At 34.9% G+C, this 61,869-nt stretch overlaps 6 protein-coding genes across 7 annotated transcripts; 2 read left to right on the top strand and 4 right to left on the bottom strand.

Annotated features, from left to right (window-relative positions):
- The first annotated feature begins 954 nt into the window (after nucleotides 1-954).
- Nucleotides 955-5,864, top strand: LOC101252856 (RNA polymerase sigma factor sigA). The gene is made up of 10 exons (XM_004235251.5): nucleotides 955-1,147; nucleotides 1,315-2,126; nucleotides 2,589-2,787; nucleotides 2,909-3,001; nucleotides 3,184-3,312; nucleotides 3,440-3,493; nucleotides 3,569-3,646; nucleotides 4,093-4,155; nucleotides 4,869-4,981; nucleotides 5,389-5,864. Exons 2-10 carry the CDS (start codon nucleotides 1,435-1,437, stop codon nucleotides 5,495-5,497), a joined length of 1,530 nt encoding a protein of 509 aa, XP_004235299.1. The 5' UTR covers nucleotides 955-1,147; nucleotides 1,315-1,434; the 3' UTR covers nucleotides 5,498-5,864.
- A 185-nt stretch (nucleotides 5,865-6,049) lies between these two features.
- Nucleotides 6,050-8,734, bottom strand: LOC101257938 (probable folate-biopterin transporter 7). The gene is made up of 2 exons (XM_004235268.5): nucleotides 8,121-8,734; nucleotides 6,050-7,478 (listed from the first exon to the last, which is right to left on the bottom strand). Exons 1-2 carry the CDS (start codon nucleotides 8,413-8,415, stop codon nucleotides 6,421-6,423), a joined length of 1,353 nt encoding a protein of 450 aa, XP_004235316.1. The 5' UTR covers nucleotides 8,416-8,734; the 3' UTR covers nucleotides 6,050-6,420.
- Nucleotides 8,735-13,178: 4,444 nt separating this feature from the next.
- LOC101261996 (uncharacterized) lies at nucleotides 13,179-18,059 on the top strand. The gene is made up of 2 exons (XM_004235281.4): nucleotides 13,179-13,895; nucleotides 17,143-18,059. Exons 1-2 carry the CDS (start codon nucleotides 13,441-13,443, stop codon nucleotides 17,786-17,788), a joined length of 1,101 nt encoding a protein of 366 aa, XP_004235329.1. The 5' UTR covers nucleotides 13,179-13,440; the 3' UTR covers nucleotides 17,789-18,059.
- Nucleotides 18,060-18,583: 524 nt separating this feature from the next.
- On the bottom strand, nucleotides 18,584-32,941 carry LOC101244561 (alanine--tRNA ligase). The gene is made up of 23 exons (XM_004235222.5): nucleotides 32,518-32,941; nucleotides 32,186-32,424; nucleotides 31,905-32,045; nucleotides 30,868-31,014; nucleotides 30,645-30,797; nucleotides 29,830-29,959; nucleotides 29,214-29,310; nucleotides 28,950-29,070; nucleotides 27,936-27,995; nucleotides 26,570-26,620; nucleotides 26,406-26,501; nucleotides 25,422-25,523; nucleotides 24,489-24,611; nucleotides 22,897-23,040; nucleotides 22,712-22,783; nucleotides 22,542-22,617; nucleotides 22,305-22,447; nucleotides 22,114-22,222; nucleotides 21,838-22,025; nucleotides 19,759-19,848; nucleotides 19,496-19,678; nucleotides 19,231-19,410; nucleotides 18,584-18,948 (listed from the first exon to the last, which is right to left on the bottom strand). The coding sequence occupies exons 1-23, from the start codon at nucleotides 32,831-32,833 to the stop codon at nucleotides 18,877-18,879; spliced, it is 3,033 nt and encodes a 1,010-aa protein (XP_004235270.1). The 5' UTR covers nucleotides 32,834-32,941; the 3' UTR covers nucleotides 18,584-18,876.
- An 830-nt stretch (nucleotides 32,942-33,771) lies between these two features.
- LOC101247897 (uncharacterized) lies at nucleotides 33,772-52,350 on the bottom strand. Its single transcript, XM_004235234.3, has 13 exons — nucleotides 51,279-52,350; nucleotides 51,107-51,192; nucleotides 49,557-50,601; nucleotides 49,367-49,434; nucleotides 44,224-44,306; nucleotides 39,143-39,242; nucleotides 38,820-38,905; nucleotides 38,115-38,197; nucleotides 37,527-37,654; nucleotides 37,318-37,419; nucleotides 35,799-36,089; nucleotides 35,596-35,718; nucleotides 33,772-34,576 (listed from the first exon to the last, which is right to left on the bottom strand). The coding sequence occupies exons 1-13, from the start codon at nucleotides 51,280-51,282 to the stop codon at nucleotides 34,193-34,195; spliced, it is 2,583 nt and encodes an 860-aa protein (XP_004235282.1). The 5' UTR covers nucleotides 51,283-52,350; the 3' UTR covers nucleotides 33,772-34,192.
- Nucleotides 52,351-52,556: 206 nt separating this feature from the next.
- Nucleotides 52,557-57,672, bottom strand: LTC (cystatin). 2 transcript variants are annotated; one of them, NM_001247462.2, is made up of 4 exons: nucleotides 57,383-57,672; nucleotides 53,632-53,851; nucleotides 53,088-53,233; nucleotides 52,557-52,956 (listed from the first exon to the last, which is right to left on the bottom strand). In NM_001247462.2, exons 1-4 carry the CDS (start codon nucleotides 57,587-57,589, stop codon nucleotides 52,822-52,824), a joined length of 708 nt encoding a protein of 235 aa, NP_001234391.2. In that variant the 5' UTR covers nucleotides 57,590-57,672; the 3' UTR covers nucleotides 52,557-52,821. The 2 variants fall into 2 exon arrangements, with proteins under 2 accessions (NP_001234391.2, NP_001300820.1); NM_001313891.1 differs by having other exon boundaries at nucleotides 53,088-53,230.
- Between the last annotated feature and the right edge of the window lie 4,197 nt (nucleotides 57,673-61,869).

Here is a 61,869-nt window from a genome sequence, read left to right as displayed (position 1 = left end):
TCCTTTTTTGATTTGTCAAAATTAGGGGTGGACATAAACACCGGAAAATCGAAACACCATACCGAATCAAATTTTTTTAAAATTTCGATTTCGGTATTTCGATTTTCGATTCGGTATTCGATTTATTTTTTGTATTTTTTAGTATTTCGATTCGGTTTTCGGTATATTTTTGTATTTCGGTTTAAACCAAAATATTATACTATAATTTATATTATATTAATTAATAGTTATTAATGTTAAATAATCTTTTAAAAAAAAGTATGTGAAACCCTGTGTAATGTCCCTACTCCCTATTCCTCTTCCTCTTGGAGGCAGCACCTCTTCTTATTCTAAACTTCTTCCTCTTCTTTCTCCTCCTCTTTCAGGCAGCCGCAGCAGTTGCCCGCAAGCGCCAGCAGCCGCCGCCGCCAGATGTCTATTTTTGATGTATTGTCTATTTTTACTTTTTAGCCTATTAAGTTGAAAAATCAAACAAAAAAATTATAAAGTTTAAAATTTTAAAAGCCCACTAAGAAGGTCCATTAAAATACCGAAATAAAAAAATCAAACCGAATTAATAAAAATTGAATCGAAATAACAAAAACCAAACTGAATCGAAATATTTCGATTCGATATTCGATACACATTTTACAAGAATCGAAAATCAAAATAACCGAAACTAAATCAAAATATTTAATACCCACCCCTAATCAAAATAAATAAATAAATAAATAATGTCATTTAAAAGAAAAAATATAGACAAGTAAATAAGAACGGAGGGAGCACCTAAACTTAGTCAGTCTAGAATCGTTGATGGGGAATAAGACGAGAAAGTTTTAAAAAGAGAAAGGAAGAGGTAGAAGTAGGCCACAAGAAGTGGGACCCGTATATCTATTTGAACCAATGACAATTGATCTCTAATATCCAAAAACTTAAATACACATTGATCTCCTCTCGCGTTATTTTCATTTTCCTCCCATCAGTTTATTATCAACAAAAAAAAAAAAAGTGTTTTAACAATATCATTTCTGTTGCAAGATAAACAAAGGAAATAAAGCCATAGCAGTGAAACAAATGAGACGATAAGTAGTAGTGAAGCAAATGAAGCTGGCCTGGACTACAAGCTAGAAAAAAAAATTGTATTTTAACTCTTCTTCCTCCTAATAAAGTACGTCACTGAAACTCTGAAACTAACATAATTCATTGCTTTCAATAGAAACAAGAAAAAGTGGATTTGTCGTTTGTCCGAATTTCTGATTGCTTTCCTTGTTTGTTGAGCTAACTCTCTCTACTGTTACTTTTTACTGAGTTTTTCTTTGTGGGACTTACCTGCAGAAAGTGATTGAGGAGATTAGTCAGCATATAAACTTGGTCATAACCTGATATTGTTGTAATTCAATCTTCCTTGTAAGACGACGCGTGATGGTCTTGGATTGTTAGAAAGGGATAGCCCTCATGATGGCCACAACAGCAGTTATTGGACTGAGTGCAGGAAAAAGACTCTTGAGTTCTTCCTTCTATTATTCTGATCTTAATGAAAAGCTATCTTGTAGTAGTGATCATAGTTTGCCCTGCCATCAGGTTCCTACTGTTAAAAATGTGATCTCCGCTAAGAAGTCATCCGATTATAGCCCCAGTTGTGTATCCAGTCGAAAACTACAATCTGTCAAGGCTCTTAAAGAGCATGTAGACATTGCATCCGACCCTTCTGATGTGCAGTCCTGGTTTGAAAGGTTCGAACAATTGCAAAATGAAAGTGATGACGAGGAGGATGATTCGGTGGAGGTTCTACTCTTGCTGCAGAAGTCCATGCTTGAAAAGCAGTGGAATCTTTCTGCTGAAGAGACATTGACTGCTTCTACACAACGCAAAAAGAATTGTAAGAAGATGCATATTGCTTGCTCAGGGACGTCTGCTAGGCGGAGGAGAATGGATTCTCGACAAAGAGTTCTTGCTCAAAAAAGTTCAGCTACACCTATAAGTGCAACCAAGCCACTGAGGTCAATACTTGGTCCAGATCTACTTCAAAATCGTTTAAAAGGTTACGTTAAGGGTATAGTAAGTGAAGAGCTGCTCACACACACTGAAGTGCTTCAACTATCCAAAAAGATTAAAGTTGGTCTTCATGTGGAAGAGCAAAAATCAAGGTAACTAACTTCACAAGCCTAATCCACCTTCACCTCTCCTCTGCTCTCAAGTGTAAACCAGAGATTTAGTAACTGATCATATCCCCACTTCCAACACTAACAGAATTCAGTAACATATAAGCACATAATGAACTAAAAGAAAACTGTCTGCATCCATCAAAACTATATAGCTTTTTGTCCAACCAAAACATACACATGAAACTAATCTTTATAATAACCAAGTACCCAAACAGTCAATTTTAGATTGTCTTAACTGTTTATGTGCTTCTATAAACTCATTTATTTCGAAAACAGGCACAAAATTTAATGTTTGATTGTTTACACTGATCAATAAAGCATGTGAGGAGGAAGGTAAGACATAGGAGTTGGAAGGATACCGAGCTATAATTGTATTGTGATGTTGTTTCTCGAAGCTGTTAAAGATGTCTCACCCTGTTTCTATCAAACCATGTAAAACATTAGGCTGAAGGAAAGACTGGGATGTGAGCCTTCTGATGATCAACTTGCTGTTTCCTTGAAAATGTCCCGTACTGATTTGCAATCTACATTGATCGAGTGTTCCTTGGCAAGAGAAAGGCTTTCAATGAGCAATGTTCGTCTTGTCATGTCAATCGCTCAAAGATATGATAATATGGGTGCTGAAATGGCTGATCTCGTTCAGGTGACTCAAATGTTGTGCATTTAAAAGTTAGATATGCAAATTTCTTGCAGTTGTACATTGATGAATACAGTTCAAATCAAAATTTGCACCTCTGAAGGAAAAATCTTTCATTTTCATACAGGGAGGCCTTATTGGACTACTTCGTGGGATAGAGAAATTTGATCCCTCTAAAGGATACAAAATCTCAACTTATGTTTATTGGTGGATTCGCCAGGTAGGTTCAATTGTTTATCTAAAATCTCAATCGACAAAGTGAGACAAACTATTTCAACCAACAAATTACTTCTCATGCTTCCTTATTTTTAGTTTCTACAAAACAATAAAGTTTATCTTTTATCTGGTCATAAATTGGAAATAGTGTCGGGACCTTGACTAACTTTTTCGCCCCATGTTCAGGGTGTCTCCAGAACCCTGGTTGAGAATTCGAGAACCTTAAGATTGCCAACACATCTGCATGAAAGACTCGGTCTAATCCGTAATGCAAAGATGAGGCTTGAAGAGAAGGGAATAAATCCATCTGTAAATGTAAGTTCTGTCCAACTTCAATATATTGGAAGAAGATATTTAAACACTTCTCATGTCACTTATGAAGTTGATTTTGAGATATTACTTTGTTTTCTTCTTACTGGCTCGTGTTCCAATTGATCACCAGAATATAGCCGCATCCCTAAATATGTCCCAGAAGAAAGTCAGGAATGCAACTGAGGTATAATAATTTTGTGGCTTAAACTTGTCCTGCTCATTGTTCAAGAAAATGTTTCTCACACATTTCTTTTTACAGGCAAGCAGCAAGGTGTATTCACTTGACAGGGAAGTGTTTCCCTCTTTAAACGGTCTGCCCGGAACAACTCTCCATAGTGTAAGTCTGAAGTCTGAACTCCGAACGTTCACATAATGTAGGGGTTGACAACTTTATTCTGAATTTTACCAAATAATTCAAGCACCACTTTGCATCTCAAAAAGTAAACATTGACAATCTATTTGATATTTGAGTTGATATTTATGGTATTGGCTAGTAGAAATTTAGATTCAATTTTCAAAAAATTGTGACAAAATGGAATCAAATGTTACTCATATCTGGGTGGAGATGTACAATACTAATAAAAAGGAATTAACTGGTACAAGTCTGGCCATTTATGTTTATTACTCACATAAAGGCGAACTGTAACTGTATGAAACTCTCCTTCTATTAGGGATTTGAACCCAAGAGTCTAAGGTCCTTGAGGCCTCGTATAATCTTTTTACCATTGTTTCATGATCTCGTTTCTTTATTTATTTTATCTTTTTGTTTCCTCTTTTCTGCAGTACATCGCTGATAACCACCTGGAGAACAACCCATGGCACGGTGTTGATGTATGGGCACTCAAGGTAATTTAGTGAAGCATAGTTTTCACAAGTGAAATAGTTAACATAAAAATGGTACTTTAGTAATATCTAACCTGGGGGCAAAAAACATACAGTTCTCCATGAGCAAAAAACTACTAGAATATGCTTATTTTCTGGTAATACCCCTACACCAACCAATGAGGAAAAAGTAGCAGTCATTGCACATTATAGATGTATCTCTAGAGATGTTCCTATTTCCTGATGGAGTTCGATTCCAATATTCTTTGCCAAGCATTGTTTCCCTTAGATATATCCTCTGCAGTTATGATATTTGTACATCAGCTCATAATGATGGGTAGATTCCAAAAACCATAATCCATGGGAAACTAGCCTCTTGCCACACATTCTTCATATCTTTATTTGATAGCGGTTAATTGCGGCCTTCCTATGCTGATCCTTTTATCTAGGCTTGGGTACCACATATATTGCTTTGCATAAACTTGTGTTGTCTCAGGAATCTCTTCCAGAGTTGTAGATGCCTAAAGTGTCATGTTTTTGGCTTCTTATTTTCTTTCGCCATTTCCTATTAGAGGAAGAGCTAATCCGTCAGTGTTATTAGACAGTATGAATTGTAATGAGAAACTCATTCATCAGGTTTGCTTCTGAGGAAAAAGTTACACCATGTATATATGACGATTCACAAGTTTATAATCCTGGTGAAAGAAACGTCTTTTCTGATATTTAAAGTTTTACAGGATGAAGTAAACAACCTCATTTCATCAACTCTTAGGGAACGAGAGAGAGAAATTATCCGACTGTACTATGGTCTGGACAGTGAATGTCTCACGTGGGAAGATATTAGTAAAAGGTAAGAGTCAAATATTTGTGGTTGATAACTTGCGATCAAATATTACTTGCTCCATCCAAAATACACGGTTGATCTTGATAAGAGTATCTATGTATTTACATTACATCTCACATGTTTACCTAGGGTTCATTCTGGATATTTTAGAAGTCTAGAATTGCCATCTCTTAGAAGCCAAAATGAAATACAGTTACACATGAAGCACATCAAGTATTCAGGTTGCCAAAATCGCCATGTGATAATGAGAAACAATTTTAAGTACCTATCGGAATGTAAAGAAACTGCACAGATTGATCAAGCTGCAGAATCAGTCATGCTAAAGTTCCTTACTATAATTGAAATTACAGTGTGTGTGTGTGTCTATACACGTCAAAGTGTTGTTCTAAATGCTACGTTTCTTTGTTTAACAGGATAGGCTTGTCCAGAGAGAGGGTCAGGCAGGTTGGATTAGTTGCACTTGAGAAACTAAAACATGCTGCAAGGAAAAGGCGACTAGACGCAATGTTGATCAAACAGTAATTTAAAGCATTTGCAGAGACCATAATACGATTTGACTGTACATATAATGTGAGAATCTTGCATCTCCGACTTATTTTTATGAGGAGAACGTACAGATGAAGAACCCGATACATTCTTGCCCACCCCTCTCCGCGAAACCAAGCTCCCAAATATGTATGTGCAGAGACAGAATGTAGACGACATTTTTTTGTACCATATATTATAGGATGCATGACGTGCAAAGAGCAAAGAAGAGATTGTTTGCTGACATAGTAGACAAATGTTGTAATCTGTAGGTATATTCTACATTTTTATGTGTTTCCACTTGATGTGATACTGATTGATTATTTCTGGTAAGACAACATGTATACTTCCCTTTTCATTCTTACTACAGTACTACCATCTAAATCTCAAGCACCATATCAAAGAGTGGTATCTGAATCAGTTTTTGCACATTGTCACCTGCCATTTTTAACAATTTTTTACATTTTTCTTTGACTCAAACTTCAAAGACACGGTGGAAAGGTATTGACAGCTTCAAAACTCATTAGAATTAAATCATATGCTTGGAAGTCATGCAAATGATAAATTAATAGTAATAACCAAATCAGAAAGAAATGCTTAAACTATCAGCAAGTCCTATGAAAGATAATGTCAACCTACAGTCTGAAAACACGAAACTGCAAACTGACAAGGAGTTGTATACATCACGATACCAATTTTTAAAAGTACTATTTTAAACTGAAGACAACACTAACAATAAGGTATTCACGTTTGTAATTCTATCTATATGTATTATAAAGTGAATTTCATCCTAAAGTTCCAAATGAGATCCTTCTGGAACGGTAACTGTAGCAGTAATAAGTTGGAGAAGGCCGAGGGGAAGGTAAGTTTGAACTAATTACTGCTGAGCTGAATTGACTATCACTCACAACTACAGCTGATCAACCTTCTTTTGGTTTGGTTTTAGCCTTGACACCATCAGGTATGCACGATGAACAATAAACTGGCAACAGTGTACATACTGCCTGTATTAACAGGGCATGTCCTAGGCCAGAGAAGTCCTTCGCTGTCACCTGGACAAACGATGACAGAGCGACACCAAGATAACCACTTATAATAACAGCCACAGCTAAGGCAGACATGAGAAATGCCATGACAGATCCTTCACATCCCGGTGGGCAGAGCTGTGCCATTAAAACATTGAAGGGTAAGATCTTAAAGAAGTAGAGAACCTCCAGTAATCCGGAGAAGAGCACCACATACAATGAGTCAGGAATACCAAGCATCCTGTATACTCCTTTCACGAATAAGAAATCCGAAAACATGAAAACAGCCATAGTAGCCTGAATTGCTGAGATTAGCGTCCTAGGAGACATTGATTTGAGGTTCTTATTGTAGATTATACCCCACAACAGCATTGCAGCCTGCCCAAATACTTTAGATACACCCAACACTGACGATTCAATACCTAAATGTTCTGTCTGGTAATAGAACATTGTCCCTGTTAGTGCAGGAATGATTGCATAAGAAGCTGCAAACCAAATAATCGAATAATAGATCTCCGGTTTCCGCAGCGCAACTATAAGCTCTGAAAGTTGTGTTTTGATTCCTCGATCTGATGAACTCGTGGGAAGGTCCAAGGAGCTCTCATGAATAAAAATTGTAACCAGAAATTGAATACTTAAAAGAATGCCAAACATAAGGAACATCACTTGAGGGGAAAAACGATCAATAGCAATACCGCCTGCTAGGTTACCAAGAACTCCACCGACAGAAGCGGCAATCCAAACAAATGACTGGATCTGGCCTGATGAAGAATGTGGACTATTTTTGGATGATGAACTAGGTGGTTTCCCCAACTCTGCAACCATGGCATCGTTGGCAACCTCAACTACAGAAGCACCCAAGTTTCCAAGCAAGAGATACAGAGTAATCGTAAAAAATGAAATATTTGAAGGGGAGAGGAATATAGCAATCCATGACACTGCCTGCAAAAATGCTGCACCAAAGTATAATCATATGAGCCCAAATGCATATTAATTGGTATGCCTACAGTGAACCACAATAAAATGCAAAATGACTTATTTCAGGAAACCTCATCTTCCAGTCAACCTCCTTTACACAATGGAGAAAACGAATTAAGAAACTCTCCTATTATTTTCCTTCTCCTCTTACAATAAGAATACTGCATGCAATTCTTGATAACTTACACATTGATCAAACATATTATTAGTTCCCTTTGCAATTCCATATTCAGTAAAAAGGACAATCTTGTTCACGAAACATCCCACGTTTAACTAGAGTTTTACAGGCTTACACTAACATGAGGGTCAGTGGCTGATTTCACCTGTGAACTAAAACATCTAATTTCTGGAGAATCATACAAGAATCTATAGAAAGTAAATACAACCTCCAGAACAGATAACTAGGCAGAAATTCATAAGAACACCAAAAAAACAAAGAATCCAAATAGAACTTGAACAAAGAATCACTAAAAAGATACTATTTTTTTTCTAATTATCCATTCAATGCATGTCCTTAACCCCATTCTGTTTATAAAAACAAATCTGTACATGGAACAAGCAAGTTATTTTCACTAGCAATAAACACAATCAACATAAGAGTGAAAGTGTATGCACACCTCCAAAGGCAATGTAAGGAACACGATGCTGTCCAAAAATGTAAAAAGAATCAGACAGAATTCCATAGAAGGGCTTAGCCACCATGGGCAAATTGGCAGAACACTGTAGGATCTGTAAAGTAGATGGGTCAACCTTAAGGCCATCTTTTAGAAAGAAATTAACTGCCATCCAAGGAAAACATCTGAATCCCTGCACCAAGAACCCTAACCCTAACAGCAATTTCCTCATCCCTTCACTCCCATTACCACCACCACCCCCTTTTCTTCTACCTCTTTCTCTGATTGAGGACACCATAACTTATTCCTCCTAAACAAAAATTACTGGGAATCTTAAATTGTTGGTACAGTAAGGTATCAAGAACCCAAAAGCTGCTACCTTTACCAAGATTCAATTTTTTTGACAGCAATTAAAGATGGTGAAATGGGTATGATTTCAAGATTCTGTGTGAGATCCAAGAGGGTGAATGGTGGCGGAGAAAGCAAAAAAAGTAGAATTTTTTTGGGGGAATGTGAATTTGGGTGGCAAGTTATTATATACAGAAAGTTCGGAAAATCTTACCAGTTGCATATCGAAAGATTCGTACTTTATTGTCTTTTGTCTTTCCTATTTTATCACTCTCTTTTTCCTATTTTTTTATTACTTGTGTACTCTTGTTCCAAATTACTCGTCTATCTTTTTTAATTATTATTAGTTACTTATTCGTTTAAATAAATTAAAAAAGGCATAATTTTTTTTAAATATATTATACCTCAAATAATTATTTTAATAAAGGTAAAACTTCTTACAAATATTAAAATTTTAGTTCTCACTTCATAATAAATAGAATTAAAATAATAGACATACTAATTACTATTTGATAATTATTTTTCTTAAAAGCAAAGGCTAGGAATGCTCCACGACTAAGTATACCCATTCAGACTCGCTTTTGTTCAATTATAATAAGTGTGTTAATTAAAAGTTGACAAATAATTAAAAATAAAGAGAGTATGAATTAATTTGATTACTGGGAATCTTTAATTGTTGGTAAAGTAGTCTAAAATCAGAGGCATATCTAGAGGGGGTGTTGTGGGATCACGTGAACCTAGGGATATCTAACGGACGGATTAGGTTGAAATTGGAAATATTAAAATGGGTTCAATAGAAATTGTGTTGGGTTTTGACACCACCTAAGTTTACTTTGAGCTCAAATGGGCTGAAAAACGGGTTGGGTCTTAACCCGCCCAATTTGACCTTATTAATCTCAATAATTTAACATATTGATATTTAACTTTTATAATCACAATTTGAATTTCCACTCAAGAATTTTTTTGTTAAAAAGGTAACAAATTGATAATAAATCCTAAAATATGTTAAATAGATAATAATTCATACCTTCAATATAGGAACATATTTTAATAAAAAAAATTAAAACGGGTTGAAATTGGAGATTGAATTGAGCTTAATTGATAATTCTCTTCAAATTGGTTAAGCTTGAATGAGTTGAGAATGAACCCAATTCAAATTATCTTGAGCCGAACCCGGTTACCTATATTTGGTTTCAGTTTTAACACCTCTACGTGAACCCATACTCGCTTCTCTAGATCATATATAATAGTGTCATATTTTTTAAAAAAATAATATTTAAGATATGTGAACTTATGTTTAAAGTATCATATAATAATACAATGATGACTAGGTGTACTTGTCTTTGAGTAACACCTCTCCAAGTGGTTATCAGTTAAATTTTTGACGTTTAAACTAATTTTGCTTTGTTTTTTCTCTTTAATCTTTCAAAATTTTCAAGTATGTTCCATTGAAAATTTCCAAAGAAAATTAGCACTATAATTTTTTTATATAATTAAATCAAATGTATATATCAAAATATATAATTAGTAATACTATATATATTGGACCTATAATTTTTTTAAAATTTTGGTTCATATTAAGAACCTAAAAATCAAATCAATCAAATTTATATTTAAGATGTATTTTTTCGTAATTGTGCACCCATCTAATCAAAATCCTATATACGTCTCAGTCTAAAAGAAGTGACTAAATTAAATTAGTACTAACTTAATGTATCTAGATGTTATTATTATTTAAAAAGACAAAAAAGAAAAGTAAGTCATATAAAATGAGACATAGAGAGTACCATCCTTCGCTTTTATATTTTAAGTCATATAAAATGAGACATAGAGAGTACCATCCTTCGCTTTTATATTTTTTTTGTCCTTATTTAGCGTGAATTATTAGTTTTATATCTGAACCATTAACAAATTAAAAACACTTCTTTACTTGACTTTAGTTAGTCAAGTAGATGAGCGTTTTTAAAACTATCAATCATATGTGAACAAATCAAATAATTTATGTCAAGTTTAAGAATCTTTTCAATATTTATCTCTAGAAATGACTAAAATAATCCTTAATATTTGAAAATAGATCCAAAATAATCACCGAAAATATAAATAATAGATTACAATTTAACCTTATACATTTATATCGAATTAAAGATAAAAAATTTTTATACCTCCTATTAATCCCCTTTTCCATACTTTACTTTAAATATAATATATATCTAACAAAAAATAAATATTAAAATTAATTTAAAAAATCAAAATTATTCGATACATATTTTAGACACCATTGTAATTTGTGAAAATTACCCAAAAATCTTGAGTGACGATATGATACTAAAAAGGTGAGTAAAATGTATAACAAAGATCTCAATTATTAATTAGTGAGCACAAAAGTTATGTAAAAAGTGACGATGCTTGTGCTTTAAGCATGTTACACCTCGGACCACATTTACAAAAGCATTTCCTTCATAGGGTGGTAAACTTAATTGAATCGTAGTCAGTGGTGGAGCCTGAATTTTTAATAAATTTTAAAATTAAAAAGAATAAAATATGGACTAGTCGAAGGGAGTTCGATATATATTATATACATTTAAAAAATAATTTTAACTATGTATATATAGTAATATTTTCCGCTGAAGGGGGTTCGGTTGAACTCTTAAAGATATGCTAGTTCCGCCCTTGTAGTTATCGAAGTGAAGTTATAAATTGAAATTTATAAATTTAAAACTTTAGATATTTTTTAAAGTTGATTTTTCAAAAAAAATATATAATATTGAAATTATAGCTATTGATTTCAGTCTAATTCACAAACTCTATACTAGCTTGGTCTATGACCATTTGATTCTTTGGTTTATAATTATTAACGATTTATAATATCCAGGCAAAAATAATTAATTTTTTATTATAGAAATAATTTATGTAATAAAATAAAAATTAAGTGTTTGTTTATAAAATTGTCTTTATATAGTGTAAAATATGATAATATTTGTATAGTGTTGTTTGAAAGTTTTTTTTGATTAGTTTTAAATGCATTTGTGAGACTTATAATCACTTTAGATTTGTAAAAACTAAAATTTTAGCATTTCACAAGGTCTGTAACTAATTTTAAAAAGGATATAATCAATTCCTTTTTATTATTGTTTCAATATGATTGTCTTTTTTTTTTAAAAAAAAATAGTGTTATCACTATCTTCTTCTCATTATCTCGTAATCTAATTCATCGTTAAATATCTATTTGTGATATATAAGAATGGAAAAAGTGAAAAGAAAATTAACTAAATTTTAACAAATGGTAACCAATGACATTACCGAGTTCTATTAGCATTAGTCCAACTAAGGTAAACCTCTACATGAAAAAAATTCTTTTAAGTCATTACATACTTTTTTTTCACTCACATCGGCACTTGTTTCGGAACTAGTGTAAGGTAAATATTTTTAAGGGGAGAGAGTTATAATACCTCTAAAATAGTAGACCAACTTTCGCATGTCGATGCACCATTTCTTTATTACTATTGTATGTTTTACTCTTATAAGAATTTGAAATTTTGTAATATTTGCGACCTCACTAAGCATAAATTGTGATAGTAATTTAAAGCACTGTATGGAGATATTTACGTAATTTGATTAATTATAATTACATATAAATTGAAAGTGTTTATATCGAGTATATACATGTAGGTGTATATGTATGCATTTTGGGCAGCACACAATAATTTGAACAACACCTTTTTGTGACAACTATATATTAAGCTTCACTCTTGAGATTGTATTTTGATACCTCCTCTTGTGATTTTCGTTACAATTGAAGACTAAAAACCTTACTAATTTTTTCAACAATAATTTTTCTAAATAAGAAACATGATACATAATTTAGAGGATAGCGTTATAAATAATCTTCTTCTTAGAGCTATTTTTACTATCATCTCGCTAATCATTCAACAAAAAATATTACTAGTATTAAGTATCTTATTAATATGAAAGTTCCTTCTTTTTTTATAATTATCAATGAAAAAAATATATATTTTAGAACGAATTCTTTTTGAAAACCTGGAATTATTTTGTTATTTTATTTTGTGTTTTATATACTCTAGTTAACTAGTATACAAAAAATTCAAAAAAGTACGAGCCAATTTATATTATTTTGCTTGTTTTAATTTATAATTTTGTGATCAATTATTTCTTATAACTTTATTTTTATTGTACTTTTTAAATAATTCATGTGACACAAATCATAATAATTCATGGAAAGCACACGTCAACCGTGACGTTTTATATACTTCTTCCATTTTAACTAACGATACCATGGGATGATAAAATCTATAATTAAATTTTAGTTTATACTCATTGCTTAACGTTTTTAGCATATTTAATGATGATGTTTTTAATGCGTTCTATGATTAAATTTTTTAATTCTATATTTACTAAACAAAATACAACTTTGATTAAAATATTATAAAATCATTTCTTGTTATAAAATAAGTTTAATATTTATAATAGTATATATCATTGATATTTGTTCTTTTTTGTAATTTAACATTTGAAAAATACTTTTTGAAATGAAGATAATTTTATCGATAATATTTTTCATGCTTATTTTGTTAAATTGAGTATTCATCCTCTATTCATTAGAATTGAAAAATTACATATCTATACTATTAAATTAAATTGTTTTCAAAATATAGTAAAAAAAAATGTTTCGAAATACTATTTGAATCTTATTTATTTTTAAAGTATATAAATACTTTGAATTTTTTGTAGACGAATAACAAAATCAACAAAATCTCTGAAATCATTTCAAATATTGAACCTTGGACTCCGAATTATTTTTTTTTCTATATTAATACTATATAATACTAGTGTTAGCCAGCGAACCGTTACATTTTTATTTTTTTTAGCAATAACTATAATTGAATCCTCCTCCATTGATGAAGAATTCAGGTATTTGTAAGAAGATTAGGGTTTGATCCGACTGATAATATCAAAGATGGATGAAGCCAAGACGTTGGCTCAACAGCAGCAGCAGCTAATGATGCAACAACAACAACAGCAGCAGCAGCAGCTACTCCTATTGCAGCAGTTCCAGCGTCAGAAGCAGCAGCAGCAGCAGGATGCGATGGCTCGATTCCCTTCGAACATTGATGTTCATCTCCGTCCTCAACAGCTCCTTCATCGCCCCCTTACCCCTCTTCAATCACAGAACCCGAATTCAAACCCTAACCCTAACCCTAGCTCTAGCAATAATCCGTCAAGCCAGATCCCCAATCTACAAAACCCGGGTACTTCCCAACAACAACAACAGCAGCAGCAGCAGCAGAAGTTGACACGGGTTGCCCCGGAATCGAACCGGGTGGAGCTCCAGATGGCTTACCACGACGCTTGGCGAGTTTGCCATCCTGATTTTAAGCGTCCTTTCTCTTCTCTTGAAGATGCCTGCGAAAGGTGCGGTCTTCTGGCCTCTTACTATTAACTTTTGTAGATTAGAAATGACTTTTGAGTAGATGAAAAAAAGTAATTTTTTTTTTCAAAGTGAAAAATGATATATTTATGTTTTGCGCAAATGCAAATTGAAGTTGTTTTTTATTTTTTGGGAGTAATTTGGAGTGAAAAACAATTTTTTTGGTAGAGAAAAAACATGGTTTTACTGCATTTTTGGACGTCCATGATTTTATGTTCTAAGTGGGATACACTGGGTATGTTGTTGTTGTATTTTTTTCTGGTTTCATGTTATCCAAAACGTCTATTTGTACAACTTCTGTTTTTAGCTGATCTATGGGAGGTTGAAGGCATCCAAATTCATCTCATGCTTATAAATGTTGAGAAAAAAAATATTATAGGGGTAGGACAAGGCAAAGATGTGAGTAGCTATTTTCATATTCCATTCACATTTACTCGTACCATTTGAACTTCAATATGCAATTAGGGATAGGTTCTAAAACAACAGTGCATGCTTCCATCTGTGCTAGAGTCCTTGTTCTTATATGAGCAAATATCCAATTGCGGAGCAGGTATGCTTTTGTTTAGGAATATATTGCTGTTACATTGTAAAGAAGTTGTAGTATCCATATATCCGCTTATGGTTATATCTTGTTATATTTTAGCAGATATAATTTATATGTCGTGTCTGTTACTATTAGTATGCTTACTATGCTAAACAAGTGGTTTGTACTGTTTAGTATGAAGATCCAAGAAGAGTAGCTTCCATGGCCCTTTGAAGTGGCCTGGTATTTTCATTAGTCACAAGTTGAAAAAGACATATATTTTGATCTATTTATCAACCCCCCAAAAAAGAGATAATAATGTGAGAAGTTGGAGCACGTGGTCCAAAAAATTATCTCGACTCACTCCCAGATTAGTTATTGGATATATCAAACCCTATATTAATATTCAGAGGATTCATTATAGTTAGACATGAGCTCGTTTGGATTGACTTAAAAGAGTAGCTTTTAAGTCAAAAATAAGAAATCAAACTTAATGATTTTAAGTCAAGAACTAAGTAGTAGGGGAGGCCTACTTTTGTTCTTTAACTTAGTTTAAGTCATTTTAAACTTATTTTGAGCTATTTTTAATCTTGCCAAACACTTCCTAACTTATTTCAAGATATTTTTATATTTGCCAAACACTTCAAGAAGTCAAAATCTAACTTAAAAGTAGGTTTGACAAAATTTTAAGCCAATCCAAACACCATCTATGTCACCTCATCAAGTGGATGGCACTTGACAAACCTGCCTGTTGGCTGTGTTCATTTCTGGTATTTTTTAACAAGGTCAAGTGTTTTTTGAAAAATGGAGTTGTATTTTTTTGTTGCAGTTTTAGTGTAAACAGGCCCTTTGCAGAAGATGTAGATTCTGCAATTGACATTATTGGGTCACTGTAACCTGTCCAGGAATAGGTTTTTTATTTTTGGGGGGTTCCTGTGACTATGTTTCACTTAGCATAATCTTTGTGCTAGGGGTTCTCTTTTGTATAAAATATAGAAAAAAATCATCAGCTAGAGTTATTGAGAAGTACATGCTGAACACTTTAAATACTCCTAAATATTCACTATGTAGCAGGAGAATCACTGAACTCCCTTTGATGACCGTATAGTATACATCTTTGCACCTATGTAAAGTAGTTTGAAGCTTTGATAGGCATAGGAGGATGTACTTAACCCTTCAGGGTGGCCCAGTAGTTTGGGCTTGGGACTTCCATGCTGGAGGTCTCAAGTTCGAAACCCCTTGCAAGCAAAAGCAAGGGGTATGCCTTCAGGGTCGAGCTCGTCGCACTTGGGCTTGCCTAGTGCTGGTTACCTCTCCTATGTAGTATGCGAGCTTTTGCATAGTGGGAGGGTTTTACCCTGTGCGCCCCCAAAGGGTAGCGGGTGTGGGTTTCCTTTGAGGATGTATTTAACATACTTCCATGTAGTGCTCTTTTTCTGTTTTCATGAGTTGTCCAGTTGAATATATAAATAGGTCTTAATTATTTCTTGCTTCTAGACAAGCCGTGGAAATACACGAGTTTTTGTCACTTCTTTGAAGCATGTAAATTAAATTGCTTGAGAATGTTTGTTTAACTTTGAACATCCTCAGCTGCCATTCTCTTCATACATGATGTAATTGCAAAAAAGACTCTTACTCTTCTTTTTGTTATTCTATCCTCTGTTCACTATCTCCTCCTTTTAGGGGAGATGTTATAGAGAACTTTTTGAAGGACTCTTTTATTTGATAAAAAGATGGGCTCGAGGGCTTTGACAAAGGTCGAGGGACTTATGACTTAGGTCACAAATATGAGTCCTGTGCTATGCGAACTAAGCCTAGTATTTAAGGGGAGAAGTGTGTTGGTGGCTATTACCCCCGAGTTTGGAATGCTGCAGTTGATCCTAAGGTTAGTTCAAGCGGGGGATTTCGCGGTCATAGAAATAAAGATTTGACAGAAAGATGTCTTAATTTTTTTTGATAATTTGAATTTTTAGTTTTTCGGGGTTGTCTTTTCCTTTTCAATCTAAGTTCACGATAGAATGGTTTGTCTAATGCTTGCCATTCACTGCTTTATCTCCCAATGGTTAACTCTGCAATGACACAACAATGATTATTGAATCAAAGAACAGCAACTCCTCTTTTTTTGTTATAAAGTCTAGTTAAATTTTTGAGAAAGGTAAAAGTATATGATCATCAGCACAACCTTTGTGCAGGAGTCATATTTATAAATTGCAACAACAAAAGTGTGGCCTTTAGATTTCTTTACACTAAAAATGAAGTAACAACACACAACTAGAAAGTCTAGTCTTTTTAGCTGAGATGTACACTTCTGAGGAGTGGTATCATGAAAAAGGAACTCCAAAGTCCAAACTTTTGTTTCATGACAAATGGTTTTGTGACTTATATAAAGAACATCTGCATATAGTTCCATTTTCTTTGCTCCAGTTCATAGAAGTAGGCAGGGCCATGAGAATCTCTCTCTGTAGTCAGCTTTATTGGTTGCCAAAAGCTACTCCTGAGTCCTGACCGACTAGATCCCATGTTGCTTATCGTAGTATAAATGTATAATCTGTTGATGTTTATTCTTTATACCAACTGGGTAAGATCCTAGCCGTGTTTTCTATTTGTTTTGCTGGGATTAGTACGTGGATTACCTATCAAAAAAGTTATAGATGGCATCTCGCCGATGGTATTGACTTCAGACTTTTTCCTCGTGTCATTTTTTTTAGGCTTCTGCCTTACCATGTGGTGGCAGACTATGAAGCAGAGGAGGATGATAAGATCCTCGATTCAGACACTAGTGGCCAAATGCTCTCTCGTTCACAGCAGTGGGATCACAACATTGCTGTGAAAGTTTCAGAGTTTACTGCAACATTTGAGAAACAAGTGCTTGCGTTTAATATAATTTCCCGCAAGAGAGATGTTGGAGAATTCCGTACCGAGGAGAAACTGATGTTAGAGCAGTCACTGTTGCAAGAAGAGAGGAAAAGCCTGCTTGAATTGAAGACAGAGATGGAGGCCAGGCAAAAGATGGGTCGAGAGACTCATGATCCTAATTTGCAAATGGCAGCTCTTGTTCATGCAGAACAAGCCCGTGCTGAATCACAAGCTCGTGCTGAGATGATGAACCGAGCGCCAATACGAGCTAGTGCACTTGGGCCTAGGGGGAGCAATATTCAAATGGGTAATGATGTCGGTGAGCACGGACAGGAAGTTAGCCCTGATGAAATGATCAACGGTTGGGGTAACAATGGACATAAAGATGAAAAGGAACCATCGGAGGACTTTTTGAATGATGAAGAAACTGATAATGGAGATGTAGGTACTCAGAGTGAGTGGCGTGGAGGTGGGGAGCTGGATCTGAACACAAGATGAATCATACTAGACCTATCGGTGTTTGGCATTTCCATGTGAAAAAGTGAATATTTGTGTCAAAGTTTAAACCACCATAATACTTTGGTGCATTCTGTAACTGATTCTACACTTGAAAGTTGGTAGAAGCTCACCTATTAAGATTAGGATGACTGAAGATATAGTTTTATTATGCGTACACTGGAAATGAGTAATGTCCATCTTTTCTGGAATCTACAGGAAAAATGATATAATTCCTGATATTCAGATATGCCAAAGCTGCATTTTTGGTGAATGCCTCACTGCCTCCAATCTACTGTTAAGGTTTGGCACATTTGATGAAGAACCCCCATGCTTCTCCCCTTTCCTTCACAGTCATTACTTTGTTAAAACGTAATTAGCCAGTTTGACATCTGTGGTGCAAAGAACGATTTGATCTGCATGGTGTTTCTTTTTTAAGAATCTAAGTGAATGAAACACCTCTTTTTTGGAGTGGGTTGTTAGTGTGTCTCTTTCTTTATGAAAATTGAGCCTTTTTTATCCGTACACCTGCACAGACCAAAGCTCTTTTTGCAGGTATAATTAATTACCAGAATTGGTGTTTTGCTGTTGAGCCAGTGAGTCATGTCACTGAAAACACAGGTTACTACTACTATTCAAGACACAAGCTTAGTAGCCATCTGCAGATCCTCTCTACATTTTATTGGGAAGTGAGTTATCATGACGTATCTTTGATTGTGTAATCAAGTTGGATGGAGAATAACTACGTACGACTCTAATCTAGTTGTAATCAGAAAACAAAAAAAATAACAAATGCACTATCACAACAGGAAAATCTTTGTACTTTCATCATTCTCGTGTATAAAAATTATGCAGTATGCAATAAGTAGGTAACTTCAATACAAGTCTTCTATAATTATCCTTTACTTTCTGCATGTATAAAGTTTGGCTCACAGAAAGCAACATAAATGACCCCACAGTTGTATATGATGGAAGTTAGCTCTGAGAGCCTCCACGACCTATTGAAAATCTTGATCAACCAATTTTTTTGCTTACAATAGTTGCACCAGCCTCAGCCATTGAACACTGCAACGATATACTGGCCTTAGTCATCAATTTAATTTCAAAGCTGCAAACGATGCTGCAACATCCATTGCCTCGTCAACCTTTGATATATCAGTTGCCTGGAAGGAACGAAATTTAATCATCATGAATAGAATAGTAACACAAGCAATGTATAAGCAATGGAAGCCATTAAGGTAAAAGATGAATGTCAAGTTTGACAATTCCATAATGCACATCATGTGCTTTTATTTCTTGCCATTCAAAAACTTGAAATGTATGCAACGCAACCATCACAAGTACAGTTAATATGCAACTATTTTGAGCAAGAAATTCAGCCCAAGTCATATTCCAAACTATAGAAACAAGCAGAGCATGAGTTCACATCAAAATTGAGTACAAACCTGGCCTTGGGCGAGACCACCTTTTCCTCCTCCACCCTTACCTCCCAAGGGCTTCAAAGCTGCATTCAACCAATCTTTAACATTCAACTGCTTGCACTTGTCACCTTTCTCAGGTACCCCAGCACAGACCAAAACTTTTTTTGCAGCTTCATCTTTGCTAAATACCAGAACTGCCATACCCTGTTCAGACAATGAAACAGTCATGATTTTTTATATACAAATTAAAGTTTTGAGAGGAGAATTCAAGCACAAGTGATCAAACAACCTTCTGCTCCATGACTTTGACAACTGCTTCACGGACTGCAGCAGTGTCCAAACCCACGCCAATCTGCAAGATGCAGTATGCTTTTCCACCAGAAGCTGCAGCTTCAGCCATTTCTGAGGCAGCTTTGACGGCTTTTTGTATATTCTCAGCAGCTATCTTCTTTTTGGCCTTTATAACTCGATCCTGAAGAAATCATCAGCATATTATTTTTTCTTTCCTACGCAATTTCATTCAACTTCGGACACAACAGAAACAAAACATACCTGGAGGACCGAGAGCTTGGCCTTGAGATCAGTTTTCACAACAGTGGGAATTTGTGCCCTCTCCACAGTAGCATTCAAAGAAGTTACTTTCTGAAATTAAGAAGTTGATGTATGAATCATCAGACAAGGAACAATAGTAGCAGTAAAAAAGGATCAGCCTAGATTAAAAGAGCCTTGGATCAACTTAATTGACAAAGATTAAAGAACAAAAAGATGCTAGGCTGGGACAAATTAGCCAGAAACTATCCAGCTCCAAAACATCCTAACAAGGAAGATACCACGCAGGGGAGAAATTATAAGAAATATATGACTGGGATAAAGTAAATCTTACCAACAGCTCTGTCACATTAAGTTCTTTTCTTCAGTGTTCAATGAAACAAAGAAGACATGCAGTTCTATAACTATATCTCTTTTTGTTAGATATGAGTGGTTAATTAAAGAAGATACATAACTATGTAGCATAAATGCTGAATGAACCAGTGTTACAAAAGGCGAGCGCCTCCTCGCCTTTGGCGAGAGGTGAGGCGAGGCGAGGCGAGGGGTCCTCGCCATTCTCTGCCGAGGCGAGGCGATGGTAAAAAGGCGAGGTATGGCGAGGTGTGGCGCTGTGATGGCGACAGAAAAGGCGCCGCCTTTTTAATTAAAAATATTTGACTTAATATTAAAAATATTAGTCAAAATTAGGGTTTTTTTTTTACTTTTGAAATTTCTGAAACTCCATCGCGACTCTCTCTCTCTCGATTGACTCTCTTCTCTTCTCCTCCATCGCTGTCTCTTCTCCCTCGCTCTCCATCGTTGTCTCTTCTCCTTCGCTCTCCATCGCTGTCAGCTTCTCCTTCTCTCAAGTTGTCCCTCGCTGTCGATTCTGTTCTTCTCCCTCGCCGGCTCACGAGTTCCCTCCGACCCTCACGACTCTCTGTTTTCAGGTATCGTTTTCTCTCTTCTTCAACAATTTTTTTTTCTTCTTCATTTTTTTTTCAGTCAAGTGTTTTTTTGGTGTAAGGCAGTAAAACTGTAAGCACTAAGCAGTGCTTAGTTGCTTACTGCTTTGTGTAAACATTTTTTTTTAAATTATAGGCAGTTAATTAAAAAAAATCTGTCTTTTCCTAATTATTTATTCCAATATTTCTAAACAGCGAATTAATTGAATTTAATAATCAATGGCGGATGCTAGCAAAAAGAGGGACATTTTAGTATCTACTATTGGTTTTTGAATTGAATATTTGCTAATATGTGTTATTGCTATTAAGATTTTGGATAAAATATGCAATTAAATATTTTTAATTTTTGGTATTAATTGGCGCCTTTATTCAAAAAGGCAAGCGCCTCGCCGCTCGCCTCGCCGCGTGGCGAGGCAGGCCCTTGTCGCCTCTCGCCGTCCACAACACTGGAATGAACAAATCATCAAATAGGGAGAACAATAAACGGTCCAGTTTCATGACAGCCGAAGCAGGAAAATACAGTGCAGGGGATCAAATTTAAGAAATAAGTAACAGAATAAAAAATAGATGGTTACTAGGAGCACATTTCCCTGAGAGCAGTATTAAACAAAAAAAAGATGGGACGCAGTCCAATATTTTATTCCCTCTCCACCAGAAACAAAAAAAGTCAAGAATACACCCTCACAGAATATTAACTAAGGGCAAGAAACACTGTACAAAGTGAATTATGGAACTTCAATAAAATGCACAATCTTAAGGAATGATGATGATACTTCCATGGCATAAGCATCAGAACCAATTGAGTTGGCTTGGCACTGACGCATGTAGGAGTTTGATGTTAAGACTTGTAGAAGGTTGGCTCTGTAAGCTATAGTTAGGCAATGAGTGACTACTTTTTGTAAGAATTAGTAGTTAGTGCTAGCCACTATTACCAATCAATTTCACTTCAAATCATCAAGACCAAAAAATTCCACTTCAACAACTCTAATTCTCAATGATTACTCTACAGGTTGTTTTACTTTATGCACAATTTTCAGGGTAAGTTATATGATTCTAACACCTGCTTTTACCAAGGAAAGAAACCAAATAGTACTCAGATTTTACAGAGTCAAGAATAGTGGGCTACACAAGCACTAACCTCTTCCAGCAAGCTTTCATCAGTCTGGGATGCTTCATTTACTTTCTGTTCGAGTGAGGATGCCAAATCAGTGGCCTCAAAAGCACGATAAGTTGTGACAGCAGTAACCCTTCGGATTCCCTTGGCAATTCCCTCCTCAGACATCAGAGCAAATGCCTTAGCTTCTCTTGTATTAGAAATGTGTGTTCCTAAGTATCCATAAATTAGTCAACTGGAACAGACCATAATTCATAATGTACTCCCATAAATAGTATTTAGAGGATAAAAGAAAAATACCACCACAGAGCTCAGCAGAGTAGGATGACCATTCTTCATTTTCTGGATTAGCAAGAAGATCCTCCACTTTCTGACCAATTGACACAATCCGCACAGGATCTGGATACACCTATAACTCCAACAGGGAAAAAGTAAGAACGTTTAAATGTCTGAATAGACAAAAAAGAGGGGCGAAATTGTGAAGGCCTTACCTCACCAAAGACAGCTCGAAGACTTTTTATACTCTTAGCATCAGACAGCTTTGCCTCCTTTGAGAATACATCCAATTCGGACTTAATTTGCTCATTGACAATGGATTCAATTTTTCTTAGCTCTTCCGTCTTTACTGGCTTCCCTGTTCAGGTCATTAGAACGTTATCATTCTTCAGAAAGAAGCACACATCGGCACACTCACGACAACAGAAACAGTCATACAAAAAAAGGCTTACCGTGAGAGAAGTCAAATCTCAATTTTTCAGGAAGAACAATGGAACCTTTCTGGTCAATATGGTCGCCTAGTACTTCCTGCATTAGATCAACAACATTATCATATAATCAGCTCTAGAAAGTAAGGAGATGCTGGAACCTGAATCTCTTTATTTTCTGCCAGAGGAAGTACCTTTAAGGCGAAATTTAACATGTGAGTGCATGTATGATTGGGAGCAATCAATGTACGCCTGTTATAGTCAACCTACTCAATCCCCATCAAAGGATCAAAACGAATAATGTAAGTAAAAAGAGGTAAAACAAATCTGAAAGCTTGCATCATACGGTTGTGGAAGGCCAAGCAGAAAAAAGTCTCACCTTACAAATTACTTTATCACCAACAGAGAACTTGTGTGCCTGTCCACTGAATGATCCAATATGAAGAATGAATCCTCCATAAATTTGAACATTACAAACTTGAAAAGAGCCACTGGGGCTTTCCAGTGAACCAGTGTCGTATATCTGTATCCAAATAGTCAAATAGCTTTATCAGAATCAGGAAAGTAGAGTACAATGTGGCATAAGGAGAAAAAAAGATCTACATCTAACCACAGTTTCCTCTTCACAATCTAGAACTTATCTTGTTGATAAGTTCACGTTCCATAAGAGCTTCACATTTCTTAAATTACAGCACTCTAGTGGAAAGAAGCAAAAAACTTGACAAATGGAAGTATTTTACTATCCTATATGTTTAATTGTCATTGAGACGATGCATAGAGGCTTTCAACAAGAAAGAACACAACAGAAATAAACTATTTAAAAATCGCCCGTCTTTAATGCAGCAAGGAACAAAACTACCAATAAGGTTACACTCTTGGGGGAAACAAGAACGTGATTCCTCAAGTTTCTGAAGAATGTGAAATCCTCACATTGTCACAGCTATCCATAACTTCGCATACTACATTTGATTGACAAGAAAAGAAAAAATAATAGGAGATATCAATTATGTTTCAGGGCTATCCAGGTGAAGCAGGACACTCTGAGAGGCACATTGGCTCTCCAGACATAGTTTCATGGCTTGTCCTCAAGCACACCATTCTGAGAACACAAACTTAAAACCTTCTTTGACTGTGAACTTTCTTTCCTTTGAGCTACCCCATTAGATTCTATCTGGTTCCTGGGCTTCAAAAGTGAAACCCTCCAAAGTGGCAAATCAAAACGAGAATGAGTCATTTTTCCATCTTCCTTCAGATAACCGAGAAATCCCCAAGTGTCGGTGGTGCACAGTTCAAAACTTGGTGGATACTGGGCCGGCATATTCCTCTACCTCTCTCTGCATAAATACAATGGTCCTCGGCAGGGCTACAACACCTGCTTGCACCTAACCAACACATCATGTGTTGCTATTTTACCATTAGACTAAACCCTGGGGGCATTCGAGAGAATCACTTTTGTTTGATTACTTCCCTATATATTTCCAAGAAACACTTCCCTTTAAGTGAACAATTAGCAAATGTTCATCATTGGAGCTTTGCATCCAAATATCTCTACAGTGCAACTTCAGTATAGCAAAGAGTAGACTCATTAATCCCTACATATGTAGGCATTAATTAGTCTCTACTCTTTACTATGCTGAAGTTGCACTGTAGAGCTCACCCCTCTATAAAACATTCTTGTTGAGGTTAATCTATGTGGGTGTGTTGGTGGGTTGGGTGGATACAGAAATTAAATACCATAGGCCCTTTAACCACAACATTACAAAAACTTGGGCTACACCCTCCTCTAGTCCTCATACAGATTATTGATAATAACAATATTGCTATTTTAGTGTCCTTCCAGCAACAAATTTAAGTAGAGTACACATATCATTATGTAACATTTTTCTAACCCAGATATCAAAGAAAAGGAACGCGATTAGTTTCTAAGATCACTTCAGGTCCTAGGCTTTTTATTAGTTAGTCAGTTTTTACCTGACCACCTTGTTCAGCATAGAAACTGGTGCTCTCAAGAATAATACCAACTTCATTCCCAGCTGCTGCACTTTCCAAGAACTCAGTTCCAGTGTAGATAGCTTTTATCTCACTCTCATGATCCTGAATTCAGAAATTCAGAATTAAAACTCTGATGTGAGCACTTTGTTACCATCTCAACAAAAATAATGTGAGCACCAAGGGTTTGGTACTAGAAAAATGTTTTCTTGGAAAATAAATGAATTTTTACTTACTTTCTAGTGTTTATATGCAACTAAAAAAGATATTTTCCAGGAGCATTATATATAATCTAGGAAAACATTGTGGGGATGAGAGTTTGGGGGTGGCGGGGGTTCGGATGGTCAAGGAGGAGTTGGGGGCCATTGGGGAGTGGGGAGAGAAAATAGCTTGGAAGGCCACTATGAAACTTGTTATCCCAACTTCCACCAGGGAAGTCATTTTCTTCCTTTTTAAGGAACTTGGTTTCCTAGAAAAAATGTTTTCCAAAATATTTTGACAAGCCAAACATGAAAAATGGGAAAACATTCACTCCATACTATACACATTAAATAATGATAGTATAATTTTACAGCAGCTGAGACAGCCATTTAGGTTGGGAGAAAATAAAACAAAGAAGTTAAGGAAAACATATCAGACTACAGGTCAGAAAGATAAATTGGCAGGAAATCCAGCAGAGAGAAAAAATATTAATGAACAATTGAGCAAGGATGAAAACATGGTTAATGAAAGGGTAAGAGTGATTAGTTTGTTAACTTAGGGAAAGAAGAGGATGGGGAAGGGAAAGAAGGTTTTGTCCTTGGCTTGAGAAATTGTCATTCAACGCAGATGAAATACAAACGACAACATATAATCATTGAAGCAAGCAACAAATACAAGAAGCCGCTAGTTTTCTAAGGAAAACGAATCAGCAACCTGAGACCAAGTGAACTTGAAAGTATCATTTGTTGCAGCGACCCCTTTCTTGTGCAATGCTGCAGTAGCGTCAGCATCCATGGCAATAGCACCACTGGCATTCTGGTATAAGTTCAAAACATAATGAGGTGTAAGCAAATATCATTAACTTGTAAAGGTAAATTTAATAATATAGTACTTGACTGATGACAACTACTGATGCAACCTGGAAAAATGAGTACAATTTAGCACCTCACTTCATAAGGTGCTTCTCAGCTGTAACCCATTTACCTCCCGCAGCCATTTAAAAAACAACATCTCCACTACTTCTTTCCAGTGTTACAAAGAATAGGTACCATTTCCATGGTAACTCAATCTACCACACTATACATCGCATGTCACCTAAACCCTTAAGTGGTCCATGAGGCTTCATTCTATTGGGAACATGTCCATGTCAAATTCATCCATTTGCATAGCTTCTAAGCTTTTTTTATGACAGTGAGTTCTGCTCTAGCTTGTGTATCTCAAATATCTATTCAGGCATCTGCTTCCTCCCATCATCATAAGAGCCAAATAACCGGCAAGACTTGGACACATGGGAAGAAATAACCAAATGTATTTAAATTTACTGACATTTAAACCCTAATCTCCGAGGTTTGCATGCACTTCATTGATCACTAGGTCAAACCTTTAGGTGCAAGCTTAAGCCTCTAAACTTACTAATATTTTTTAGTACTACTAAACTTGATTTCCCAAGGAACTATTTATTTTCCAGAGAAAATACTCAATTTTGACATGGCTCCAATTTGGTAAACATAAGAATAATCTCTGGCGTCAATTAATTTCTTCAGCCCTCACTATTCAGAATTTCATAACTATTCAAGCTTAAAATGCCCCAAGAAAATTACGTGTGCCTAGATGAAACACTTCCCAACAGCTCAAACAGCAAAGCGGAAATTAACCTAGTTGGGGAGGAGATGAAAAAACAAAAGCAACAAAGAGAACCTTGCTCTGAGCATTTCTTGATCTTTCCCTGGCAGCATCCATAGCAACATTAAAACCATCAACATCAACAACCAAGCCTCGTTCCTCTGCCATTAACTGAGACAAAAAGGTTTAATTTGTTTTCATCACTGAGAAATGAATTAACCGGTTAAAGCACTATTTACCTGGGTCAAATCTAATGGAAATCCGTAAGTGTCCCACAAGACAAATGCCTCCTGCACATCACAAGAGAAGTAAGAAGAAGAATTAAAGACAGATGAGATACCAAGTCGTCCAGAGCTAACAAAAGAAAGTTGGATTTTGAAGTGCATGAAAGGTACAATAATGAATATCTAAAGCAGAAAAAGAATTGCACAGTTACTGGACAAAATTTGATAAGTTGAAATCAATCACTTGAAAACTGACTAATAACAACATTCCATCTATTTGCCTGCAGTTAAGACTACCCATTTTTCTGTTTTTTTGGGAGAGTATTTATTTTATGAAAATTGAAATTTAATCTTTATACGGATGCCAACGGTGTCATATCATAGGCCTCTGCTCAATAGGTGAATGTGAAGCGCACACAGAAAATGAGCAATATGCAGCCAAATACTAGTGAAGAAAAAATTAAGAAGATAAATACCTTTAAAGTAGAAATATTGTTTTATGAAGACCATAAGGTATGTAAAGCAGAATACAAGAGAAGAGAAGAAAACCTATAAATTGAATCATGTTGATAGAATGAGTGAATGACAACATTTAATGTTTATCTTATGCATTAGTAGCTAGCCATGAGCTAAATAAACATCTTTACTTCTGGAATCAAATACTAGCATCTTATTGATTAAAAAGTTTTAGGTGCTATATACAAAATATTCCCGATTTCATTGGAAGTGCAGTTGATAAATTTCAACACCATAATTCTGCCAAATCCTTATGGATGACCGTTTGACCCAATTTAAGTCTTCAATACAATCCAAACTGATGCCATAATATTCTTCTTGATCACAACTCACGTCCTGTTTGTTTTCCCAGGTCTTGAGGAAATAACAAAAGTGAAGCTTCATTACTTCTATGTTATAATAACAGACACGGTTGAGAAACTGCATGTAACCTATACAAACTAATCTGTACGACATCCCGCACCTGAAATACCAGCTAAGGTCGTATAACAAGCTGAAATTTTACTCATAAGTTTCAATTGAATGTCCACATTTCCTTCTAGATCAATGGTTTTCTATACAAAGGGGACTTCTTAAATAACTTATGTTCCATGCAAAGTACCATCAGACCCACAGTTATTCCCATCAGTATAACTTCTGTCTATTCTATTCAAGAAAAACAAAAAAAGAAGAGACATTATGGTTCTACATGTACCTCACTAAATACAACACAACCCAATCAATTTGAATTAGAGGCACTGGACACTAACTGGGATTTGAGATGATCTGAGTATTAAGTATAAATTAAGAGCACAAATAAGATATTGAATTAGAAGGAATTTGGCTGATTTCTCCGTCACAAGTTGTAAATGGACAGTATGCTTGCCTGACCACTAAATTGCTTTCCTTGAACCTCTTGAGCTGCCTTCTTAAATTTCTCGATTCCCTGAAGAAAGAAGTTGGATAAAAAGAGAAAAAAATTAGAAGACAAAACAATAGCAAAATAAGTAATCATTCTCCTCCAATCAGGAGCAAACAAGGAGCAAGAACCGCTCCATCAGAAGTCATGAGTAGCATTTACCACCCAATTTTGTCAAATACAGTTGTAAGAGAGAATCATATCATTAAGCTGAGCATATAGACAAGAAAAGGTTTAGATGTGAAGAAGACAGGTAGTTTAACAATTCCATTACTCGTGTCAACAGAGCACTGAACACAGGTGTAACAAAATTGTAACAGAAAGAAAATAGTTCTACAGAATTGATATTCCCCGGGAAGCTCACAAAATCGTTACAAATTTCAGTTGAATGCTAATTATATTTCTTTCATTTAGTATTAAGCCATCACCTATACAGTTATCAATATGCAGAGAAGTGTTCCAACAGTATCAGTGGTAATAGCGCCTTCAACTCAATCCTATTAGCAAATTGTTTATCATGGAGTTAGTATTACATATGATTTTCCTCAAATAGCTATCAGGATAATATCTGCATACTTCCATTATCTCAGGAAAGAGAAAATCAACAGCAAAGAATCACCAATATAAGAAGACAGCATCTACAGGCTCAATGACTGTTTTGGACAGTTGATATGCAGAATACAAATTACAGTATTTCTTTTTTTTTTTTTTTGAAACAGGTAACTTTGTATATTACTACAACCAGAACATAGGCAATACTGAGGCATATTTACAATAAGATCATCGGATCCAGCTATCTGAACCTAAATTGAGTCTAGTACATCAATGAGGGGGATAGTGTCATTGGAGTATAATTGAGTACACCAAAAACACAGAAGCAACAAACAATTGAACTTGACTTTTTGCAAGCTATTTTCTATACTATCAAAACATCTGGAGTTTCTAGACTTGATTCCTTTCTTATATTACAAAGAAGCTTACATGAAGCAATGTCCTTCCAAAGCAAGTTTCTTCATCAGCAATGATATCCCTTATATGTGTCTCACGCAACTTCAGCTCTGGGAAGACATCACCCATAACTTCTACCACCACCTTCACAAGGCTACTCTCAACATAAAGCAGAGTGTAAATAATACATTGATCTCTAGAGAGGATATAGCACAGAACTGCTAAATATCAAATAAACCCTTTTTTGTAGGCCCAAAAGATAATGAGACTGGCAAATTTCGAAGTACTTCCGCATACCTGCTGAAAAATCCTTGTTGCGCTTTCAAAACCTCTGTACCATAGCGCACTGCTCGACGTAGAATGCGTCTGAGGACATATTCACGGCCTTCATTCCCTGCAAAACAAGAAAATGTGAACATTAGACTTACCAAAGAACAAAACCAGACACTGCTATTTGGCCTAAAACGTTGTAAACTGTCAGAAGCTCCTTGAAAATACTAGAATCCATACTTCTCTACCAAGCATGGAAAGTCATAGAACCCAAATTTCAAATTAAAATGGATGCACATCATTATAACAGAACGTGTAGGTTTCAAGTAACAGCAGGTGAAGGAAATAGGAGAAAGTATTAGACAACAAATTCACCAGACACAAACTGTAAAATACAAACCATCTTGAAACAAAAAGTGACTGCAAACTCATTCATTATACAAGATTTGAATCTCCACAACAAAACAAACACCAATAAGATTATACATATAATGAATGTTATCACACCTAAAAACTTTTACAAGTAATCAAAACTTTTGACACCATAACATAGTACTAATGTAGGGAGTCAACCAAAACAGGAGAGAAACGATTTTGAACAACCCTAAGCACTAGCTGATGGACCAGACTAACAAGAATCTACCTGGGCAAGAACCATCAGCAATGGCAAAAGAGAGAGTTCGAATGTGGTCAGCAACAACTCTATAGGCCATATCAACATTGTCCACATCATCAGCTCCAACTTTGCCAGAGTACGGACGAGCTCCAGTTGCCTATTAAAAGATTGAAATATCAATTTAGGAGAATAGGTTAGATAAGTATAGCAAAACGAAAATTTCAGTAACACAATTCAGGCTCAGGACCAGTCAGTTCAGGACGAGTTTTTTTTTCTCATCTGGTATAACGCAGGACTTCAAAACCACCAGTCAAGAAGTCAACGGAGGCTCTTCCCCACTTTGCTTCCTACATGAATCGAATCCCAACCTCTTAACTAGAAGTTGAGTGCTCTTGCCAGTAGCCATTATTTTACAGAAAATTCGCCTCGATAATCCTAAAATTTCTGTTTAAGCTAATTTTGTAAATAAAAAGTAAAATACTATGGAAAATAATGTATCAACCACGTTAAAGTGGTTACACAACATTTTTCAAAATAAATGTAGAGATTTTACAATCTTTAGAATTTTCTTTAAAGCATTACTTGAATAAGTATTTACATCAGGGCCACTGAATCACTAAAAATCCTATTTGCGCGAGAAATAATATGGAAAATAAAACTCAATAAAGAGGAATTAGAATAACGTCAGTCATGACATAAATGGGTGAATTCATGAAAGGCCATCATAGAAATAGTCCGTTTACAGTTTACCCAAAGCAATGAGGAAATGTATATGCTAGGTGGCTCAAGAGAACTGCAAATCAATAAAATCGAATTTCAAAAAGATAACATGTTCATATTACCTTTTGTATAGCATCAAATATGGGTAAGAACACATCAGTATCATAATTGCTCATCTTGTTCTGGAGGATAGAGGTTAGTCTTTCAAAACCCATTCCAGTATCAACATGCTTAGCTGGAAGAGGTTTCAAAGAACCATCAGCTTCCCTATTAAACTGCAAAAGACAGACAAGAGTTAAAACAAAGCTTCCCAATGAGAAACAAAAACTTGGGAGATAATAGTACCTGAATAAAGACAAGGTTCCATATCTCAATCACAGTGGGATCATCATTATTAACAAATGATGCAGCATCACGATTCCCAATTCTATCGAAGTGTATTTCGGTGCAGGGTCCGCAAGGTCCAGTATCACCCATCTCCCAAAAGTTGTCCTACTCAAAGCACAAAGTGTAATGAAAAAATCTGAACTTAGCTCAAAGAAATTAAATCATTTGTACAAGAAAGGAAGTTCTCGTGTCAACATACTGGAAGACAATTCTCATTGATTGGAAGTGTTCCTTAAGAACAATGGTTATTGTAGATCAATTACTCAAAACCTTTAAAAACATCTAATTCATATGACAAAAACAGCTTATAGAAATTTGAGTTGCTTCTTTTTTTTCTTTTCTTTAACGATGGAATTTTTTCTTTCAAATTCCAAAGCTCAATGGTTATTGTACATCAATTACTCAAAACCTCTAAAAACATCTAATTCATAAATTTGAGTTGCTTCTTTTTTTTTTTTGTTTTGTTTTTTACTTTTCTTTAACGAGGCAATTTGTTATTTCAAATTCCATAACTCAACGAGTAACGCCCCCCCTCCCCACCTTCTTTGCCCTACTCCACCTAAATGATGAACACAACTTCTTAATTTTCTTATCAGAAAAAAGGATACTTAATGTTTACAAGGGAAAATGTTACTTATCATCGCCCTCAAAAGTTCATATGCTTCGATGAATATGATGCTCTTCTCCACTTGTGAATGATAAGTACCACAATTTTGCTTCTTTTATCAGCATAAAGGACACTTGCATTCTTATAAGGCGAAAATGACACTTACCACTGCCCTTACCTTACATCATCAAAAAATTTGTCCAAATTGAGAGGTCTTAAAAGTTGCACATGCTTCTAAAGATTTAATAAGATTCACTGGTTTCAAAAATATCAAGTATACTAAGAAAATTACCTCATTGAAGATTCAGTTTTGAATTAACATAGCACCAAACAGAAAATGATGAATTTGAGCAAGATGACAAATTGGAGATACAGTGCGATAACATACTTTGCAGTCGAAAGGCAACACCCTGCTAGGAGGAAGGAACTTAAGCCATAGGTCTCTAGCTTCATTATCCGCTGGAAGGCCAGATTTTTCATCACCTCCAAAATAAGTGGCATAAATCCGTTCACTTGGCAGTTTATATACCTGGACAAAAACCATCAAACAAGGGGAAACACTTGAACAAGTCAGCATCCTACCATTTCTTGATCAAACAGCATATATGCAAGGATCCCAACTGACTCTGAACAAGAACATTACTAACTATTAATGAGGTTAAAACTTGCCTGGGTAAGTAGTTCCCAGGCCCATCCAATTGCCTCCTTCTTGAAATAATCCCCAAATGACCAATTACCAAGCATCTCAAAGAATGTGTGATGGTAAGTATCCTTACCAACATCATCAAGATCATTATGCTTGCCACCAGCACGAATACACTTCTGTGTATCGCAGGCACGCTTAAGTTTACTCAACGGACTATTAGGGTCAACAATACCCAAGAAAATAGGCTTAAACTGATTCATCCCTGCACGAAAAAACAAACTTTATCTATTCAACCCCAAAAAAAACAACAAAAACAACATTCCAAGTACTGTACAATAGTGAAGGAAAAACGAACCAGCATTAGCGAATAGAAGAGTAGGGTCATTATGAGGAACTACAGGACTGGATTGAACCTCTTTATGATCTTTCCCTTGGAAGAAGCTGATAAAAGTCTGCCGGACCTTATTGGCCGGCCAATCCAATACTTCCGGCTGAGAACCCATCGGCTTTGAAACAGAAAAGGTACGTGTGAAATTAAACAGCCGTCCACTCACCGCCGGCGACGGAGGAAGCAGCAAGGCGGCGGAAGAAGGAAGTGTGGCAGCTCTGTAGTAGTAGGGTAAAGCTAAGGCAATACAACGCCAAGTCGAGCCGTCAATTGAAACCCTCATCCATTCCTTCAAATATAAAATGATAAAATGCTTATATTCAGACGTGGTGTTGACACAGATGTAATTATAATATAAAAAAAATAAAAAATGAATGTTACAAATTAACAAACATTAATGTTTCCATTTTTGGCCAATTAATTCCAACATTTATTTTCAAAAAAAAACATTATTGATAACTTTTTCTAGTTAAAAATTTTATTATGTGATTGGATATAATCTTTTATTTATAAATGGAAGGCTTTATTAATCTCTCTATTGGTTTTTCTTTTTAGTTCGAAAATGGATTTGATTTATTTCACTTATGAATTAGAATTCATAGTAAAAAAAAATTTATTCATCGAAGTTTATCCTATTCTCTATTGAAATCATTCTCTTTGGATTACAATGATTTTAGACTTTTAAGTATCATTCTCTCGTCTTACTATTTTATATCTTAAATATTTAAGAATGTTTTTTAATTTAAAGCAGTATTAATTTAGGTCTACTTGACTAATAGAAATGCTTTGAGTGGTAGCCCATTAGTCGTGACCTAATTGCTGATTTAGTTAAATGTATTCCAACGGATTTTATAATAAGATTTTGTGATATTCTTTTAAGAAAAGAAGCACCCGATTCTAACAAATTTGCCTTATCCTTGTTACACCTAAGATAATAAATCTTCCAATATATCAAGAGATTATTTTATTTTGTGTTTATTTGTTCTTAATTTACTTTATTCTATAATAAGTTATTTCTTTTATTCTACAATAAGTTATTTCGTATAAAAGGCGAGATAAAATAATTCTATGAACCATAAAATATCCCAACCTATCCCATGGCACAACCAAATGACCCCTTAAGTTTAAGATCAATAATGATATTTCATTTGTTGTAAAGCCAAAATAAAAACACTTGCATTTCTTTACCTCCAAATAATCCATCATACAAAAGGAAGAAGCTAAGAGACAACCATTTTTTGCCATGAAACAAGAAAATTCACAATATCTTTTATGACATACACCAACTAATTCCCAAAATATTAATTGAAGAGAAGATGCCAAATTTAACAAATGAAATTACAGTATAGTTGCAATTGCAACCTGGCCCTAAATAATGTTCACTTACAATGCATGTAATAAGTTACATAGACACTGTGGCAAGAGTTGCACATTTCTCTACCTCAAAAAGTTAATAATGAAACAGTATGCAATTCCAAGGTTTGAAGTCACATAACTAGGATCCGTCTATACTGAATTTCTCGTCATACCTATCCTACGATCATAGAATCAAGAAAACATCTACCAAAACTGGGTTACTGTTGCTCCAACAACAATAACCATTCCTGCAAAATCCTGAATCTAGAATATATCATGCAAACACTCACATGATGACTCCTTCAACATTGTTAAGAGCCTTCTTTGCAATCTTGAATTTATCTGCCAGAGACTTTTGGCTATCAATGACATACTTGCGGATAAAGAAGACAATCCCATCACGAAGTGATTCATACTCTGGCAAAAGAGCAATTCGAGTAAAGATGTTCCAGACAAGCTTTTCAGGAAACTCCAAGATAGTCTCAAATAGCATCCGAAAGTGCATGATTCTTTTTGGAGTCAATTGTGAAGAATCACTGAGATCAACAGCCTTCAGTACAGCAAGTGAAAGGCTAAAAGAAGCAACCATCTCTGCAACAAACTTGGATAAGTGCATTGATCTGATCAGCTGCATCTGATCAAGCTCCTTGAAATGATCCCACAGACAGTACTGCAAGTAACAATGGATTAGCATGGTTATGGTTTTGAGATAAGTATAATACAGTGCTTTTGGAACTAGACATACTTGATAATATTGCACTACTTTAAGGAGGTTAGCACATACAATATTCTTGGGTGCAAACATCAGTTCATGCGAGTACCATATTTCAAATGATTCTCAAGCATGATAATTCTGACCACTCCAATAAAATGGGATATGAGAACTATGGTGTAGAGAAAGAGAAAACTGTCTGTATATAGTTCTCAAATTCATCCTCCATACCTAAAATGAGCATATGATCTCAAATACAGATTATTCTCAGAGCATAACAATTGTGGCCACTATGATAAAAAGGAAAACAAGGACCAATGGTGTGTGACAGAAAAGGAGTAAAAACTGTCTTGAGATAGTCTCATTGTATCCGTCCTACATTACCAAAATGAGCATATGATTTCAAAATATAATTTTATGTGCCAAGAAAATTCTTGAACCACCAGAATGTCTCAATTTAACCCACTATTAACTTGTGTCACAGGTCAGAAATTGACTTCGAACTTTAATTGCATCAAATGCAATCAGGAAACAAAAATCAAAAGAAATTTCACTGTTCATACTTCATATAGTGTAAGAAGCACTTCATTTGTCTTTTCCTCTTCTCCTTTTCCTGACATGTGATAAGATGAGGGGTGTATTTGTATGAGGGACAATCACTATGGTGTGGAAGTGGGGCGTGACTGTGGAGGAGATGATTAATGTGGAATGCTACTTATGGAACTTGTTTTCCCTACTACTAGAACTGAAGTCTTTTTCCTAAATTCCTAAAGAAAATGTTTTCTATAATATCTTGACCAACCAAACATGAGAAAACTGAAAAATATTTTACACTCATAATAAATACACACGAGATGTAGTTTTTCCCTTTCTAGAAATCACGTAATGTAATAAATAAACTTTTTGTCCCCAGCTTTGCCGAGTGCAGAAGACCGTGTAACATAACTTCTCAAGATGCATTTAAGCAGAAGGCATACCTGCAGGGTGAACTTATTGTTTTTATCATGGCTGCATAACTTGGAAGCTAGAGCACAATAGTATTTGTTAAAAGCTTTCTCCTGTAAACAGCATTCCACCAAAACTCTTATGATTTCCCTATCCTGCATGTAAAAATATTAAAGAATCTGCACACCGGAAGCACAACAATGAATAGCAGGGAATTCAACCAACAGTTGCCAACCTGCTTGCCTTGCAAATCTAATCTTAGAAGTTTCTCAAATGCATCTATATAGTCCTCCCCACTCATTATTACGCAGAAAATTGCCCTTCTTGCATCAGTATTCATCCTCTGAGCAGCAGCAAGCTGGAGCATCTTTTGAGCCTCAGTGACCTCCAAATCAATTGTGCTGGCAACATCTTGAACATCAGTTGTGGAATCAATATTTCCAGACATCCACCACTGGCCTCTCTTGTCAGGATCAATCAGCTTGCTCCACTTTAACCCTCGAATCAATATATCAACTACTCTGAGCTGCAAGTAAGATAACAAGAAGAGATTAGCATGCTAAGGATGATAGAAATGATGAGACAATGTAGAGTGATGATCTAAGGAATTTCAAATTTCATGGAACTTGGCAGCTAACTACCATCATTTATTGTTTTAATCTATCGAAATAACAAAAGCATAGTAGTGAAACTTATGCACTATAACATCTTTGGCCCTCCACGTTTATCTACCGCAGAACTACCCAATCTTGCAAAAATAGTGTTCTGCAATTGTATTACTTGATCAACAAATATATATGTATTAGTTCCACTAGTGTGAAAGCCAGCACATATTCACTAGATTTGAAACGCTATCTTCAGCACAACGTACCAAATTTTGCATTTAAGTGCAACAAAGATTGGACGTAATATGTGGATTATATTTCTCGATTGAATATCTTGTTGAGAATCAAGAGAAAACATCAAACCAGGAGCTTTTAAACAATTTCTCAAAAATCCCACATACGGATTTAATTAACCTATCGGATACAGTAAAAAAAACATGAGATCTTTTAGTACTCATACAAGAACTAAATTTGTTGTTCCGAAAATAAAGACACTGGAAGAGAGGGGCGATCAGTTCAACCATCTAGATACTGGCTCAGAAAGAAGAGCTTTCTATTACTATACCTTAGAAGAGTGATCGTACCTAATAACTGAAGGGATAAAACATACCTTTTTTCTCAATAAATAAAAGACACCCATCATTCAAAGGAATCAGCTTCTTTCACGAATGAAACAATAAAGGATTTGGTTAACAATACATATTAAGTGATAATTTGACAATTGGAGAATGAAAGCAAGTTAGAGAGTTGAGAATTTGTGGGAGAAAACTAGCAAGCTCCTAAGCCTAATCCCATCCGAGGAGCCAACCGTTCTCCAATATCTCATATAAGCACTGATCAGAGACAATTACACCCATAACAATAAGAAGAGGAGTAGAACATTCAATGCTTGCTTAATTTACACGATTTTCCATAGCAATCTCAAGGTATAGTTTGCGGTTATTCCATTTTTTTAATCTTCATATTCTAACTCGGTTGCAATTGAAGGAGAGTGTTGCGTGACTGGTCAAAACCTATCTTTATTATTTCCCAAGGAAGACTACCGTGTCTATTTTATAAGATAGATGAAAACAACCTTACAAAGGTCACCCCAGATCAAATGTGCCAATAGATAATTATTTGACTAAAACAGCTGAATCCAACAAGCACCTGTTGTAGCCATTTCTTTATTCGGGTAAGCTGCAAGGTCTCCTCCTTCGTCCTTTTTTTATTGTTTTTGATATCACATATCATCTCAAGCATGAATTCCATCTGTCACAAAACCAGTACGTGTAAATATAGATTAATGTGGTTCCAGAAATTACGTGGTTAGCTGAGACAGAATAAGAAGCAATCTGCATAAGAAAGCATTAACATACCCTTTTCCCCATACTGTTTGATTGTCCTTCCCCAGATGAGGATTTCAATTCATTCACCCTATTCTGAACGCTAACTATAAAATTCTTCATGCCAACAGGATCATCACCTCTCAATTTCATCCCACAAGCTGTTCAGTAAAAGCACATACGCATAATCATTTAATATTCAGACTAGTCAGAATTGGAAAAGAATCTTGGTGCAATCTGGTTATAGTAAATGATGTCGATGGAATGTCAGACACAATAGAGGGGTTGCATAACCTGTAATTATGCCTATTGCACTGGCTTAGTGTCACATATGAAGCATACAAAAGTTAGCAAAACACAAGTTCCTTCTTTAAGTTAGAAATTAATTGCCTGATTTAGAAAAACAACTTATTTGTGTGTTGAAAAGAAAAACCATATGCTACAAGGGAAAAAGGGGAATAGTTAAGGCCTTGAATTAACAGCACCTAGCAACTCATGAATAATTTGTTGAAATTTCTCTGGAATAGGGAACAGACATGGGGCAAGAGTAAAGAAGGAGAAATACTTGGATGACTGATCATTCCAACAAAGAAAGACAAGTCTTTAAGGTAAATTTATTACCTTGAAGCACTGTCAATATGGTAGAAACATCCACTTCTGTCAGTCTCTTGCTCAATGTCACCAAGAAATCATATATCAAGTCACTAAGAAGAATAAGAAATATAATTAAATTAATGAGGGTTCAAATATATGAAATTAGCAATAGATTAAGCGTTCTTGCTTCTACAGGGATTCATATCATGATTAAAATATAAAATAATAATTTTAGAAAAAACAAAAGAGGACAGAAGTTACCAAATTCACTGCAGTTGTGGTTACTGTTTTGAGAGCCAAGTAAGATGGTGCTCCTTTTTGTTACTCTCATAAATTATTAAGGTAGAACATACAAGGCATGCAAGGAAGGGTAAGAGGTGGGGAGGAGATAAGTCTGTCGATGTTGCCTCTTTTTCGCTACCATTTGTTCTTTTTTTGTGAGGAGGGGTTAGAGGGAGAGAAAGAGTAAGACACTTGCTTTACGTGTATAACGTTGTAAGTATAACAGCCATGTTTCTCCACATTGCTCTTTTCAGGAAGCAATTATGGAGGACTTGTCTGAATTAGTGATTATATGCATCAAGTAATTCTGATATTAGAATTTAGACCAGAAATCATATACAAGGAAAGCACCATAGAAGACAAAGGAGATATGTAGGCATATGTACTATGCCAAGGTTGTCCACCAAACAACCCAAGTCAGAGAGTAGTCAATTCAAATATAGGGCTTACCTTGAGCAAACACCAAAAGTGTACAAGTATGAGAGCAGAAGTGTCAGGTTCCTAACAGAGAGGTTATCTTCATTCTGATACTCATCCTAAATAAAACATAAAAGTTACTAAAAATTGCTGTCGATGTTATATGAGACGGGGCAAGTAATCAATGCTTTTAAATACTACTGCATATAACAGAACAATTTTTTTTTGAGAAAATATCAGAACATACTACACCGACAAAAAGAAGATTAACTGCTCCTTAGATAAAAATTACTTCTCCTTTTATTCAAATGTAAGTGTTCAATCCATAAAATTACCACTTTTTTATGTGTCAATACCTCAAAACATTTAGCCATAGATGCCAGAAGTTTGGCGCCAAAGTCCATCCCAACCAAACATGCCATGCCAGCAACAAAAGCAGCAAAAACTGCTGCATACCTTTTATATAGAAAGTAAAAGAAATATGTGTGAGAGTGCATATAATTATGCATTAGATAGAAACTTCAAGTATACCAGCTATGACAGAAACACACCAACACTAAGGGCTCGTTTGGTGTGAGGGATAAGCATAAATAGTCCTGGGATAAAATTGAGATGTCTTGTTTGGTTGACGTGTTTGGGTTAATTTATCCCACCATTTATAGCATAATGATGGGATAAGTTATCCCATATACATGGTGGGATAAGTTATCTCAGGATAACTAACTCTAGGATAGTTAATTTGGGGATAACTAGTTCTCAACCAAACGACCCCTAAGAGGATAGTAAACTAACACTAACAACTAGCTCGTTAGTCATCGACGGTCTTCAAGTTCAAGTGTTAGAAAAGGAAATATATGGTGGATGACAGAACTCAAAGAAGGTGCATACCCCAATAAGCCATCCACTTATGATATTTACTAATCTACAACCAGTCATCACATAAGCAAATTAATATTACCCAAAGCATAATGAAAGAGAACCCTATCGTATAACCATTTTTTTGAGAATGATAACTTTTTTTCCCTATTTATCCACAGGGTATACTACATCAAAGTAGCCCCCCTTCCAAAAGTATTACAAACTAGACTGACTCCATCTGTGCTTTTTGTCACAAATAGTCTATAACATCAAAAAGTTCTTCTGCCTGTACTAAAACTTTCTGTTTACACCAAAAATAATAAAGAGCTATACAACTCATCTTGAAATTCTGCAAATTGTCAATAATCGTATTTCCATTGGACACCAACTATGCTAATGGCTCAAAAGTGGTAGCCGAGGAAGGAAGAATTCTAGATTTTAAAAAAGACGATAAAAGTGTGTAGCTGGAATGACCTTTACTTGAGTCTATGCGCCATGTAAAGGAAAGCAAGGAAAACTCTTTGGAAAGAGCTGGCTAATTTTTTTGAGAAGGTAAATAATTTTATATTGTGGGAACCTTGCATACAATCCATGTACCAAAAAAGAGGACCTACACCATAATATGGTTCTCAACAAAAGAGGTCCAATCCTCTACAAATAGAGGGACCTCAAAAGTACACCAAAAGAAAACTAAGGCAAAAAACTACTTTGCAAATTGAAAAAAACTTGCTCCACTCCTTCAAAAGCCCTTTTATTTCTCTCTTTCCAAATGACCCACATGATTGCTAAGGGGGGCACTCTCCATGCACATGGTCTTTCTTCTCTCTCATAAGAGTCCAACCTTGCAAGGCCTCCTTCACAGAGGTCGGCATCACCCACTGCATCCCAAACAAATTAAAGGGCCACCCTCCATAATCTATTAGCCACTTTACAATGCAATAGCAGATGATCTACATGCTCACCCTCACTCCTGCACATAAAGCACCAATTGACATGGGTTCTCTGCTTCCTTGGGTTTTCCGCTGTTAAAATCATGCTCATTGTCACCAATAAGGAGCTAGCTGCTATTTGAGGATTGGTTTCATATGGCCTTCTCCAAAAGATATCTCGTGGATATCAGATGGCCTTTTTCCAAAGATGTTGGCATATCCTAAGGGATGCATCTTTAAAACCTAGGAACAGTTTCATCAAGAAGGCAGAATGAAGAGAAGTTCAAATGCTACATTTATTACTCCCAATCCCAAGAAGAAAGGAGCAGTGGAAATAAAAGATTCCAGGCCTATAAGCCAGCAGGAGAAAATGATTTCAAAGGTGCTTACAGAAAGATTGGAAGTGGTTATTAGCAAGCTTGTACGTGTTATAAAAGAACTTACTAAGATTAATATACTAAAAGAAAGAAAATTGAGGAAGTAATATATTTCAAATATGTATATACGTATCTATATGTACAATGGCTATTTATAGCCATGAGTTTAATACACATATGTATAACTTGGCCACCTTATTGGCCAATTGATGATATTCTACATTTCTACTAATGGGAGAGTTCCACATGGCATGCATAATTGATTTGCATACCATTTACAAGTGATGCAATACTTTTAAAGGTTAGGGGCCACGTGGCACCAAAAAATACTTTACAACACTCCCCCTTGGATGTCTATGTAAAAGAAAAGTACATAGACATACATAATACGCATTACTTGCTGCCTCATTAAAAACCTTTCTAGGTTTTGTCCCACTGCGTTTTCCTAGAAAGGTTTTTAATGAGGCAGCAAGTAATGCGTATTATGTATGTCTATGTACTTTTCTTTTACATAGATATCCAAGGGGGAGTGTTGTAAAGTATTTTTTTGGTGCCACGTGGCCCCCAGCATTTAAAAGTATAGCATCACTTGTAAATGGTATGCAAATCAATTATGCATGCCATGTGGAACTCTCCCATTAGTAGAATATCATCACGGCCAATAAGGAGGCCAAGTTATACATATGTGTATTAAACTCATGGCTATAAATAGTCATTGTACATGTAGATACGTATATACATATTTGAAATATATTACTTTCTCAATTTCTTTCTTTTAGTATATTAATCTTAGTAAGTTCTTTCAAGTAAACAAAACGCATTTATCAAAGGGAAGCTATTGGCCAACGCTGTGCTGGTTGCTAATAAGTGTTTAGACCATTATCAGAAGGGGGGAAATCTGGGGTTGTATGTAAATAAGATATGGAGAAAGCTTTCGACAATGTTAAGTGGGATTTCCTCAAGATTATTGATTCCATGGGTTTGGAGCATAATGGATACAATTAATCAAGTATTGTATCTCCACTGTCAGAATATTTATTATTCCCAGTGGCTTGCGTGAAGATTACTTCCCTACACATAAGGATTTAAGATAAAACAATCCACTTTCACCATACATGTTCATTCTGTCCTTGGAATCTTAAGGTCTAATGCTAAGGAAGGATACAGAAGTTAAGTAGGTAGAAGGTTTTAACATTCAAGGCAGAAATGCCAACAAAGTTGAAGTCCCTCATATCCTTTACACTGACGAATTTTTGGTGTTTTGTACTACAGAGTGCAGAGGAGGAGCAAGTGCAACTACTTCATCTGAAAGCAATTATTCTAGCTTTTCAAGCTATTTGCATGTGCATTGGCAAAGAATAGCATCTTTTCTGTTAATGCAGACCCCGTTATCCACAAGCTGGCTACAACATTATTTTGTAAAGTTGAGAGTTTCCCTATAACATATCTTGGAAAGCCTTTTTGGGTGCAAATTTAAAAGATGCTTATGTGTGGCAAGGGGTGATAGAGAAGTGTGAAAGAAAATTGGCACCCTAGAAGAAGTAGTTCATCTCATTTAGAGGCAGGTTGAACCTGATTAATAGTGTAATCGATGAAATCCCCACACATATAATGTCTATATTTCCCACGCCCAAGAGTGTGAAAAGGAAATTGGACAGAATAAGAAGAAATTCCTGTGGGAGGGAAATCAGGACCAGAAGCAGATCCATTAGACAAAAGTATTATTAATAGAAACAAGAAATCTGAAGGCTTGAGGGCAAAAAATTCTGCAGCTACAAAATAGGAATCTAATACTGAAAGGAGGTTTATGATAACGGTAATGATCAATGGAAAGATGTTGTGTCTGAAAATATGGAAGAATTGAGTGGTGCACGAATATTGTAAGAGGAGCCTATGGTGTTTAAGCTGGAAACACATCAGGAGCCTCTGGAAGAGATCTTTGACTGTGTAAGCAGAAAATTGGCAATGGAAGAAACTGAAAATGTCGACCAATATGTGGTTAGATGATATTCCATTGAAAGAACAGTTCCCAGACCTGTAAGCAATCAGTACAAACCAATACAGCACTGTGGAAGACTGTTATTCTAATGGAGGGTGGAATCTGTTCCTGGAAGAAATTTATATGATTGGAAGTCGAAGACATGAATAACTTTTTCAGTAATTGGAAACTATCTCCATCGATCATCCATAAGTTACTTAATATGAAGGAAGTTTCAAAAGGATGGCAAGTTCAATGCCAAACCGTGCTATAAAAATCTCCTGGGAAGTACAGGAGTCACTCAAAATGGTTGACCACGGAGGACTATCTGAAAGACAATTTGCTACACCAAGAGTTGCTTGCTTCACATTCATTGTTAGGCATGAAACCTGCCTAACTCATGACAATTTGCAGAAAAGAGGTTTCACCGTCTGCAGTAGATACCTCCTTTGTGAAGAAGCAGTTGAATTTCTCCATTGTGCTTTTACTAGACATATCTGGACCATGTTTCCTACCATTTTTGGTGTTCACTGGGTCATGCCAGGATGCATAAAACTTCTCCAATGCAGCTGGTACACAATAGCCTACATCAAATGGTACCAGGCATTACTGGACTGCTATCCCTGCTTGGCTGCTTGCTTTTTCTGTTCACTTGGATGGAAAGGACATGGGTATTTTGAGGACAAGGAGGACAGTACTCAACAGGTCAAATCTAGGTGCTTGAAAAATATGAACCTATGGTATAGGAAGGCTCCTGTATCTGATTTTCTATCGATATTAGATCTTTTGTGCTCCTTCAATATTTAGAAGGATGTTCCCCTTTCTTATGTACTTTTTGGAGTACCTAATAAGATTCTCTACCCCCATAAAAGAAAGATAATACAGCATTGACTCAAGGGGTACTAGAAAAAGTGCCAACAGGTAAAATTTTTTTGCCTCTCAAAACATCAAATAAGAATTCTCTGATTTGCAGATTAAGGTCCACCTTCAATAAAATGCTTTGAGAAACAAAATACTGATTAGCATTACTGTCACTCAAAAATTGTTCCACTTAGCTTCTGTGAAACCCTTGTTAGGAAACAAACATCTTGAAGCAACGTTAGCGGGTTAGACAGAAGATTTTTCTGAACTTGGTAACTTCGTGAGTTAGACAATAGATATTGCAAGAAAATAAGCTAACACCAGTTCCAGATTCAAATTAACTGTTGTCTCTAGAGAAATTATTCAAAAATAAGTTTTCTGTAGAAAATTAGACTGGATAAATTGTCTTCAGATAAGACGAGGTAAATTCTTACTGTTCATTGCCACGCGGACCTCTAGAACATGATGCCAGAACCTCATCATTGATAATCTGAGAACCAAAGGTGCGACCAACAGTCTGCCAAGGGGGAAACGATAATTTTAGGCGTTAATCCAAGTTGATTTTTAATTTACAACAATAGAATAAGAAAACAAATATTTTTGAGGTATAGTCACATTGGTCAGAAAAGGTATGCTGTGGTGATCAAGAAACTAATAAACAAATCTCAATATGTAAGAGCAGTGAAATTAAAAGCGCGCCGCGCAGATACCATCTGCCACTTCGCATGACCAAAGGCGAGGCCCATGTCTCAGTGGGCCCTTCTATTTTTTAAAAAAAAAAACTTCAGTTTAAAAAAGGGGTCCTTATAAATTATTAAAAGAGTCTGTCCCAGTTCCCAACTTCCCTAGACTACAATTAACGGGAAGTCACAGAGTTTCTAAATGGCAAAAAAAGAAGAAGATGAAGTATTATAAGAAGGCTTGCGGCACAAAAAAAAAATCTGTTCTTCTTCCTCTTCCCCTGGCAGAACAAGGCAACAAGCAGCAAGCAAATACACAGGTATCTTCCTTCTCTTATTGTTTTACTTCTTAGTTTTTTACTGATTTCATAAATTGTTGATGCTTCAATGTTTCATACTCCTTTTTATCTTTGTAGAAAATTTTAAAATAAATAGAAATATGGGACACTTGTCCTTGATTGTGGAGATTCTGTTGCGAAGATACAGCTTTATGGAGGAGGTACATAGCTGAGAAATATGGCCCACAGAGCAATTGGATAACTGAAGAGGTGAATGGTACCTTTGGGTGCTCAGTATGGAAAACTATCAGGAGAATGTGGACTGAGTTCAATGCGCAGGTGACTTTCACAGTGGGGAATGGCCTGAAGATCAGTTTCCGGAATGAGATCTGGTTAGGCGATGTGAAAATGAAGATACTCTTTCCTGACTTGTACATTATTAGCCTACAACAGAATGTCACGATAGCGCAGATGTGGAGTCCTCAAGGCTGGAACCTTATGTTTAGAAGGGCTCTAAATGATTGGGAGGTTGAAAGAGTAACAGACCTACTTCAGGCCTTGAAACCGTTCCTTGGCATCAACGCAGAGCCCGACAAACCAGTTTGGAAATTGCATAGCAGGGGAGTTTTTACAGTGAAGTCCTGTTACTGGGAAAGGAACATCAACCATTTTTTGACGACAGTTTGGCCCTGGAAATTAATATGCAAGATTAAGATCCCTTTAAAAATTGCTTGCTTCACTTGGTTGGTAATTAGAAGAGCTTGTCTACCCACAAAGTGCTATAAAGAAGAGGTATACAGATCTGCTCGAGGTGCTATATGTGTGAACAAGACACTGAAGTAAATGGCCATTTATTTTTGCATTGTAGGATGGTTACAGATCTGCGGAACATGTTCATTTGTATGCTAAAGGTTGATTGGACAATGCCCAAAACCACTTTTGAGGTACTAACACAATGGCAAGGAATTGGGAAGAGAGGATCAAAGGAAGATAGGTGGAAAAATGTACCTGCTTGCATTTGGTGGAGACTACGAAAAGAAAGGAACGCAAGGTGCTTTGAAGGGAGGACTAGCAGTTCCCAGATGATCAAGATGAGATGTCTTAGCCTTTTGTTATTTTGGTATAAGCAAGATTTAGTGGGGGAAGTAGACAGTATAGTGGAGTTTATAGGCCAACTGTAAATTTTTAACTTTTTTTGGATTTGAGAATGATGGCACCCCCTGGGGGTTTGTAAATCCCTCCTTATCAATTCCTTGATGAGCTCTTTTCTGTGAATACAAAGTTACCTATTTCAAAAAAAATAATTAACACCTGTAAATTGTAATAGGATAATAACAAAGATATATAACCACAGTGGTGGACCCCATATATATATAGTTGTTGTATTTAATTATTTGCTTGCATGCAAAATTCTTTATATATTTTTTTTTGTATCAGCTTAAAAGTAATAAAGAACCTGTCCAGTGTCCCCTTTTTTTGTTCTTGTTGTGTATTATTATTTATTATTTAGAAATTATAACTGCTATATTATAACTTCTTTTCTATCCTGGTTGGAACTATACCTACTTGAAGGACCCTGACGACACTACAAGAGTCACGTGCAATTTTTGTGGAAAACCCACCACGGGGGGGATTAATCGGGCAAAACAACATTTGATCGGAAACATTAGGAATGCAGCAATGTGTAAAAAATACCCAGAGGAGGCTAGAGAGAAATTGAAAAATTACATGGAGGAGAAAAAAATAAGAAAGGAAGTCTATGTTAACGAGTTTCCCGAATTTGATGAGTTTGAATATCAAGACAATGTTGGTGGAGAAGATGAAGTCCAAGAGATCAATCATAAGAAAAGAGGTGGAAGAAGTTTTCCTAGTGGCTCTAATAAGAAACTGGCCAAAGGAAAGGGACCTATGGATATATTTCTACAAAAGCGTGGAACACTTAGGCAAACAAATATCAAAGACTCGTGCGATAAAGAAGCAAGAGCAATGACGATTCAAAAAGTAGCTAGCTTCTTTTATGACAATGGGATCCCATTCAATGCAGCAAATGAGGCTGTCGGAAGGTATGGTTCAAACTTGAAGCGTCCAAGCTACCATGAATTAAGAGTTTCATTACTTAGGAAGGAAGTTGAGTTGACCAATGAGATTATAAACAGACATAGAAAAGAATGGGTGAAGTATGAAACTTCCATTATGGCAGATGGTTGGACAGATAGAAAACAGAGAACTTTGATAAAGTTTTTGGTGAATTCTCCACATGGAACAGTGTTTATTGAGTCAATTGATGCTTCCTCACTTGTCAAGACCCGAGAGAAGTTATGTGAATTGCTAGATAGATATGTGGAACGCGTTGTAGAACAGTAAGTGGTTCAAATTGTAAGTGATAGCAACTGTGTTGGCTGGTAAGAATTTATGCTTTAAAAATCTAAGTTTATGTTTTACTTTCTAATATCAATCAAAGTTTTGATTTCTAAATTTTAACATATCTATTTACCCCTTTTTTCTATAGGAGAACTGTTACAGAGAAAAAGACCATACATATTTTGGATGTCATGTGCAGTTCACTGTATAAATCTTATGTTAGAAGACATAGGGAAGATTCCTATCATCAAGAAGGCCGCTCCAAAAAGCAATTGCCCTTGTTGGTTTCATTTATGGACACTTAGGAGTCTTAAATATGATGAGAGATTTCACTAAAAAGAAAAGAGTTGGTGAAATGTGGGATTACTCGATTTGCTACGAGTTCTCTGACTTTGCAACGGTTGCATTGTCAAAAAACAAATCTGCGAGCAATGTTTACATCTGTCAAATGGGTGATTAGTAGGTGGGCTAAGTTACCAAGGGGGAAAACTTATGAAGTCGTGGATAGAACTAAGGAGTCTATTGCAAAGGCATTTGAAGGGAAGACTATTGATGAAAGATGGCAATGCCAATTGCATCATCCATTACATGCTGTTGGACATTATTTAAATCCAGTGTTCTTCTTTCAAAATCCAGCTACTGAGAATTGTCAAAAAATAACAAAAATGAGTTGTATGCTTGTATTGAAAAATTGGTTCCAAGCACTGAAGTACAAGATAAGATCATATCAGAGATACCATTGTACACAAGAGCTGAACAACAATTTGGCCTTCCTATTGCAAAAAGCACTAGAACGAAAAGATCTCCAGGTAAGTGAATACAATAACATTAAAATTCATAATGATTTAGTTTATGTTTAGAAGTTTACTTAATATTTCTTACTTAGTACTGAGGTAATAACTTGTACATAATGATGTCTACATAACACTTTTTACAATTGAATGGTGGAATTTATATAGTAATTCAGCTCCCAATCTCCAAAAATTAGCCATTAGAATTTTGGGTTTAACGGCTAGTTCTGCTGGATGTGAGCGTAACTGGAGTGTGTTTGAGCATGTAAGTACTAAGTACTCGTAGTGTACATCATATAATTAATTTTTCTTTGCATAGTTAATCAATTATACTAATTTACTAACACTAACCAATGCTACAGATCCATACCAAAAAAAGAAACAGACTGGAGCATCAAAGATTGAATGATCTAGTGTTTGTTAAGTATAACCGTGCTTTAAAAGCTCGTTATGACTTACGAAGTGTCATCGATCCAATATCGTTGGATAACATTGATCATAGTAATGAATGGTTGGTGGGGAAGATGGGTATTAATATGGAAGCAGAAGATGAATTGGTATTTGGTGATGACAACTTAACTTGGGGTGATGTTTCAAGAGCGTCGGGCAGTGAGGATGTGTTGACATACACAAAGCGATAAAAGAGATAGTCAGAAGTTATTACAACTAATGCCTCTAGCACCCGAGCTCCACGTATTGACATAGAAGATGAGGTTGATTCAGATGAGTCAGGGGAAGAAGACATTGAAGGCTATAAATCTAGTGATACTGATACCAATGAGAATCACCCTATTGAGGAAGATGATATGGAAGAATATTATTTTAGTGATTAGAAAAGTAGAATATATAAAAACATATATTTTGATAAACCAATCTTCATTATAAGCACTATATATTTACTATTTTTGTGTCTATTATGTTCTATAAGTGTGTGTGTGTGTGTGTGTATATATATATTAAAAATTCTTCATAGTGCGCTTTTATTTACTGAAGCCCATGCTTCGCGCTTTAAGCTCCATCGGGGCTTTAGCGCTTTTTTGTGCTTTTGACAACACGAGTACAAGACAAGTATTCCTGAAAAGTAAGTATAAGTATTTAAAGATATCTGAACATTACGGCTATAAGTGATAACAGTAAAAAAGACAGAAAGCAATGTAAATGGTCTTGGTATTCTCAATGCTGAATCACACAAATTAACATTCTTAAGATCCAACTTTCAAATTGCTGATTGCACTTAGACAAGTCACAAACAATTGTATCAAAACTACAGAGTCAATAAAGTAGTAGGGGCAAAAAATAAGAATCATAATCTGAAACCTCAAGAAATACACCAACAAAAGGTATTTCAATATAAATTACTAGTTTGAATCATAGAAACAATCAAAAGAAACATTATTGTGGACAGTGCATTAGGTGATTTTCAGATAAAAAATCAGTCAGAATATTGGATGAGAACAAGTCGCATACCTGGTAGATCGTGGAAATTTCACTTGTGATCGATTCCACGTTAGCCTCGGACATCCTATTCAGAAGACCTGAAAGAAATTGATTCTTTTAATGGTCCTCAGGTGCAAAAAAAATAGATCATTTTGCAAAACAAAAAAAAAAGGTTTCCAAAAGTCCAGCAAAATGAATGCAACTGTTACAAATTTAATACCTCTTAGTCGTCGACGAATTTGAGCGAACTCTTCCGAATCATTTCCCAAGCATGACCTCAGGCGAGGAGCAACATATATTGCATTTTCTTTGGCAGCAGATCTAGCTGCTGCCTTCACATCTGTACAGTATGAAGTGCTCTCAGCTTTCTGCTCTTCCTCTTGATTGTAATCTTCTCCTTGCACTTCTTTATTATATCTTTTCTCTTTAGATCTTTCATTTGAGGAGCTCGTATCACGCTTTCGAGGTGTTTCTCCAACAAGTTGTGTATTTTCATCCTCAAAAGAATCCAGAAGTGAAGGAATTCCCTCAAATAAATTATTCATATCATCATGATCCCCAAGTAATTTCCCTCTCTTCACCTTGAGCTTCTTCGCAAGCTTCCTTTCCAAAGCCAGATCCTCATCTGCGGAGATATCCTGTCCACGCATTTCAGTTGCAAGAAGCTCTTCAAACTTTGTCTTCTTTCTTTTCATCTTTTTTGACTCTTTTTGTTTGGCCAGTAAATCTGTGTCGACATGCTCAACATAGCTAACACATGAAGGATCAAACTTTCCATCCTCAGAAACCAGTTTACCATCTAAAACTTCAACCACTGTCTTTTTTTTCAGTTTCTTGTGTGAAGAGTCAGTATCAGTACCCTCCAGAGATTCATTCAGTTGACTGTTACAGTCAACTACAGAAGGAATTCCTTCAAGTAACATATCGATATCATCCTCTCCTCGCAATTTCTCATTCTTCACCTTGAGTTTCTTAGCGAGTTTCCTCTCCAATCTCAGATCTACGTCCGCAGAGATAGCGTCTCCCTTCTTTTCCATTTTAAGATACTCCATAAACATTGTCTTTGAATTTTTACTTGAGACATGTTTCCTTTTCAAACTCGTATTTTCCACCTTAGAAGAATCCAACCGTGGAGAAGTGTCCAAGTCTTTCTTTGAATTTAAGGAGTGTAAATGTTCATGCCTTTGTACTTGGCTATCCTTCCGTGAATGCACTGTGTGTGTTGGTTTTGAATTTGGCAACATTCTCCGGGCTTTTTGTGTTTGCTACAACCAAATGTCAGGAGAGAAAATCATGTCAAGTTGAATTTATGTGCTTTATCATGAGTGGTAATAGTTAGACCTTATGCCAAAAACAAAAGTATCTGCTTAAATAAAATCTGCCACAGTAATTAACCTTATCAAATGATGTTGGTTGGTTATACGTGAACATTATCATTAATTAGAACCCTTCCCCAAAAGAAAAGCTTATTATGCATCTATCATCATTCACATCTTCCTAAACTATTGGAAACAAAAGCTTTTATTACATGAACAGTAATGACTGGCCAGATTAGATAAGCTGAAGCAGGTGAGCTCACGCTCATATTGCGGTTAGGATACTTAACATGATCTTTCTACATTGCTACTCCTACAACTCAAAACTGAAGCTCTTACAGCCAAACTAAAAGTAAAACATGCCCAAAAATTGATCTGTTTCATGCAATTCATGCTAGATTGTACATACAGATAAACTAAAAATCAGATATAAAGAGAAAAGTAAACCAATTACTTGATGTTGGATCCACGAATCAAACTTCTTATGCTTTTTAGCCTTCCGAGCTTCTTTTCTACTTTCTTTACGAGACTTTTTCTTCTCTGTATCACCAAAAAAAAAAAGAACACTGGGAATAAGTACAAAAACGGAAGGCTGTAACTATATTAACACAAGAAAACAGCCTTACCCATTATCAAATTCCGGAGTAGGGAGTTAGGGTTTTCTGTGTGAGCTTTGCAGCAAACGGGAGAGGGGCAGAAGCAGCAAAAGCCGTCGGCGGCCTTCGGAGTTAGGTTGGAACTTGAAAGTTAGATGAAAACACAATTGGCACTGGCTCTCAGCGGCTCGCTTTGAGTTCAACCGTATTTTTTAAGAGCTTTTATTTTACTGCTAATTATTATTATTATTAGAAGGAAAAATAATTAATAAGGATTAAAATTTGATTTCTTTCGGCCAATGAAATAGGCGCTTTTTTAAATAAATTGACATAACCAATTTATGCTAAAAGTATAATAGTGTTATTTTGTAAAGGGAAAAGCACTCATAAAAAAGACTCAATTTATGTCATTATCAAAAAATATATATATATATATTTATGTGATTATTTTTTAATAATAATTTTACAAAATTATTTTGACACATAATTAATTATAATTCAATTACGTTATCAATTTTTAATTAAAAAAATTAAATTAATTTTTTTATTAAATAAATTGAGTGACCAAATTATAATTGATCACATCATTAATTTTTTAATAAAAAAATCAGAACTCTGAATAAAATTTAAAAATAATTATATTTAATCTAAATTTAAGTGAAAGAGCAAATTTTTATAATTCGTAAATTTTGCAGAAAATCTTATCTAATTGTACTTTTCATTCTTTGCGTCTCATTTGACATCATTGCGGTCAATAGAGATCGGTGAAGCTTAAATATGGCTTCACTGTAGTTGATTCTCATGCAAAATTAGATCTTAAAATTTTGGTACACTTACATATATAATGTTAAGATTTCGATACATTTGTTCATTAAATTAAAAATATTCATAAACAATCTTTAATATTCATTAGAAAAATCTATAAACGTTACATAGCTTTGATTTTAAAATTTCTAATTTTGCCGCTGAATATAGGGCTTTTCTGGGATATAGAAAAACTCGATCTGTACCGCAGGGCAAAGGAGAGCAATAACGCTATTTAACTCTATCCTCGGAAATGGGGTTGACACACTCATATCGCATTCTATCCCCTCAATGCCTTCTGAATTTAAGTATATAATACAGTTTAGATGATTTGCAGGAGTAACACACACATATTTTAGAAATTGGTCTGTGATATTCAACTGCCAAAGCCAAAGCTCCCATTAATGTCAAAAAGAATTACACACACCTATTGGGAGAAGCACATGAATGCAATTTTATTTATTTAAGTATCCCTGGCCAATAGCTACTGGTTAATTTTTAAAAAGTTTAATATGTACTCAAGAGCAGGATTTACTTTATACCGAGTAGTTATGTTCAGAATACTTGAAACATTACAACTGTGACACAAGACAAAGATGCCCTCAACCTAAGGTGGATCAGAGTAATCCACTAGATGAAGACAAACTTCAGATGAACAAAAGCAAGTAGTAAAAATATTGTGCTGGTTACATGCTTATTATACTTGAAACAGATCCATAGCTCCATAGATGAACTAAAGAAATCTAAAGAGGCGTAGGATCTCCCAAACTTAGTTGTCAGGCTCCATACGATTCAAGTGGAACGCACCTTCATTATTGTGCTGCACTTGAACTTTGAACTTCTCTTCCTTCCCTCCCCTGCTGGTTTTGATGACCAAATGAAGCTTTGTAGAATCATCAGCCATCTATTAAAAAGCAAATTCAATGGCTACTTCAAAAATATGGTATAACAGCATTTGCATGGATGTTCTGATCATATGCAAGTTAACCACATAATAACAACCCAATGACTGGCAAGCACGAAAAAGGAGCATACCTCAGCATTAGCATGAACAATCTCTTGTAGTTTATATGGATGTATAGAGTTGGATCTCTGCTGGATGGTCTTTATTGCATGCTCTGCAGCTTCTTCAACAACAGGATCATGCACAGGCACTGATTTCAATCCACTGCTCTGCTCTACTAAATAATTTAGAAGAGAAAAAAGACCATCAATCACAAAATTCATTTCCAAGAGAATATTACTTTCTAGGGATATGGGGTATCGGAGTTGAGCCTATTCACTCTTTTTGAGATAACATTCTCCACCGGAAGAACTAGGCAAAACTTCTTGCAGTTCAGAAGAAGACAACAAAACAACAGAAAAAGGAGGGCATATTAACAAATTAATAGTCACACGCACATAAAGCAGAGACCTGAAGCAGATTAATTACAACCTTGACACAAACCTATATCACCTAAAATAACATTGTTCATTACAAGTCGAAGCGTCGTATTCAGTTGATTGATGCAAAACTCCAAACTGTTGATTAGATTGAGTAGAACACCATAATTAACATTAACATAAAAAAGAGAGCTACCTTGCTTAACTCCTAGATCTGAAGAAGTAAAGGTAGGAACGTCTTCAACATGCTTGAACTCTTGAAGTTCCTTAAAATTCAACCATGGTTTGACCCAGACCTTAGCCTCATAGAGTTTCTTTTTTCCAGCATCCATGACCTCAAGAGTGAGGTGGTGCAGTTTACCTGCAACAGTTTGTTCTTGCGCCTTCACTACTCTGGCCAATTCAATCATTGCATTCTGATAAAAAAAAAGTAAGGCAGTTGAAGTCTACATTACTCTCATGCTTTAAAAAGATACTTAAGATAAGCCTATAATCAACATCAAAGATACAAACAGAATGATTGTACCAAGTGAAGTCTATTATCAAAAATGTCGAAGGAGAAAAGGGAAACTGAGAAAACAGAAGAGAAAAGAAAGAAAAAGAAGAGAAAAGCTTTTGTCCTTTATCATAAACACATATAACAAAGTAGGTAAATGAAAGGTTAACTGATATTGATCGTTCTTGACAGAGAGGACAAAGAAATGGTTTTCTGTTGTTTTTTCCAGGATACTCAATATAGTATATTGTTATTACTAGGAAATATTTTCCTCAAAAAAAAAGATCTTTTATCATTCTCTTATAACAAAACTAAACAGGCATTGAAAAATTCATAACCATGTTTTACAAGTTATATTTGATGTACTTCATTGAAGAAAAAGTTCTAGAGAGACGTTCTTAATGTATTTCATAATGTATATCATTGAAGAAAAAGCTCTAGAGAAAGAATACTAGTTCAACTTAACAAATAAACAAAATGACCAAGTCTCTGTAGTTCTAGTTTTAATTAATGTTTCAAAATCTCCAAGCCCATCAAGTTAGAGAAGTCATCAAGCAGGTGAGGTATATTAGTCTATCCGCCTATGTATTTATATATTTGTACTCACTTTGCAGGTGGACAGCTGCATCATTAACTAATTTCTTGAACAGATCGACTAGATTGGATTGATCGATCAAATGTCTGTTACTCATCATGACTGTTTGTGGTCATTTGAAGTGTTGGAAATACAGGTAATGAAACATCCACTCCGACTAATTAGTTTTGCTACCACTCAGAATTTTAACTAAAATACGTAGAAGAAAACCCATGAAGAATCCAAGGGGTCAACATCTACTATAACCTCATACTTTTGCACCCAAAGGGGTGGGGGATGGGTAGCCCTTTTAAAAATAGATCCACCACACAACCATCCTTCTACTATTGAAACATCTCTAAATTGTTTTGAATCAGAGGCTTCTTTTCTAGTATAAGAGAAAGAAGGGAACAGCAAGATGGTGGAAATCACAATTTCAAGTCTTCCATCATCTATTTTAGAAAGCATGTTAAATGTTGTTGGTAAAAGGATCAAGAAGGTTGCTACCGAGCATTTCTTTAGAGTAAGCGCTGCACACTTCCCCTTTGTCCTCTCATCAGTTTGATTACTGTAAGCCCAGCCCACGGATACAGATCAGGGAAGCGTGAAGCGGAAAAAAGCGATAAGGCCCCGCTTCACGCTTTAAGCGATGAAGCGCTCACATACTCATTCAAGTCTCTGGAGCGTAGAAGGCTCGCATCGCTAGCTTCATCGGACTTCAAAATTTAAACTAAAACTATCGCCATCTACACCGACTTGCATATCCAGGGGCAATGTGATGTCAACGATATCATCTATAGCCTAGTGCATCTGCTGATACAGTAGTCTAACTGCAAGTGCAAGGGGATCCGACAGATAGTCTAGTCAGGACCTTTTCATCAGTTCTTGCAACTGGAGGATAACAGGTATAGAATACAGAACGTCAATGATTGTGGTGTTTCTGCAACAAAATGGTAGCATCTGAAAAAAATTGACTATGCTACACTGCTGCTTTGTACGTATAGATTTTAGTTACCACGATAGACCATATGATGGGTTCCGCTCCTTATACAAGAAGACGATACTAATAGTCCAGGCAAAGTAAATTTTGGCGTGGCCTTGTAAGAATAGAAGACGACCCAGAGAAACCACACTTCTGCCAGCATATAGGACAGAACAGGTGCAGACTAAATATATGATCAAGCTACACAGCATTTTCAAAGGGATGCTGGATCCATACTATTTCACTGAAGTTTCTTTGACCACTCTTTGTAGACATAATTGATAACACAAACTACGTGTACGCCATTGTTTACCACAATAAACTAGAAGTAACCCATGAAAACTCTGTGATAGATGTAGAAACTAGGAAACTGGTTGTTCCAGAAGGTTTTCTTTTAGTAACTAATAATATTCTTGATGTCATTTGATCACTCATCCACGTATTGTCAAACATTTCAAAAACTGTCTGTGGGTTCCTTTTGGTTTTATAAAGGTTCCGTGTTAAATGGTACATAGGGGAGGAGACTCCTAGGATAGTTCACCTCTGATGATATTAGATCATCACCAATTGATTGTGCGTCCAATGGGCTGATTGTCTTGACCCCTACATTTATAAGCTTAAGTAAAAAACAAACTGGAAAGCAAATTGCAATACAGTTTTTACAAGGAAAGGAGTCACGCATGTAAACAGATTTTTATCCCAAAATAGGTAACAACAAAACCAAAAATCTTGTACTCTGGGTAGACCACCCCGGCCTAACATCCAGAACAAATGAAGATCTAATCAACACCAGCATTGCGGCGGAAGAAGCAAGCGGAAGCAAGAGCATCGTTGATTTCAATTCCATGCAGGCCAGATGTAATACCGACGAATAAATATGAAATCAGGACAATAAAGTTGTAAATGAGTAATCGTATCAAGAAAGCCTAAAGACATTTTAAGGTTTTAACCAAAGCTGAAGGCTAAGGGGAACCTTGAAACGGAAGTTCAAGGTTTCATTTAAGGAGTTCAGAGGGCCTTTTTTTTACCAATCAAATTAAAGGTCTTTAGTCTACATTCCAACAATACAAACCACTTATCCATCGGAAATCGAGACAAAAAATCACTTGTGTTCTACCACGGATCTACCCAACACCCATTGCATACGTGACATGGACGCCATCCAAAAGGGAATGAATAAAAAAAGGTGTGGTGTTGACAACACACCACTTCCATTAGGAAATGAAGTGGCAACAATATTGTAACTTAGTGGTGGAGACTACTTTGTTATAAAAGCTCAACGTATATTTCAACACCCAAATAATAGGGTTAGCAAGACATATCCATTGTGAACTCACACTCCACACTCCATATTTAGAGAAAGACACACACACCAAGTGGGCTTCAATTTATCTTCACTAAACAGATAGCAAACTATACAAATATTCCTTCCTTCACTTCCACATGGAGGTGGTGTTGCCAATACCACACATGTGCTATTCATTCCCCCTACGACAGGGTCCATTTCAAGTATGCACTTGGATGCCGCGTACATCCATGGTAAAACACACGACCAAAGATATTCGTCTTCTCAAAAAAACTTCAGCATGTACACAAAAATACAAGAAACCCTTCCTAAATCAACGTGAATTCCTCTTTATAGTTTTTCATTTCACCAGGCCCGTGAAATTATTATTGTACTTCATTTTGCATTTCCTCCATCGGGCTTACCATACCAGAGGGAAAAACTAGATTTGTGGTTTCACCTAGTTCTGTGAGTGTAAAGGAGTAAAAAAGTATTTTCAATATCAAACAATCAGCCCAGAACAGAAGCGATGGCGAAACTCGTAATCCTGTAATACAACTAAAAGAGGTAATTGAATATGGTGTTAGGGTACAGATCAGCGAAGACGTACCTCCTTCTTATTATGCTCATCTACGGCAAATTTAGCAAGGCTATGGATCTCGTCACTGTTCTGCGAGGAACCATGAGAATCATGAACTCCACCAAGAGTAGCCATCTCTTCACTGCAGAATCCTCCTGATTTTCCCTGTTCGCTTAACCCAAACGCAGAAACCAGAAAAAGCACTATCAGTATTGCTCTACTTCGAATCACTCTCATCTGTTGTGGTGAATTTCAATTCCTTCTTCTAAAGCCAAAAAAAAATGCCCTTTTGTCCTTTATACTATTATTATTACTCTCTCTATTGCTTTCATCGAAAGACTCTTCCTTTTATCTTTGCTCTTAAGATATCTACAAATCACTTTTTTTGACTTGAGAAAGTCTTCGTGACACGTAGCCAACGCGTGTTAACTAGGTGGTGTGCTTTGGTTTTTTCGTTCGATTTTATACTATTTGGTTGGAATTTTCGATATTTAATTTTGGATAAGTGTAATTCAATTCAAATCAAAATAAATTTGATTTGGTTTGATTTTTCTTTTTTTTAGTTTGGATTTATTCGGTTTGGTTAATCGGTTATGTTAATATTAAAAACATAATAAAATTATTTGCAATTTAAAAAATTATATATATAATTTTAATATAAATCATGGGTAAAATATAAAACACAATACGTAAAAATATATCAGTTATAGATGTTCAAACATAAGAAAATAAACTAAAAAATGAAAATAACTAAACCGATAAAAAAGTGATTACTCCAACTTAATTTACTAATTATATATATATATATATATATATATATATATATATATAATTCAATTTTTTTTTATTTTTTGATTTTCATTTTTCTAAATTCAAAATCAAACTAAAAAAACAAACAAAGTAAATTAAAAATCCAAATCAAATCAAGAATTCAAAAAAGATAATCCAAATTAAATTTCTGTTCGATTTGATTTGGTTTTTCACTTTAATCCAAATAATACACACCTGTGGTGTTAACTTATTCAAAAAAAAATTATTTAATTCATATTAAAGTCTAATTAAATTCAGATTCGCATCAAAAAAATCTCACTATAAATAAAATGTTATCAAAATTTTATATTCAAAAAACTAAAATATAATGAAATATTTATCACTCTATCAAAATTCTTCCTGTAACTTAACAGAGATTCGATTGTGAGTTTCGCATAATAGGAAAATTACGGCAAAATCGATGTTTAATCCCTATGGTCGATAGGCACATTTTGATATCTTATAAAATTCAAATTTACGTCAAAAAATATGCATTTGCTAATAAATTAATTGTCTAGGTGAGTTTTTTTTTATTTGGATTATCAGTTGAATTTGTTTATATTCACAATTTTTATCTAATTAATATTTAAGATCGATTAAATAATATTTTAGAACTCTATTAATCATTAATTAAATTTTTGTAATGTTAATATTGTTGAATTAGATAAAATATTTTGTAAAAGGAATTGAACAGAATATTTGGTATTAAAAGGAGCTTAAATAAGAGAAAAAATATTCTTATCAATGTCACTTTGTTTCACCTATTATTCTTTTTACGAAAAAGGCTAAAAAAAATTCGTAAACTATTCGAAATAGCTCATATATACCTTTAAATTATATTTTGACTTAAAACTATCATTTTCATCATACTATTGGATCATACCTACTCTCGTAATTAACAGAAGCATCACGTGAATAGCACGTAAGAACCAAACATTTTCCACTATAATCTAGACTAATATGTATCGTAATATCTAATTTTTCCCTTATTTAAATATGAAATATATATTTTTGTTTAAACTGTGTCTAATTAAATCATGAATAAGCTGGTATTCTATAGTTTGCAAAATAGATGCAGGAGAATTAATTAATTTTCCTATGGAACATCAGTTAAAAATTGTGGTTAAATTGTTAGTTGTTACGAATTATGGTACTTATGGTAACTCTGTGAGTATATTTATTAAAAATTTGATCTAATTAGTCTACGTGGAAGTAGCAAACGTTTGACACTTACTTGACATTCACATGATACTTATCATACTTCTATAGTTCTGTTAATGTACTCAATAGTATGATTGAAGAGGTAATTTTGATCCCAAATATAGTTTAATGATAAATATGAACTATTTCTGATAGTAAAAATATTTTTGAGGATTTTCCGTTCTTTTTAACCTAATTACAAAGGAATGTCTTTTTTTTTTATGATTCGCTAATCTAATTTTCTGCTTGACATATTTAATAGCATCAGTTTAAAAGATATTTTAACACATTTGATATATTTTTAATTTAAAAATTAAAATTTAAAAATCTTTTTTATTTTTTGAAACTAACAAATTAAAACATAAACTATTATCTCAAAAGCTATTATCTCAAATCATATTAAACTAACAAATTAAAACATAAACTATTATTAATCCATCCATAAACATGATATCTCAAAAATCATACTTAATATTGATATATATTATCTAAAACTTATAATCAGATAAATCCCATTTTATATTTCGTCGAAAACAATAAAAAATTGGTTGGCAGATGCCCCCCCCCCGGGGGGATTGGGCCCGGATATGAGTTGGGTAGATGTTACATTGGGCTGGGCTTGTGAGTGTTGACATTTTTGGGGGAATTTTCATAAATAAATAGAAGGGGAAATTGTATATAATGGAAAATTAATAAATTAAATTAATTGCTATAATCACCTTTTGATTTAATTGTGTCTCGTAGCAAATTTTTTGTCAATTGCCTCTCTCCCTTTAAACTCTCGCTCGCCACTCTCCTCTCTCGCTCGTTTCCTCTCACTTTTATACAAACACAAGTGTATAAAATTTATTTCTATTTGTATAAAGCGAGAGAAAATTGTATAAATGCATATATTTTTGTCCTCTTCTCCCAGATCTCGCTCGCCACTCTCCCTAGTATCGCTTGACACCCTCGCCTCTCTCGCTTATACAAACAGATTCGAAATGTATAAAATGTGTTTTTGTTTGTCAAAGCGAGAGAAAATTGTATATACACATGCAAATACATATATTTTCGTTCTAGATAATTCTATTTATACAATAAAAATACTCTCTTGCCCAGTTTCTTTTGCCTTTCTCTCTTTCTCATTTTATACAAATTCAAATTGTATATATTTTTTCTCTTTCTCGTTTTATACAATTTGATTCAATTGTATATTCTCTGGCCAAGTGTCTTATGTTTTTTTCTCTTTCTCATTTTATACAAAATGAAATTGTATATAATTGTTTATACACTTGTAATTATACAATTCGTTTATACACTTTATTTTATACAATTCTCTTCAATTGTATATGTATAGCGAAATTATACATTTATATGTTTGCTATGGAGTACAACTATACAAAATTTATTATAGCATATAAATATAAATTTTATATTTGCTATATGTGAAAGTTCTAACACCTATAATTGTTGGCAATAATCTTACGTCTACATTATAAAGTTTATGTATACATGCTACAATTACTGTAAATATAAAAAAAATAAAAAATCACACGCCTATTTTTAAAAGATATTTTTTTTGTGTATACATAATGTAACTGCAACTTTAACTGTGTAATTTATTTATATGTGTGATTAAAATATCTAATAAAAATCACTGCCTCTGAATATTATTTGAATAACTATTGTCAATTATAAAAAATTCTGCCTTAAAAGTTCATGTCACAGTTTTTAATGAGTTAATTAATAAATATTTTTTCACTTCTTAAAAGTAGGCAATTATTTTTTAATAAACTATTTGCTGCTATTTGTAAAAAACGATACATAAAATTACAATGAACTTTCTCTTTTTGTTGTTGTAAATTACGATATTTTTAAAATAGATCGATAAATAAAGTTGAGTTTTAAAATTTTAAAAAATTATAAGAATTACTTTTTTTAACTGTAGGAGTTAAAAATAAGAAAGAAAAATAACCCACATATCCTTAATGCTATTGGTACCACATGGTTAAAAAAATGGCCAAAGTCATATGCGGCCACTCAAATTTGTCCCGCTTATTCATTTAGACACATCAATTAGATGTACTACCTATTGAAACACTTCAACCATTCTGAATTTGAACCATTTGAACATTTTTTTGAGAATAAACAAAAAATAGAGGATGTGTGAAATACACTCGCGCTGACATGTCAATTTGACCAATCAAATAATGACATGTGTTATTTTTTAATCCAAAAAATTATTTAAACATTATATTATAAAATAAAATAAATAAAAATTATTTTAAAGTAAAAAAAAATGAAAAAAAAAGTAAAACCTAAACTTCCCTGCCTTCAACTGGAACAAAACATACATTTCCTCTAACTCCATTAATGACTCCCCTCCCCTCCCTGTACAGTTCCATCTTTAACCCAACAATTTTTTTTTCGTTAGCTTTTTTATTAATTATAACTTTTTATTTCATCTTGTTTTTTAGGTAGAGAAAGATGGGGAAAAGAATCTCTTCGAAAAATTTATAAATGAA

Source organism: Solanum lycopersicum, chromosome 3, assembly GCF_036512215.1.
Source record: "Solanum lycopersicum chromosome 3, SLM_r2.1".
In the NCBI taxonomy this organism is placed as follows: Eukaryota; Viridiplantae; Streptophyta; class Magnoliopsida; order Solanales; family Solanaceae; genus Solanum; species Solanum lycopersicum.
Note: the sequence above shows the minus strand (reverse complement) of the source record. Positions and strands in the feature narration are given on the sequence as shown.

What these genes read in the sequence shown, in the direction of transcription:
- LOC101252856 (XM_004235251.5), top strand. Translation starts at nt 1,435, where the DNA reads ATGATGGCCACAACAGCAGTTATTGGACTGAGTGCAGGAAAAAGACTC. An exon ending in AAATGGCTGATCTCGTTCAG is followed by an intron (nt 2,788 to 2,908) that starts GTGACTCAAATG and finishes ATTTTCATACAG; the next exon opens with GGAGGCCTTATTGGACTACT. An exon ending in TTTATTGGTGGATTCGCCAG is followed by an intron (nt 3,002 to 3,183) that starts GTAGGTTCAATT and finishes CCCCATGTTCAG; the next exon opens with GGTGTCTCCAGAACCCTGGT.
- LOC101257938 (XM_004235268.5), bottom strand. Translation starts at nt 8,415, where the DNA reads ATGGTGTCCTCAATCAGAGAAAGAGGTAGAAGAAAAGGGGGTGGTGGT. An exon ending in TCCTTACATTGCCTTTGGAG is followed by an intron (nt 7,479 to 8,120) that starts GTGTGCATACAC and finishes ACTTTGGTGCAG; the next exon opens with CATTTTTGCAGGCAGTGTCA.
- LOC101261996 (XM_004235281.4), top strand. Translation starts at nt 13,441, where the DNA reads ATGGATGAAGCCAAGACGTTGGCTCAACAGCAGCAGCAGCTAATGATG. An exon ending in CTTGAAGATGCCTGCGAAAG is followed by an intron (nt 13,896 to 17,142) that starts GTGCGGTCTTCT and finishes CATTTTTTTTAG; the next exon opens with GCTTCTGCCTTACCATGTGG.
- LOC101244561 (XM_004235222.5), bottom strand. Translation starts at nt 32,833, where the DNA reads ATGAGGGTTTCAATTGACGGCTCGACTTGGCGTTGTATTGCCTTAGCT. An exon ending in GGAACCTTGTCTTTATTCAG is followed by an intron (nt 30,798 to 30,867) that starts GTACTATTATCT and finishes TGTCTTTTGCAG; the next exon opens with TTTAATAGGGAAGCTGATGG. An exon ending in TCAAAGTCATGGAGCAGAAG is followed by an intron (nt 19,411 to 19,495) that starts GTTGTTTGATCA and finishes TTGTCTGAACAG; the next exon opens with GGTATGGCAGTTCTGGTATT.
- LOC101247897 (XM_004235234.3), bottom strand. An exon ending in ATTCGTGGATCCAACATCAA is followed by an intron (nt 50,602 to 51,106) that starts GTAATTGGTTTA and finishes ATTTGGTTGTAG; the next exon opens with CAAACACAAAAAGCCCGGAG. An exon ending in GGTCCGCGTGGCAATGAACA is followed by an intron (nt 39,243 to 44,223) that starts GTAAGAATTTAC and finishes TCTATATAAAAG; the next exon opens with GTATGCAGCAGTTTTTGCTG.
- LTC (NM_001247462.2), bottom strand. Translation starts at nt 57,589, where the DNA reads ATGAGAGTGATTCGAAGTAGAGCAATACTGATAGTGCTTTTTCTGGTT. An exon ending in ATGAGCATAATAAGAAGGAG is followed by an intron (nt 53,852 to 57,382) that starts GTACGTCTTCGC and finishes TTTTTTTATCAG; the next exon opens with AATGCAATGATTGAATTGGC. An exon ending in TTGTTCATGCTAATGCTGAG is followed by an intron (nt 52,957 to 53,087) that starts GTATGCTCCTTT and finishes GCTTTTTAATAG; the next exon opens with ATGGCTGATGATTCTACAAA.